At 58.9% G+C, this 67,134-nt stretch overlaps 5 protein-coding genes across 5 annotated transcripts in view; all 5 read right to left on the bottom strand.

The window, feature by feature from the left end:
* The window catches only part of LOC133768071 (keratin, type II cytoskeletal 3-like), a 9,223-nt gene extending 6,546 nt beyond the window's left edge, over positions 1–2,677 (bottom strand). The window contains exons 1-2 of the mRNA XM_062202482.1: positions 2,147–2,677; positions 424–644 (exon numbers count right to left, since the gene is read on the bottom strand). Coding sequence (XP_062058466.1) covers positions 424–644; positions 2,147–2,677 — 752 coding nt within the window. The remainder of the gene's footprint in view (positions 1–423; positions 645–2,146) is intronic.
* Positions 2,678–14,998: 12,321 nt separating this feature from the next.
* On the bottom strand, positions 14,999–20,647 carry KRT3 (keratin 3). Its single transcript, XM_062202173.1, has 9 exons — positions 20,036–20,647; positions 18,898–19,118; positions 18,011–18,071; positions 17,584–17,679; positions 17,148–17,312; positions 16,611–16,736; positions 16,075–16,295; positions 15,758–15,792; positions 14,999–15,345 (listed from the first exon to the last, which is right to left on the bottom strand). The coding sequence occupies exons 1-9, from the start codon at positions 20,645–20,647 to the stop codon at positions 14,999–15,001; spliced, it is 1,884 nt and encodes a 627-aa protein (XP_062058157.1).
* A 6,428-nt stretch (positions 20,648–27,075) lies between these two features.
* Positions 27,076–32,736, bottom strand: KRT4 (keratin 4). The gene is made up of 9 exons (XM_062202172.1): positions 32,242–32,736; positions 30,185–30,399; positions 29,287–29,347; positions 28,935–29,030; positions 28,262–28,426; positions 27,928–28,053; positions 27,550–27,770; positions 27,362–27,396; positions 27,076–27,248 (listed from the first exon to the last, which is right to left on the bottom strand). The coding sequence occupies exons 1-9, from the start codon at positions 32,734–32,736 to the stop codon at positions 27,076–27,078; spliced, it is 1,587 nt and encodes a 528-aa protein (XP_062058156.1).
* Positions 32,737–39,519: 6,783 nt separating this feature from the next.
* On the bottom strand, positions 39,520–46,541 carry KRT79 (keratin 79). Its single transcript, XM_062202171.1, has 9 exons — positions 46,071–46,541; positions 44,668–44,888; positions 43,306–43,366; positions 43,091–43,186; positions 41,453–41,617; positions 41,124–41,249; positions 40,287–40,507; positions 39,846–39,880; positions 39,520–39,707 (listed from the first exon to the last, which is right to left on the bottom strand). Exons 1-9 carry the CDS (start codon positions 46,539–46,541, stop codon positions 39,520–39,522), a joined length of 1,584 nt encoding a protein of 527 aa, XP_062058155.1.
* A 5,523-nt stretch (positions 46,542–52,064) lies between these two features.
* On the bottom strand, positions 52,065–58,291 carry KRT78 (keratin 78). Its single transcript, XM_062202170.1, has 9 exons — positions 57,926–58,291; positions 56,728–56,942; positions 55,937–55,997; positions 55,445–55,540; positions 55,011–55,175; positions 54,620–54,745; positions 52,673–52,893; positions 52,425–52,459; positions 52,065–52,342 (listed from the first exon to the last, which is right to left on the bottom strand). Exons 1-9 carry the CDS (start codon positions 58,289–58,291, stop codon positions 52,065–52,067), a joined length of 1,563 nt encoding a protein of 520 aa, XP_062058154.1.
* Between the last annotated feature and the right edge of the window lie 8,843 nt (positions 58,292–67,134).

Below are 67,134 nucleotides of genomic sequence, written 5' to 3'. Positions count from 1 at the left end.
AGCTGAATTGGAATGGGGCCTTCCGGGAGCAGGTACACCCCTCCCTGTGGTCCTGAGCCCTGGGGGTACCTGGGAATCCCTCCCACCAGAGGCCATGATGGACAGCTGGGAACATTCAGGAGGAGTGGGCTGAAGATGTGGAGAAGTGGATTGGAGGGGACACATCGAGAGAGCCTGGAGCACTGCCCCCGGGGCTGGGGAACACTGAGATCCCTGGGACCTGCTCACACCCCAGAACACAAAATACCCAGACAGAGGAGCGCCAGTCCCACCTCTGAGCCCTTCTGCTTGGTCTTGCTTCACTCACTAAATCCCCCAAGAGCACCTGCAGCCCTCAGGAGCAGCGGAAATCCCAGATGAGAGCCACGTCCCCACCACGAATGCTACAAAAGGGGCGACTCCCCACCCCGGGGAGGCCCTCACTTCTTCTTGAAGTCCTCCAGCAGGCCCTGCACACTCCTCAGCTCTGAGTCCAGGCCGCCCTTCTCCCCGACAAGAGAATCCAGCTGCTTGCGCAGGAAGCTGACATAGGATTCAAAGAGGGGCTTGAGGTTGGCAGGCTCCGCGCCGGAGCCCGGGGTCTGTCGCTGCAGCAGCTCCCACTTGGTCTCCAGAACCTTGTTCTGCTGCTCCAGGAAGCGCACCTGAGCCAGAAGAGGAAGAAAAGGGGTCGGACGCCTGGTGGGGCAGGTGGTGCCACCCCTCCTGAAGGTGGATGCACAGAGAAGGAGCCCCGCTCTCCAGTCTCCATCTCTGGGTGTTGTAACTTGGGGAGGATGGGGATTCAGCAAAGGGAGAGCAGGGCCAGCCTTGTGGTGCAGTGGGTCAAGCTGCCACTGCAACGCTGGCATCTCCTATCAGAGCCCCGGTTCCAGTCCCAGCTGCTCTGCTTCCAATCTAGCTCCCTGAAAATGCACCTGGGAAGGCAGCAGAGGTTGGAGCTCCTGGCTCCTGGCTTCAGCCATTTGGGGAGTGAACCAGCAGATGGAAGCTCTCGCTCTCTCTCTCTCTCTCTCTCTTTCTCTCTTTCTCTCCCACTTCTCTCTCTGCTTTTCAAATAAATAAATCTTTGAAAAATACAAAAGGAAGAGCTGGGCTTTGTTGGGTGCTTATGCTGCACCTGCCATGTTCAAGTGCTACATCTCGTGTAATCCGTGTGACCACCCGGAACGGCAATGTGATGTCCCCATTTTGCAGATAGGAAAACTGAGCCTCAGAGAGCTTGAGTCACCCAAAGTGACATCCCTGCTAAATCACAAAGCTAAGAGTCGAACCCAGGGCTGCCCTGGGTGTGCTGTCATCCTTCAGAATACAGAGAAAGGGACAAAGAATACCCATCAGCTTGTTCACCGGCCCCCAAATGCCTGCAATAGCCAGGGCTGCACTGGGGTTCAAGCCAGGCTCCAGGAACACGATCCGAGTCTCCCACATGGTGACAGGAACCCAGTCTCTCGAGCCATCACCGCTGCCTCCCAGGGTGTGCTTTGGCAGGAAGCTGGGGCTGGGAGTGGAGCCTGGACTCAGCCCAGGCCCTGCAGCACGAGACACAGACGTCTGAACCACGTGGCTGCATGCCCGCTCCCTTACCGTTCTTCAGCTGTGAGCTTGATCCACTTCCAGGGAGGCGGGGAAGAGTCAGCAAGGACTCCCCCTCCTCACATCTCTCCCCCTTGAAGATCTCCGTGGGATGCGCTGCTTGCAGCCGCCCGGGCTTCCCTTCAAATACCGGGCTCAGCCCCTCAGCCCCAGGTGTCCCTCTCCACCCAGCCAGGCCCCTTTGGAGGCTCTGGCGCCACCGACACCCGGCCCTACAGGCAGCTCCAGCACACACAACACCACAGGCACCACCACACGCTGGCTCAGAGCACAGAGCCTCGTGCCCATTCTCCCACAAGCTGCCAGTGTGCTTGAGTCCCTACCCCACTGGCCCTTGTCTCGCCTCTAGAAGGAAATTAGGACCAGGAATCTTCCCGCCATCTCACAGCTGGAAAAACAGAGCCCAAAGAACAAGAGAGGCGTGATCCTGTCCTGCAGGGACCAAGAGCCAGGCACCCTGCCTCCGAGCTTGGCAGGTTCCACCGGCGTCCTCCTGCACCAACCGCTGGCAGCCCAAACCCTGCCCAGCTCCCCTGTGCTCCGCCCTCACCTTGTCGATGAAGGAGGCGAACTTGTTGTTGAGGGTCTTGATCTGCTCCCGCTCCTGGGCCCTCACTTGCCCAATCTGGGGGTCGATCTCCACATTGAGGGGCTGCAGCAGGCTTTGATTGACAGTCACTTCCTGGATGCCTCCAGGGAAGCCACCAGGGCCACCAAAGCCACCAGGGCCACCAATGGCACCAGCTGCCCCAAATGCACCTGCTCCCCCAAATGCACCTGCTCCTCCAAAGCCACTGCCACAGATGCTTCGTCCTCCTCCAAAGCCACCAGCCCGGGAGCCACCAGCTGCCACACTCATGGAGATGCTCTTGTGGCCCCCCAGGTTGTAGAGGCTGTTGCTGCCGAAGCCACCTGCTCTACCCCGGAACCCACAGGCCCCTCCGCCAGCTGCCGCTGAGCGGGCCACGCAGCTCATCCTGCTGCTGCTGCCGCCGCCGCTGCTGCCAGAGACCACGGCAGAGCGGCCAGAGAAGCCGAGGCTCCTGCCGCTGATGGACTTCTTGCAGACTTGACTGGCCATGGCTGGGGAGCTCAGAGATGAGCTATGATCCCTTAGCAGGAGCTGAGCTGGGCAAAGGCAGAGGTGGGGATGCCAGAGGTCACCGGCCTTTATATTCCAGGAGTCTGGCTTGGCACACGATAGGCAGGCAATTAGCTGGGTGTCACCCTGGGTTGGGTTCGCCTCGCAGGCGCTAAGTTACTTCTTGGTTCCCAACACGCCTCAGAGCTAATCCTCTTGGCCAAAATGGTTTTTGCTTTCTTAACTTAATCACCCAAACTTGCCTCTCTTGACAAAAGATGGCGCTCTGCCCCCTCCCTCCGCATGGCTTCCCTAAGAGTCTCAGGGAACCGAGGTGGACCCCCGGAGGCTCCAGACACCAGGGTCACAGACCTTCGAGCTCCATTGGCCCCCGGCAGGTGGGCTGGGGCAGCACCAGACCTATCTCCCCCAGTGTGGGGCAGGGTCCTCTGATCACTTGCACCTGACTCCTCAGAGAGGCCCCAGCTTGGGGGCAGGGATGAGAGGCTCCACGGGCTCACTCAGCCCACACCCAGCCAGCCCAAAGCCTCCACCTCTGTGGGCCTGGCTCCTGGGCTGAGAAATAGTGCCGGCACCTACCACCCTTGGCCTGGATGCAGAAGCAGGAGGGGCAGAATGAGGGTGAGCCCCCAGCTGGCTGGCAGAGTCAGCAGGAGGACCCCACTCCTCTCAGGATAAGACTGTGCTGTGCTCAGACCCCTGCTGGCTCCCGCGACCTGGCCCTGCCCTGCCCTGCCCTGCCCCCTGCCCGTGTCAGCGCCACGCTCCATGCTTCTGTTACAGCCCTGCCCTAGCGTGTTCTTCCCTCTTGCCTTCTCAGGACCCTTCAGAAAGGGCAAGAGCCCCTCCCCCACCCCCACCCTGGATGTCTAGCTCTGCCCAGACACGTTCCGCACTGAGGAGCAGAATCTGAGAACAGAAATATCCAGACCCGACCCCGACCCCAGTCCTATGAAGGAAAACCTTCAGGGGAAGGGTTTGAGGGGCTGTGTGTTAGCAAAGCCCTCCAGGCAGTCCTTGGGATTCAGGGAGTGTGGGAAGTGTAGACCGTGAGCGCTCCATCCGGGCCAGCAGGCCAGGGGGGTGAGGGAAGGACCCTTGGCGGCCGATGAGTTACTGCTCTAACCTCTAAGCACTCACCGTCTCTAGCCCCACACCAGCCCGCCTCACGCTTGGGAGAGCAGACGCCCAGGCTGTGGGCTGCATACGAGATTCACTCGGTACAACAGGCGCAGGAAGGACAACTGTTCCACTCAGCAGGAAGTAGGTGGTTGGTCTATCTCCGGAACTCCACGCTCACTGGCAGTGAGTTTCTCTCTCTCTCTCTCTCTCTCTCTCTCTCTCTCTCTCTCTCTCCCTCTCCCCCTCTCTGATGGCTCTAGACAAGCAGACAACAGCTCTAGAAAGCTATGAAGTCCCTTGAGGTGAGCGATTGCAAGGGCTCTGCTGTACATTTTCAACCTTCTGCTCTGCGGCTGGCCTCGAGCCAGTGCACCTGCTTGGGTCCCAGCCCCACCACCACTCACTCACTGGCTCTCTGACCTTGCGAAAGCGACCGCACTTCGGCGTGTCTGACTTTAGCCGCTTTATCCAATGGGGCTAATCACAGTAGATACTTCATCGGGTTGTCATGAGCATCAGATAATAAATAAATATAGAACACTTTGTACAGTGCTTGACACACTGTAAGCACTCTATGTGCAGCTAAGCGAGGACTGTTTGGGGGCAGGGGAGAATGTCTTGTGTGCTGGTCCCTAACCATTCTCAAATGACTTTGTACCCCGAGGAAACTCCCCAGGTAATGGGTAGGAAAGGAAGCTGGGGGAGAAGGAGAAGAAAGAGCAGGGAGAGGAGGAGGAAGGGGGGGGGTGAGAAAGCCAAGTAGGGGTGGTAGGGAGCGAGACCCACCCTAGGATGGAGTTGGAGGGGATGACCTTGGGCCACGATTTAACATCTCATCTGTCTGTTGGATTGGCAGTGAACTTTGGAGGATGTATTGTCAGTAAATGTCTCTTTTTTTTAAGATTTATTGATTAATTTAAAAGGCAGAGTTACAGAGAGAAAGAGAGAGAGAGACACCTTCCATCTGTTGGTTCATTCCTCAAATGGCTGCAACAGTTGGGGCTGGGCCAGGCTGAAGCCAGGAGCCAGGAGCTTCTTCCGGGTCTCCTACATGGGTACAGGGGCCCAAGCACTTGGGCCATCCTGCACGGCTTTCCCAGGCGCATTAGCAGGGGGCTGGATTGGAAATGGAGCAGCCGGGACTCAAACCATCACCCGTATGGGATACAGGCACTGCAGATGATGGCTTAACCTACTACACCACAGCGCTGACCCCAGTAGCTGTCTTATTAAAACTGCAAAGCACCACACAAGAGCCAGGTAGCTGTGGAATTCTGAAGACCTGTGTTCAAATCCCACCCCATGTGATGACCCTAGAGAAGATACCCAGCTTTTCTCTCTCTCCTTATTCGTAAAAGGAGGCATCCAACCCGCTTGCTGACACAGATGTTTACGTGTTTAAATCAACATTATCGTCACAAAGGGGTGTCAGCCCCAGGGTCTTCTTCTTCTTCGACATTTGCTGCACTCATCAAGCTGACTCCAGGCCCTCCCTGTGGGCCCCGGGCTGTGTTCTTTGGAATGCCTTTAAAGAAAAGATCCAATGTCCTCCCTGGGAAGACAGTTGAGCCAGATGCACCTGCAGCCCAGGTGAGAGCCCAAAGCAAGCCAGGGCAGCCGCTGGTGTCTGATTGCCCCCGCTCTGGGCTGTGCCAGGACAGCAAAGGGGCCGCCCCCTAAACACGGCTCCTCTCTGCCACCCAGAGCTGGATGGTGAAAGGTGATGGTCACAGCCTCACACGCTGGACGGGGCTCCCCTGCTCCGTCACCAGAGCCTGCGCGCACATCAGCTTGCTTGTGGGGTTTGCTTTCTCAGCAGTTGAGTGAAGCGGCTGGAAACACCCAAGGAAGAGCCCTCCTCGGAGCATCTCCCTCAGCCTCTTGGGGTCTTGCCGAAGAGCACCGGCTGCCAGCTGTCTGGGCTCTAATCCCCCGCTGGGGGCTGAGCGCTCCAAGCGCACACTTCCCCGCCCATAGGCAGGGGCACCTGTCGCCAGATGGAATCGCTTCCTCTAACCAAGTTGCCCTCTGCCAGTCAGCTGCAGCCAGAGGGATTAGGGGCTGCTCGAGGATAATTGTGGGTGCAGCAGTGAATCATGACCTCCGGGTCAAAGGGAGCTGCTTCCCTCTCCCGGGGAATCTGCTGCGTCTCTGAGGTGACAGCCCCTCCCTCCTGAGACCTGCAGGCTCACGGCCCCCACTTTGAAATCACCGCTGATTTGTTCTCAAAAACCGACATCTAGCCACAACTAGATCTTCCCGTGACTGAGTCTCAACTGTTAGCAATCACCGTGCATGCCAGTCCTGCCCTCATTGCTACCCTCTGCTCGTCACTCTGGCTCTCTGCTAATGCGCACCCGGGAGGCAGGGCTTGGGTCCCTGCCACCCACATGGGAGGGGTAGAGGGAGTCTGGGGCCCCCGGCCTCGGCTATTGTGGGCATTTGAGGAGAGAAACAGCAAATGGGAGTGCTCGCTCTCTCTCGCTCTCTCTCTCTCAAAATAAAATGAAAATAAGTAAATAAACAGACAGCTCTCAGGACACCTGTATTCCATATTGTAGTGCCTGGGTTCAAGTGTTGGGTCAGTTCCCAATTCCAGCTTCCTGTGAAAGCAGACTTTGGGAGGCAACAGGCGATAGTTCAAATATTTGAGTCCCTGACATCCATGTGGAGGACCTGGATTGAGTTCCTAGCTCCTGGTTTCAGCCTGGCTCAGCCCACGTGTTGGAAGAGTAAACCAGCAGAAGGGAGATTCTCTCTCTCTCTCTCTCTCTCTCTCTCTCCTTAAAATAAATTAAATAAGTAACTCTCTAGAAAAATCTTTATCTGGCATTTGGATCTGTCTCCAGGCTAGTCTAAGGACAGAATCCTATCCCTTAAGAGAGTCTTGGTTAAATGGTTCTAAGTCAAGTACTTATGGAGGACGAAAATTCCACAGCTCTTCCTCAGGACTTTTTTTAAAGATTTATTTATTTATTTATTTATTTGAGAGGTAGAGTTAGAGAGAGAGAGAGTGAGAATCTTCTATCCACTGGTTCACTCCCCAATTGGCTGCAATGGCCAGAGCTGCGCCAATCCAAAGCCAGGAACCAGGAGCTTCCTCTGGGACTCCCACGCAGGTGCAGGGGCTCAAGCACTTGGGCCATCTTTTGCTGCTTTTCCAGGCCATAGCAGAGAGCTGGATTGGAAGTGGAGCAGCAGGGCTCAAACCGGCGCCCATATGGGATGCCCGCACTGCAGGCAGAGGCTTATCCTACTATCATTGTCATCACAGCACCAGCCCCTCTTTCTTGGGATTTTAACAAATGTCAGTATCATATTAAAAGCCCCACAAAGCCCCATAGAAATCATTTTACTTTTATTTAATCAAACCTCCCCAAACACACTTAGCAATAACATCTTTCCATCTGAAGCCCCATTCACACATTAGTGGGGACACATTCATGCCGGCCTGGACAAGAGGGGGCAGGCAGACCACCACAGTGAGGTCCAGGGTGCTGTCCCATGCCCGGAGAGGAGGCATCTGCTCTAAGCAGGAATGCAGGAAGCTGGGAGCAGACCAAGGGCTGGCCTTGAGGAGGCAGAAAGATGGGCACTAGGACACCAGCAAACGGGCAGGAGCCCTGAGGACTGTCCATACTGTCCGCACACGTCTCCCACCAGCCGCGGCTCTTGCTGGGCCTTTCTGGATGCCAGCCATTCCTCACTGGCATACTGGATTTTTCTGGAACTCCAGCAACAGCCTCTCCTCCCTTGCAGTTGGAAGGAACGGAAAGCAGGAAGGCGCTGGAGTTAGACGGGGCTGCATTCAAGTTCAAGTTCATGTTCAAGCCCCACTCTCCAGCTGCGCAGCATTGGGGTGTATTGCTTCACCGTTGGGACCTCAGGTTTTCTGTGCTGCAAATGGGAGCTGGCACGGTCTCCTCGTGGGGCTGCAGCGGGTACCATGGGCGGTAATGGTCATGGTAAGGCCCAGGGTGGGTGCCAAGCACGTGGCAGCTCTTGTGATGCCAATGTCGGTGCAGGAAGCCCTCCTAAAAGGTGTTAGTTTGGAGGCTGAAGAAGGAGGAGGAGCCTGGTTGCAGGGCTGATGTCACCTTGAGATCTGTGACCATTTGTGCAAAAAGTTGCAAGGTGCCGGAACACCTGCATTGGGAGTTGGCACAGAAACCCCCGCACCTGCCTGGCCCAGCCAGTGTTTCCCACCGCAGCGCTCAGCAGCTTCAAAAGCAGGCAGTCGGCAAATGTTCATTCAAACCCTCCCTCCTATCTCCCATCTGTGAGGAGAATCTGGAGACCGCCGGCACACAGGGACTGACTCAGGCTGTGTGCAAACATCGTTCTCACGTGTCAGCAACGCTGTGCAAACCCAGAATTTCCATTCATGTTCTAGAAGTCCAGATCAGCTCAGTCGCCACGCAGGGACCTGAGTCAGAAAATCCAACTTCAGAGCGCCCTTCGTCCACATCCAGCTCCGGCTCCCGACTCCAGCTTCCTGCTCATGCACACCTTGGGAGGCAGTGGCGATGGCTCAAGGAGCTGAGTCCCTGCCACCCAGGTGGGAGAAACAGATGGAGTTCCTATCTCAATCTCAGCCTGGCCTAGACCTGGGTGTTGCAGGCATTTGAAGAGTGGACCAGTGGGTGGGAGATTCTCTCTCTCTGTCTCTCTCTCTCTCTCTCTCTCTCTCCCTTTCTGCATCCCTCTCTGTGTCTCTCTGCCTCTCAAATAAACAAATTATTAGAAAGCCCATAAATTGGGGCCGGCACTGTGGCATAGCGAGTTAAGCCCCCACCTGCAGTGCAGGCATCCTATATGGGTGCCGGTTCTAGTCTCAGCTGCTCCACTTCCGATCCAGCTCTCTGCTGTGGCCTGGGAAAGCAGTGGAAGACGGCCCAAGTCCTTGGGACCCTGCACTCGCATGGCAGACCTGGAGGAAGCGCCTGGCTCCTGGCTTCAGATAGTCACAGTTCTGGTCATTTCAGCCAATTGGGGAGTGAACCAGCAGATGGAAGACCTCTCCCTCTCCCTCTCCCTCTCCCTCTCCCTCTCCCTCTCCCTCTCCCTCTCCCTCTCCCTCTCCCTCTCCCTCTCCCTCTGCCTCTTCTTCTCTCTGTGTGTAACTCTGACTTTCAAATAAATAATCTTTAAAAAAAAAAAAAAAAACGAAAGCCCATAAACTAACCAAGACCCCACCCCACCCAAAGAATGTGATGGGTCCATCTGCCTAGAAACATCAATGTGTGTGAATGAGAGCAGATTCACACCTTCTGAATTCTCCTTGACATCCAAGAGAAACGCCCACTGTTACCAAGGTAGTCCCACCACCAACCTCTCCGGCTTCTCTAGCAGGAGAGCAGACCCTCCAGAGGGGCAGGTGGGCTCCCCAGCGTGGGCCTCCATGGAGGACACCTCTTCCACTGATGTAGGAACTGGTGGGTTGCTTTCTGGCTCTTCAAGGCTCCCGAGTTATTAGCACCACCTGCTAGGGCCACAGAACACCTCTGAGGGGCTGCCCTGAGGCCAGAAAGAGGTCAGCCAGCCCCGCCGGGCAGCATAGCACAGTGGTTAGTGCACTGGCTCTGCCCCTCCCCAGCAGGCACGGCCTCTGCCTCCCCTGGTGCCCACGCCCTCCTCCCGGGAGCCAGGATAATTACCGCCTGCCTGCTGCGGCAGCATGAGGATTAAGTGAGTGACAGGTGCAGAATGCCGGGGCGTGCCTGGCACCAGGAGCAGGGGCTCTGTGTAATCCCACTGCTTTTGCTGGGGATTCAGGACTGCAACTTAGAGCCCGCACTGCCCTCTTCAAAGTCACATTGCTCATTCACTCAGGGAGGCTCCTGGCACCTGCTCTGTGCCAGGTGTCGGGCTGGCCACGGAGGGGTACAGAGGTAAACCAGGCACGTCCGGCCCTTCCACCAGGGCCTTCCTCTCTAGCCTGGAGAGCAGGCCCTGCAATGCATCATTTTGAAAATATAGTTAAGCCGGTGCCGTGGCTCAACAGATTAATCCTTCGCCTAGCGGTGCCAGCACCACAGGTTCTAGTCCCGGTCCGGGCGCTGGATTCTGTCCCAGTTGCCCCTCTTCCAGGCCAGCTCTCTGCTATGGCCCGGGAGTGCAGTGGAGGATGGCCCAAGTGCTTGGGCCCTGCACCCCATGGGAGACCAGGAGAAGCACCTGGCTCCTGCCATCGGATCAGCGCGGTGCGCGGGCCGCAGCGCGCTGGCCGTGGCGGCCATTGGAGGGTGAACCAACGGCAAAAGGAAGACCTTTCTCTCTGTTTCTATCTCTCACTGTCCACTCTGCCTGTCAAAAAAAAAAAGAAAGAAAGAAAATATAGCTAAGGGGCTGGCGCTGTGGCATAGTGGGTAAAGCCACCACCTGCAGTGCCAGCATCCCATATGGGCGCCGGTTTGAGTCCCAGCTGCTCCACTTCCATTCCAGCTCTCTGCTGTGGCCTGGGAAAGCAGTAGCAGATGGCCCAAGTCCTTGGGCCCCTGCACCCATGTGGGAGACCCAGAAGAAGCTCCTGGCTCCTGGCTTCAGATGGGCACAGCTCTACCCACTGCAGCCATCTGGGGAGTGAACCAGCAGATGGAAGACCTCTCTCTCCTGCCTCTCCTTCTCTCTCTGTGTAACTCTGACTTTCAAATAAATAAATCTTTAAATCTTTAAAAAAAATAGTTGTTCTGTGAAATGACAGAGCAAGGGAGAGAGACAGAGAGACAGAGCCTTCCATCTGTTTGTTCACTCCCCAAATGCCCACAACAGCCAAGACTGGGCTGGGCCAAAGGCCAGAGCTCCATCTGAATCTCCTATGTGAGTGGCAGGGACCCTAGCACCTGGGCCCTCTTCTGCTGCTTTCCCAGGTGCATTAGCGGGAAACTGGAGCCAGGAATCGAACCCAGTACCTCACTATGGGGTGCAGTTCTCTTCACTGCTGGACCAAAGGCTGGCCCCGTGACACTGGCCTTTCCTGTGTACATCACTGGTTGGTTGGTAGCATCGAGACACCAGTAACCCCCCTCCAATTGTGACAACCATGAGTGTCACCAGCTTTGTCCATCTGTTTCCTAGAGGGCAAAACCCCCTGCTAAGAACTACAGCTCTGTCACCACAGCCTTCTTTCCTGCTCCCATCGTCTCCAGGGGCTGATGGAGCCGGCACCACGTGGTAAGGTCATCCCAGATGGTGCCAGCCTGCTCCCCCCACACCTCCCTGGGTTTCCCAGAAGAACCAACTCCCCTTCACCGCTCCACCTGGGGTGTTGGGGTGATCAGCAGCTCAGAGATGTGCATTGTGCAGCTTGCAAGCCAGAGGGCTTGAATGGGTAAAGCAGCATTTGCAGAACCTATGGGAGTTGTTCCCAGCCACCCCGAGATCCTTGCTGGCGTCCGTTTTCCTCGTTGTTGTCCGCAGGGGGAATGCCCCTGTGCTAATGTGCATTCTTGGGCAGAGAGACGGCAGTGCAGATCCCAGGGTCTGAGATCCCTAGCGATGGGCTGACGCACTCTCGGCACAAAGGCCAGAGTCGTGTGAGAGATCTACCCGCAGCCCGCCCAAAGCTGGACACGCAAGCTTCCCCCGCAGCAGTCAGGTCCGGAGCATCCGTTGACAGGTCGCTGGGCTGCTTGCAGTTTCTTGCACGAAAACTGCAGCAGTCTCCTTAATTGAGTCTTCCGCACACGTGTCACCACCTCGTTGGTACTTGCTCTGGCCCGCAGCCTGTGCCGCAGAAGGAAATCGAAAAGCACATCTGGTTCTCTGGCATGTCCAGGGCAGTGTGATCCGGTGAGTCAGCAGGCTCACTGTGCTCTTCGGAGCATTCCTTCCGGGGCGGGGCGGGACTGGGGGGGGGCGAGAGGAGGGGCACAGGCAGACAGGGTGGGACGAGGCAGAATTTGGGTCCTCTGTGTCCATGCAAGAGGATGTGCCACTCCACGAGCAAGGAAGAAAACTGTGGGACGAAGCAGAGCAAGCAAAAGAAAAAAAAATTTTTTTAAGATTTGGTTTATTTATTTGAAAGGCAGAGTTACAGGGAAAGAATGAAAGACAGGGGTTGGTGCTGTGGCATAGCGGGTAAAGCCACCGCCTGCAGTGCTGGCATCCCATATGGGCGCCGGTTCAAGTCCCGGCTGCTCCACTTCTGATCCAGTTCTCTGTTATGGCCTGGGAAAGCAGTAGAAAATGGTCCAAGTGCTTGGGCCCCTGCACCCATGTGGGAGACCCAGAAGAAGCTCCTGGCTCCTGGCTTTGGATGGGCACAGCTCCAGCCGTTGCGGCCATCTGGGGAGTGAACCAGTAGATGGAAGATCTCTCTCTCTCTCTCTCTCTCTCTCTCTCTCTCTCTCTCTCTCTCTTTCTCTTTCTCTCTCTGTAAAGCTGCCTTTCAAATAAATAAATAAATATTAAAAGAAAAAAAAAGACATGATCAGGGCTGGGCTGAGGCTGCCAGCCAACCATAGCGTAAGCGCCTTCAGTCTCAGGTCCTGGTACCCAGGCCACCTGCTGTGGTCACTCCTCTGGGACAATGGCACCCACCAGAAATAGCCCCCCACCCCTCCTGAGCCGAGCTCTGCTTTAAGAAGCTGCCTGGGTCCCATCCCGCCACTAGGGGGCTACTGGGGTAGTGGGGTCTCCCGCCCACGCAGGATGTACAAAGGCCGTGGGCGTGGGTTGACGTCCAGGGAGCAGCAGCAAAGGGCAGGGGCCACTGTCTGAAAGGGACCCGAGGCCAGCAGACATGGGACAAGATATCCTTGGCCGGCGCCGTGGCTCACTTGGCTAATCCTCCGCCTGCGGCTCCGCACCCCGGGTTCTAGTCCCGGTTAGGGCACCGGATTCTGTCCTGGTTGCTCCTCTTCCAGTCGAGCTCTCTGCTGTGGCCTGGGAAGGCAGTGGAGGATGGTCCGAGTGCTTGGGCCCTGCACCTGCATGGGAGACCAGGAGGAAGCACCTGGCTCCAGGCTTCAGATCGGCGCAGCGCGCCAGCCGTAGCGGCCATTTGGGGGTCAACCAACGGAAGGAAGACCTTTCTCTCTCTGTCTCTCTCTCTCTCTGTCTCTCACTGTCTAACTCTGCCTGTCAAAAAAATAAATAAATTTTTTAAATTAAAAATATATATATATATATCCTTGACTGCTCTGCTACAAACTTTCTGGAAGGCTCCGGAAGACTTCTCCTGGCTGGCTGACTGCCCCCACCCCCACCCCGCTGACTCTGGACACCAGGCTCCTCCCCACCATCTCTGGACCAACTCCTGCATCCCAAGGCTTTCAAACCATCCTGACGCTGTGGAGCCCATAGCTGGCCTGAACTGGCTCAGGCCCTGGGTCTCCCACCCCCTTTCTGCCAAGGAAGACCGGCTGGAAAAGACACAAGTGAGGCAGCTGCCACCAACACCCACCTCCATCGAAATCTGCCCTGGGTCACCAGAGGGTGAGTGGCAGGCAGATTCCTGCCCGGCTACAAGCTGGCTCCGTTCTCTGTCTCTGACCTGGAGCTGGGGGCCTGGGATGGAAATCCTGCATCCCAGGCCTGGGTACACATCTGCTATTCTGCCGCCTGTGTGTTGTGCAGGTGCCCAGGCAGTGGGCAGGACTGGAAGATGGCGAACTGGAAGCGGAGGCAGCTCGGGACTCCCAAGACTCGGGTCCACCTGTTGAGCTCAGGCCCTCATGAGCTGGAAGGCTCTCGGCCAGGCTCTCCAGTTCTTAGAGGCTCAGTCCCCTCATTTGCAAAGAAAGGACTTGGACTCCTCCCGCCACGACCTCTGGACAGCACCTGATGGTGTCTCACACCCAGCCCGGGCGAGGCTCCTGGTGAAGGGCAGAGGCCAGGATAGCAGAGCTTTGGGGGCTGGTGTGCATGCTCCTGGGGGCCCCAATCCACGTGCCTGGTGCTCAGGTGCAAGGTGCTTGGGTTTTTTCTAAGACTTATTTATTTATTTGAGAGCCAGAGTTACAGAGAGGCTAGGGAGACAAAGACAGAGAGAGAGGGCTTCCGTCCACTGGTTCACTCCCCAAATGGCCGCGACGGCTGGAGCTGGGCCAATCTGAAGCCAGGAGCCAGGAGCTTCTTCTGGGTCTCCCACGTGGATACAGGAGCCCAAGGACTTGGGCCATCTTCTACTGTTTTCCCAGGCCATAACAGAAAGCTGAATCGGAAGTGGAGCAGCTGGGACTCGAACCGGTGCCCGCAAGGAATGCTGGCACTGCAGGCGGAGACTTAGCCTACTAAGCCAGAGCGCCAGTCCCACAAGGTGTTTTTTGAAGACTGTTCATCGGTGCTTCCTAGGGAGGAGGCCTCCGTGGGAAATGCTGATTTATAGGATCAGTTGGCTGTAGGGTCTTCAGAGCACCTGACATGGGCTCCAAGGCAGGAAGTGTGAATGGGCATGGAGCCCTTTGTGGCTGAGTCTCCCCCAAGGGGGTCAGCCTCTGAGACAGGTTGCCCTGGGAGATCCCTGCGCCTGCGGTCGCAGCCGCTCACATGGCCCAGGGGGCCCTTGACGGCTGCAAGCCTACAGGCTGCCGTGGGGACCAGCACCTCCATCCCAAGACAAACAGGAGAAGGCGAGAGGACAGGGGTGCCCGCGTGGCCCAGATCTTACCCAACCCCACCAAGAACCACAAGGCCACACAGCCCCTGGGATGGCCCTCACCCTCCCGGAGTGCTCAAGGCAGAAATGACCCAGACCTTGTCCATTTCAATGCCAGCCAAGGGAGAGTGGGAGAGGGGAGGAGCCCGCCAGCTGTTCTGTGGACCAGAGAGCCACGTGGGAGAGGCCAGGCCGGTGCAGAGACAGAGAGAGAACACTCGCAGGCATGGTGGGAACCACAATGCACTTTATTAGCGACAGGATGGGTGAGCAGGGGGGACTGTGCCTTACACACATCAGGACTGGGGTGCACCTCACCCCAGGGCAGCAGAAGCTGGCCTCCGAGGCCGCACCTGGACGACCGCAGGTGCACAGGCTGCAGCCCGAGAGAGAGAATGCCCTGAAATTCCCACAGGTGGGACTGCCCAGGGCGGGGTCTGGAGGCGCCCCCCAGCCACAAAGCGCAGCTCACTGGGGGAGCAGGGGGGGATGGTTCTGAAGGGGTCGCCCGATGCTGGAGAAGGAGGAGCCAGCTGAGGACAGGGGCGTGCGGGGGTGGCCGCGCGGCTGCGTGGTCTTTATCTGGAGTAGCGCTGGGAAGACTGGGAGAACTTCACGCTGCTGCCCCGGCTGCTGCTGCCGGAGCTGAAGCCTCCGAGGCTGACTCCGCTGCGACCCCCAGAGCCAGAGCCAAACCCGCTGCTGCCAACGCTGAAACCAATGCTGCCGCCGCCCAATCCGCTGCCGCCGCCGAATCCACTGCCGCCGCCCAATCCGCTGCCGCCGCCCAATCCGCTGCCTCCTCCCCGGCCAAAGCCGCTGCCTGCACCGGCTCCCACGCCGAAGCCGCCGCCGTAGCCGCCGCCGTAACCGCCGCCGTAACCACCTGCGGCGGCTGAGGTCGTGCTACTGCTGTTGACCACAGCTGAAGGGGGAGAGGAGAGGACAGTGGTGGGTGATGGGTGAGAATTAATGATCCACGTGGCGCAGGGCGGCCGAGAGGGGTTGGGGGCAGCTTCGTCCCGTGGTCACCGCCGGCCTTCATAATGTCACACTCCCTGCTCCTGTGGTGTCGTCATGAGCCCGCCACCACTCCCCTCTGCACAAGGCCAACCCTGAGTGACCTCCAAGGAGTTTATCTTCTCGCTCAGGGGCTCCCTCTGGATACCACCCCCACCATCAGCCATCCACACTAAATAAAAGGGCCCTGCGCCCAGGATAATCGCAGGTGCCTACCTGCAGCCCCCCCCCTCCCCCCAGAAAGCCCCTCCGCCCTCATGTGGTTCTGGTTGAACCCGCATGTTTGAGGCTCGGCTCTCACTGTCAAGGCCACTTACAGATGCTGACGGCACTCTGGCACTCTCCGGACATCCTGTTTGAGAGAGCAAGAGTAAGACAGCTCCGTCACAAAGCACATCCCCAGCAAGTCCAGGGTTCAAGGCCACCAACAGCAGCCAGGACGGAACTAGGCAGAAAGTTCCCCCCACCCTCCTACGGGCAAGGACCATTGCAGCCGCGAGCTTTGGTTACCTGTTGGGCTGAGAAAGGCAGGTGCAGCTCTGCAAAGCCCATGGAGGGCGGGGCTGTGTGTGCGTGCACCAAGCCTCTGGTCTCCTTCCCCGGGGTCAGGGAGGTGGCACGCCTGCGGGCTCACCTGCTCTCCTCGCCCTCCAGCAGCTTGCGGTAGGTGGCGATCTCCACGTCCAGCGCCAGCTTCACGTTCATGAGCTCCTGGTAATCCCGCAGCAGCCGGGCCAGGTCGTCCTTGGCCTGTTGCAGGGCAGCCTGCAGCTCTTGGAGCTTGGCGTTGGCGTCCTTGAGGGCCAGCTCCCCGCGCTGCTCGGCTTCTGCAATGGCCGTCTGCAGGCTGGCGTTCTGGGGCGTTCGGGGGTGGTAGGAGGGATGAGATGGGGAAGAAGGTCTCAGGCCCTCAGCATCTTACAACGGATTATCCCGTGTGAAACTTGGCGAACATTGCCCCTCTGCTGGCACCCCCATCCATGGAGCTATTTCCCTTCCCCCACCTCCCAATCAGGCAACCTTCCAGACTGGCCTAGTCTTTTAATGCCCTGGAGCTCGGTGCGGCCAGAGCTGACCTTGGGAGTCCATTCCAGGCTAGGAGTCCTGAGCTCCTTGCCACCCCATCACCAGGGAGCCCAGGCACCCACATCCGGGGCTCCCTCACCCCACCTGCTTCTTAACGTTCTCGATCTCGTTTCGCAGTCTCTGGATCATCCTGTTGATCTCCGCGATCTCGTTCTTGGTGCTCCTCAGGTCGTCCCCGTGCCTGCCAGCCGTGGTCTGCAGCTCTCCCAGCTAGAGGACCACAGGGAAGACAGGGCATTCTGCCTTGTTTCTGGACCCCTGAGTCACCAACCCACCCCCACCGCCCCGAACCTTGAGATGCTGAGCAAGCGTTGCTTAAAGTGACCTGGAGTGTGCATCACCGGGGTGAGGACATCTGGGCACAGTGATGGAAGGTTCTACCCACCCTACGGCCCCTGCGCAAGCTGGAGCTGACCCCACAGGGCCTGGTGGGGCACAGCACAGCCCCCAGAGACAGGAGGCTCTGCAACTGAGCAGCCATCACAGAGGCATCACAGAGATGTCTCCGGAGGGTAGAACCTGGAGGGGTCCACCCAGCGACCACCAGGAGCTCAGCACCCAGCAGGCCACAGCTTCCTGGAGACCCCTCGGTGGATCCTCTGAGAGATCCCAGGCGCCCACCTTGGTCTGGTACCAGGCCTCGGCCTCGGCGCGGCTCCTCTGGGCGATGTCCTCGTACTGGGCGCGCACCTCAGCGATGATGCTGTCCAGGTCCAGGTTACGGTTGTTGTCCATGGACAGCACCACGGACGTGTCGCTGACGTGGCTTTGCATCTGGGACAGCTCCTGCCGACACAGGGAGGACCTCTTCACTGCCAGAGTCCCCGTTGCAAGCACACCGAGACCCAGAGTGACCCCTGATGGACAGTCCTATTCATGGACTCCAAGTGTGCGTCAGCCCCACCCTGCCCCGGCTGCTTGGAGAAGCCCAGGTCTGAAATCCATCCAGCAGAACCCCTACCCCGGGATCTCGTCTCTGTCAGATCCCAAAAGGCCCAGCTAAGAGCTGAGGACGTCTGCCCCTCCCCCTCCCCCCCTGGGCAGGTAACATCCTCACCGCATCGTACAGGGTCCTCAGAAAGTTGATCTCGTCCATCAGGGAGTCCACCTTGGCCTGGAGCTCCACCTTGTTCATGTAGGCGGCGTCCACGTCCTGGGAGAGACAAGAGCCTAAGAGCCTAAGGACAGTAACCCGCAGGTGCCGCACGGCAGGAGGACCCATGCTGGTGGCCTCCTGGCCGAGGCTGACCTCCACCTGAGGGGCTGGTCCCTTCTCAGTGTCAGCACTGGTCCCATTCTACCCTAATACGTAAGACCCATGAGCTGCCCAGACCAAGGTGCACCTGGCTGCTGCCTGCATTCGGCAACTCTGTGCCTGTGGAGTAAGAAGATCCCCCCTCCTGACCCCCTCAACCATCTGGAATCCTGCAGCAAGCTCCCCACCCCAGCCAACACGCGCCAGCTCCTCACGCCACAGTCCTTGCCTTTTTCAGGGTCACAAATTCGTTCTCAGCAGCTGTGCGTTTGTTGATTTCGTCTTCATACCTGCAATTGAAAAACAGACTTAGCGGGGAAAGCCTCCACCTGCAGTGCTGGCATCCCAAATGGGCACCAGTTCAAGTCCCGGCTGCTCCACTTAAGATCCAGCTCTCTGCTATGGCCTGGGAAAGCAGTGGAAGATGGTCCAAGTCCTTGGGCCCCTGCACCCATGTGGTAAACCAGAGGAAGCTCCTGGCTCCTGGCTTCAGATCAGTACAGTTCTGGCCATTGTGGCCAATTGGGGAGTGAACCAGCAGATGGAAGACCTCTCTCTCTCTGCCTTTTCTTCTCTCTCTGTGTAACTCTGACTTTCAAATAAATAAATGAAAGAAAGAAAGAAAGAAAGAAAGAAAGAAAGAAAGAAAGAAAGAAAAACAGAGGCAGCCAAGCTGAGTTTCACCTTTGCCCTCCTTGCCGCACCGCTCTGAGAAACCCAACAAGCTCATGTCTTGCATCTGGCGACCCCAGTCCCGCCCCTGTGCTAGGCTCAGCCTCACTGCTCAGGGAGGACCAACCAGGCAGATTTGCCCAAGCCAAGTGCCCTGGCCTTAGCACTGAAAGTCCTACATTCCGGGAAATCCCTTGGTTCCAGGAAACCTTGGCAGGGGGTGGGGGTGGGGGGGACAGCTGGTCCCTGGACCAAGAGTGGCCCCAGAATGGACCAGTCCCTAGAGCAGAAGCAGGATCTCCTCCTCTGAGCCGGCTCCCGAGGGCGTGCCTCCTTGACCCACGCTGTCCCCCAGGAAGTCAAGGAGCAGGGAACAGACAGTGCCAGGACTCAGCACGGGGTGGCCGGGGGGTGTCTTCCCCTCCCTCTCTGCCCCACACTCACTTCTTCTTGAAGTCCTCCACCAGGTCCTGCATGCTTCTCAGCTCCGAGTCCAGGCGGCCCCTCTCCCCGAGGATGCTGTCCAGGTAGCTCCGCAGGAAATTGATGCGATTCTCAAAAAGCGGCTCAAGGTTGTTGGTGCCTGTGACGGAGTTGGGGCCCTGTCGCTGCAGCAGCTCCCACTTGGTCTCCAGGACCTTGTTCTGCTGCTCCAGGAAGCGCACCTGCAGCACACGGAATACAGCACCGTCAGGCAGCAGTGAGAGTGGCGGAGCAGAGGGGGCCTTGGCTCAGGCAGGAGCCCGTGTCTGCCGCTCCTGCCCCCAAGCACCAAGGCCGGGGAAGGATGAGACCGTGGCTCCTGCTGCAGCTGGGGAGCGGGTGATGAGATGGGTGATGGTCACAGCGCAGCAGGTGTGGCATGTTTGGAGAAGCCCTGGGAAGCCAGTCCTGCTTGGAGCAGGAAGGATTGTAACGGCAACTCCGTGGGGCTCCTGGGGACACTGTGACTCTGTCCCAGCTTCAAGAAATGCACAAAACCTCAGCAGAGTCAGCAGGGCTGATGCTCCGGTCCACCAAAGGCTGGGAAGTGCTGGGAGCTGACGCTGGCTGCCCCTTCCTGGAGGCTGGAATGGATGCAGCCCACGGGGGGCCGTCCTGGACTGCCGAAGCTTGCCAACTTCTTGGCAGACCCCTGGGCCTGGGTCTCCACCAAAGCCTCTGTAATCCGTTCCCCAGGGGACATTGGCCCCCTTCCCTGGCACAGGTCAGGTGGAGAAAGAGCCCCCGAACAGCCGCAGAGGACGGCTTCCCGTGTGATGAGCCCCAGCTCCAGGTGAGCCCCCGCGCTGGCAGTGGCTGTGACCCAGCTCTGCCAGCCCAGGCCTGGAGACAGCAGCAGGTGGGAGATTTGGGAGCAGCTCAGACCAGCCAGACCTGGTGGTGTTGGGCTCCAACCAGGGCCCAGTGGTCTCTCTACATCTCCCTGATCTCCCCGACCATGTGGGCAAATCCATCAGCCCAGACCCTAGACTTCTTCCTAACTCTCCCTCTCCAGCCCAGCTGAGCTAGAAACACATTTAAACACTGTATCTAAATGTCCAATTCCAAGTCCCCGGTCTAGGAATAGGAGCTTGGTTACCTTGTCAATGAAGGAGGCGAACTTGTTGTTGAGGGTCTTGATCTGCTCCCGCTCCTGGGCCCTCACTTGCCCAATCTGGGGGTCGATCTCCACATTGAGGGGCTGCAGCAGGCTTTGATTGACAGTCACTTCCTGGATGCCTCCAGGGAAGCCACCAGGGCCACCAAAGCCACCAGGGCCACCAAAGCCACCTGCTCCCCCAAAGCCACCTGCTCCCCCAAATGCACCTGCTCCCCCAAAGCCACCTGCTCCTCCAAATACACCTGCGCCTCCAAAGCCACCCCCAAAGCCACCTCCAAAGCCACCCCCAAAGCCACCTCCAAAGCCACTGCCACAGATGCTTCGCCCTCCCCCAAAGCCACCAGCCCGGGAGCCACCAGCTGCCACACTCAAGGAGATGCTCTTATGGCCCCCCAGGTTGTACAAGCTGCGGCTGCCAAAGCCACCTGCTCCACCCCGGAACCCAGAGGCCCCTCCGCCAGCTGCCATTGAGCGGGCCACGCAGCTCATCCTGCTGCTGCTGCCGCCGCCGCTGCTGCCAGAGACCACGGCAGAGCGGCCGGAGAAGCCCAGGCTGCCGCCTCCGGATGTCTTGCACACTTGTCTGTTCATGGTGAGGAGCTTGGCCAGAGGAGAAGGTGAGAGGCAGGCAGGGGCCACGGGGCGTCAGGAGTTGAAGGAAGCAACTGAATGCCTTAGTGGAACACAGCCCTTTATATCCCTGTGGGAAGGTTGCTGAGCTCAAACGAAGGAGACGTAATTAACCCCAAGAATTCGTGGGTTGGGTTTGCCTGCGAGGCAGTACGTTTGTTCCAGGCTACCAAACACACCTGGAAAATACTCTGAAATGGTAAAAGTGCTAAGGTGGCAGGCTTACCCTGCAGGGGGCGGGGCCTGGCGGCGCCCCATGCTCAGGCACAGCCGCCTCCCAGCTTTGTCTGGAAAGCTCCGGGAGGCACGCTGGCCTGCATCAGGGGCTCGCTCGGGTCTGTCGGTATCAGCTGCCCACAGAGCGGGGCTCAGCTCTGGAAAGGGTGGAGGGAAGGGTGGGGTGGGGGTCTCTACGTGCAGGGCACTGCCCCTTCCACGGAGCTGTGAGCGGGACAGGGCAGCCCAGCCAGGGCTGAGGGAAGGTGTCCCCGTAGAAAGATGCTGTTCCCCCAAGTCAGCACCTGGTTACTGGGCCAGGCTCTGTGCTGGGCTTCGGGACAAAGCAAGGACTTCGCTTCCTCCTCTCCTGCAAACGGGGCCCAGAACAACCCCAAATCAGCCTCCTAGGCCCTTGCTGTCTCCCCAGCTTCAAGAGGTAGCAGCTTTTAGGTTTCTGCCTACTGTCTGAGAAAAAGGCAGACTTGCCCCGGACGCACATGGCTCAGCCCTCGGCAGAATCCGTAAACAAGCAGGTGCCGTGACAGCTCCCCCCAGGAACAAGGCAGCCTCACACATCCAGGGCTTCTCCCGGGCTTTCTGGCGCCCCACATTCTGGCATTCCCCTGACGCCAGCCCAGGTCCCAGGGGACAAGAAGATCCAGCCTCAGCTCGGTGACAAATGCGGTGGCACCGCGCAAGATGCTGACATCCCAGTCACAAGGGAGACCCCCAGAACCCCTCTCCACCCAGGAGACCTTTCTCCGGGTGAGGGCTCTGTTCCTGGCACCCCCCCCCCCAAGCCCTGGAAGGCCAGATCCTGCAAAGTCGGCAGCACCGCTGGGCACATCTGTTTTGGGGAGGGAAGATGCCGTGGGCAGCAGCTCTAGAGACTGCCAGATGAGCCGCCTCTCTCCCCAGCACAGGTCTCCATTCATTCCATCTGCTGCACCCTTAGAATTGGGGGAAGAGGGACAGGACAAGGGCTTCTGGCTACACTGGGGAGAGCCAGGACGGAGGGGCCCCAGTGCAAGCCTGGTCTGAGTGTCCCGTTTTGTCCTTGTGTCCCCGTATACCGCCCCATCCCCCCGCACCCCAGAACATAACCCTTGTTGGTACTGGTATGGGTAGCTAAGTTCTTAGCTCAGTGCTTTACCAGAGGCTCATGAGTGAATTAACGAGGCAATCAATCAATTATTAAGGAATCAATGGATTAATTAAGCCCTTACACTGGACGGATGACAAGCAGCTAAAACCAGTCCAGGACTGGTTCAACTACCAAGTGAATTGAGATCATCTTAACTTAAAGAAGCCAAGCTTCATAAATTTAGTGTTCAGATGTGAGGAAAACGCACACACAAAAGAAGCGCCATCTCCTCACCACTGAAAAGCATGTGACTCACGGAAGCAAGCAACCGTGAGGAGAGGTGGGCACTGTGGCATGTGGGGCTACACTGCCGCTGGCGGCACCAGCACCCTAGATCCAAGTGCCTGCCTCCACTTCCAATCCAGCTTCCTGCTATGCATCTTGGAGGCAGCACGTGATGGCCCACATATTTGGATTCACACCACCCAGATGGGTGGCCTGGATGGAGTTTCTGGCTCCTAGCTTCAGTCTGGCCCAGCCCAAGCTGTTGCAGTCATTTGTGGATTGAATCAGCACATGAAATAATCAACTTCTCTCTCTCTCTCTCTCTCTCTCTCTCTCTCTCTCTCTCTCTCCATCTCCTATCTCTGGTCATGCTGCCTTTCAAATAAACAAAACGTGTTTAGAAAATCAATCAGGACCAATCATCTGGCCTAGCAGTGACTGAGCCGCAGGGTTCAAGTCTTAGCTCTGCTCCTGATTCCAGCTTTTGCTAATGCACACCCTGGGAGAGCAGGTGATGCCTGCATCCAGGGTGACATGTCTGTAAGATGCACTAAACCGCAGTGAAGGGGCCGGCACTGTGGCATAGTGTGTAAAGCCACAGCCTGCAGTGTTGACATCCCTATATGGGCGCCGGTTCAAGTCCTGGCTGCCCCACTTCCAATCCAGCTCCCTGCTAATGTTTCTGGGAGAACAGTGAAAAATAGCCCAAGTCCTTGGGCCTCTGCAGCCACATGGCAGACCTGGAATAAAGTCCTGGCTCCTGGCTTCGGATCAGCCCAGCTCCAGCCATTGCAGCCATTTGGGGAGTGAACCAGCAGATGGAAGACCTCCCTCTCTCTCTCCCTCTCTCTCTCTCTCTCTCTGTCTCTCCTCTCTCTGTCTCACCCTCTGCCTCTCTGTAACTCAGCCTTTCATATAAATAAATAACTCTTTATTAAAAAAAAAAACACACAGTGAATCAGGGCACCTCATGCCCCCACCCAGGAGACCCCAACCATTGCCAGAGCCCATGGCTTCTGAGCCAGGCTTTGTGTTGCTTCATTTTTTTTTCTTTGAAAAGGAGGTTTTTGTCCACTAGTCGACTCCAGGCTCTGCCAGGCCAAAGCTGGAAGCCCAGGACACGAGAGTGGCAGGAGCCCCCAGAGTCGGGCCATCACCTCTGTTTCCCAGGGTGCACATTAGCAGGAAGTGGACTCACGAGTGCAGCTGGGACTCGAACCCAGGCCCTCTAAGATGGGGCGCAGGCATCGGAAGCAGCACCTTAACCACAGCACCAAATGCCCACCGTATTGTTCCTCGGGGAGGAAATGATCCTGGAGAAGAATATTTGAGAAACAAAGGGGCAGCCCGCATGGCCGTGGCAGCCTGCACGGTGGTTGGCCGGACCGAGGCCTGGGACCTCCCCAGCAGACGAGGAAGGAGTGAGAAGGCCCTTGCCACGTTTCTCGAGAGGAACAGGGGAGCAGAAAGACGCCCCTTAGCAGGACTCGGCCGTGAGGCGGGGTGGAGGCAGGCCATGCAGCGAGCTGCCAGGGTGAGGGCCCAGCCCTCTAACTTGGGCCACTCAACAGATACTTTGAGAAAACAGCTTATTGATCTCAGCCCAGCGCCTGGATTAGCTGAAGGCATTAACCGAGGCCTCTACTTCCCTCTTGGAGAAAACAGTGAGTCATCGGCTTGCACTGGCCTCAAATCAGAGATGCACACGGTGCAGGAGCCGGGAGGCTGGGCAGCCCGCCCCCGAGCCAGAGGTACACACTCGCCTGGCCTCTCCTCCCCCCACCTCCCAGGTTCCCCGTGGAAGGCGATTCATCAAATCTCCTGGCGTGCCCGGGCCAGCCAGGCACCACCCTGACCCCAGAAGGGGTTCGTAGATCTGCCTTCAGTGCCTTCCGCTCTGTGCAGCGAGCATCTGATTTCTCTTCCTGGGATCAGTGCAATTGGGGTGCCAGAGGCCCTGCTGGCCCACCCACCACCACCCACGGCCCCCACACTTCTCTGTGTCCAAAGCCCCTTTTATCACACTCACAAAACTGCACTGTGTTGGAATTCATAGCTTTTTTTTTTAAGATTTATTTATTTGAAAGGCAGAGTTGCAAAGAGAGAGAGGTCTTCCATCCACTGGTTCACTCCCCAGATGGTCGCAACAGCCGGGGCTGAGCAGATCCGAAGCCAGGAGCCAAGAGCTTGTTCCAGGTCTCCCATGCAGGTGCAGAGGCCCAAGCACTTGGGCCATCTTCCACTGCTTTCCCAGGCCACAGCAGAGAGCTGGATTGGAAGTGGAACAGCCAGGACTCACACTGGCGCCCACATGGGATGCCGTCACTGCAGGCAGTGGCTTTACCCGCTGTGCCACAGCGCCGCCCCCCTCTCCCACGCCAGCCTGTGGCCCTGTGTGGGGATGGACTGAACCAAAACAAACCTGCTCTTGCCTGGCCTCCCAGAGGAACACGCACGAAGCGCCCCAGCTTCTCCATGGCAACCCTCCGAATATTAAAAACTGCTCCTGGAGATGGGTGTTCGGCACAGAGCAGGAGCCATCAGCTCAGAAGCCTGCATCCCGTAGCACAGGGGCTGGTTCTAGTCCCAGCTCCACGCTCCGTCCCAGCTTCCTGCCCCCTTGGGAGGTGGCAGGCTCCAGCGGTTGAGTCCGTGTCACTTCTGGGATCCTGGCTTCAGTCTGGTGCAGCCCCTACTGTTGCAAACATTTGGAGAGTGAGCCAGTGCATAGAGATTCTCTCTCTCTCTCTTTCAAATAAACAAATACATTAAAAAAAAAAAAAAAAAGACAGAAGTTGGCCCCTTCGTGAATGCAATGGGACATGGTGTCCTTTCAATGCAGGTTAAGATTCTGTCCCTTGCGCAACTGCTAGCTCACATCCGTCCAGCCTGCACACCAGCAGTCCTGGGTTCGAATCCTGCTTGTGCCTCTGCAATGGGCAAGTGAATAAAACTCTCCAAGACTAAGCTACCCACACTGTAAAATGGATCTCGTCCTAGATTGTTCCTCTGGAACTCTGGGGAGACTTGAATGACGGAATGCATGGTGAACACTAGTAGTGAGCGCTAGGACATTAGCTGTCCCTTACGGCACCTGCTGCCTGACCTGGCCGTGCGGCCCACGACATGCACCAGACCTGGCAGTGCCACTCCTAGGTTCCCCTTGCTCAGGGCCTCTCCCCACAGCCTGCAACCCCCTGGAGAGGGCCCTGGGGGAAGTCACACCTTCGCCTCAAACCCTCACCTCCCCACCCCAGAAACTCGAAGAAGCAGCCAGCTCAGCATTTTCCCAGGGGAGGGTGCACTGTGGGGAGAAGTCACAGCTGCCTACCTGAGGACTTCCTGTTCTGTCACCCGGAGGGCAGGGCAGTGAGCCCAGACCAGCGAGACAATGGGGAGATTAGCGCTGGGCTTGCCCAGGACAAGGACAAAGCCACCAGGCCCACAGAGGCCCTGGCAGGAGGTCCCTGCCCTGCAGATTAACCCTTGGCTGCTCTGCCCATGCCTCCCTCAGGGACAGGGCAGCCCTGAGCTGGCCTCGAGGTCTACTTGCGGTCCCCCGTGGGCAGAGACCAGCCCCCAACAGACACGACACGCGCCCCGGGAGGTCCTTGCAGGCTCTGTGCTGAAGGCACTGGAGTCTTCGTGAGCTCCCGCAGACAAGGGGTGGCTGCAGGCTTGTGGGGGCTTCTGTGTCTTTGAGGGCGAGCATTTAGGCAGCCATGCAATGTCTCTCTGGCGAACAAGAGACTGGGCAGCTCTGGGCATCTTAGAATTGGCTCAGGTTAGAAACAAGGCACCCTCCACGGTTGCAGCAGACCCTGCCTCTCTCCAGCCCCCTCCCCTCTGCATGGCACCAGCCACTGTCCCCAGAGCTGGTACCAATCTGGCCAATGTCCCCGCTGCCACCGGCCCCCGAAGGCCTGCCTCACCCCCACCACTCTCCCCATTCAGGCACCCCACAGGCACCCCAAGGAGGTGGGGAAGGGAGCTGAGTGTGAAGTTCAAGAACGCCCTGCTCCACCCACCAGCCAGACCATGCTGACTCCAGGAACAAGTTCCTGGAAGCCTGACTGGCCCCGTGGGACTGAGCACCCTCCATGGCCTCTCCCCTGGAGTCAGCCAAGAGGCCTCCCGACCTCTCTGTGGCTATGAAGGTCTTTCCCTTGGAGCCCACTCCTGGAGTGGGGCTGTGAGTGAGTGGCGGGGGTCTGCGGGGTCCCCACAGCTGCCCTGGAGGCAGTCCTCGGACTCCTGCACTGCACTTCAAGCAGTGAGACCTGAGAACCCAGAAGGTGACCTTGACCTTGATCTGTACAGACAGGTGCTTCAGATCTGCCAGCCTTCTCCCCAGGGAACAAAGACAATGGCTCTGAGTGAATGAATGACAAAAGCGTTTTATTGCGGATTTGCCTGAAGGTGGGTGAAGGGGTAGGGAAGAGGGACACTGAGTGGTTCTTGTCCCAGCCTTGTGATGGAGAACACCTGTGGTTCTGATGCAGGTGGAGGATGGTGTTGAACTGGGAAGGGCCGTGCAGGACCCTGCTAGTTCAGGAGATGAAGGTCACAGTCATTGTCTCCCCGTCCATGGGAGCTGAAAGGTCAGCCAACACCCTTCCCATTCCAGGTGGGTCTCAGTGGAGAAGAGGCCACGGAGCTCCAAGAGGGCAGGGTCCATGGCCAGCAGAGACAACAGAGCCAAGAGGAGAGGGAGCCCCAAGGGGCAGGTGCAAGCCAGGTGAGGGAAGCACGGAGACCCGTAGCCGGTCTGGCCAGGCTCAGGAGGTTACAGGGGCCTCCCCTACCGCTGGGATCTCTTGTTCAGGGTGGTGGTGGAGATAATCTTGCTGCTGGAACCGCCGCCGACACCGACGCCAAACCCAAAGCCACTTCCGGAGCCGGAACCAAACCCACCACCCAGGCTCAATCCTCCTCCGCCGATGGCTCCCACGCTGGCGCCACCGCCGACCACGGCTGCAGGAGAGAGGCAGAGGACACAGTCGGTACTTCCTACCATGCCGGCAACCTGGAATCCCAGCCCAGACCCGCGTGAAGCAGCGGCCGCTGCAGGGGCTGGGGGTACTTACAGATGCTCACGGCATTCTGATATTCTCCAGACATTCTGTGGGGGAGGAAAAAACAAGAGGTGAGCCAGAGAGGCTGGAGCCAGCTTCCTCGCAGCCATCCATCCCTTGGGAGACCTGCCAGGTCCCTCATTCCCCCAGGGCTGCAGAGGCTCTGGCTCCTGCTTCCCTGGCTGCCTTCCCCTCCACACCTGCACTCCTCGCCCTCCAGTAGCTTCCTGTAGGTGGCGATCTCAATGTCCAGCGCCAGCTTCACGCTCATGAGCTCCTGGTACTCGCGCAGCATCCGGGCCAGCTCCTCCTTGGCCTTCTGCAGGGCTCCCTCCAGCTCTGTGCGCTTGCTGTAGGCATCTTTGAGGGCCAGCTCCCCTCGCTGCTCGGCGTCGGCCACAGACGCCTGCAGAGTCTGGCACTGTGGACAAGGGGGATGGGCAGGATGTCAGGATTCCGTCTGCACCAGGGATGGGCACCAGTGGCTGGGACGCTGCAGAGCTGCCCCCTGCTCCGGAGACAGGCACAGGCCGTCCCGGCCGGAAGTTCCCTATGCCCCTGGGAGGGGCGGCACACACCTGCTTTTTCACGTTCTCGATCTCGGCGCGCAGCCTCTGGATCATCCTGTTGAGCTCTGCAATCTCGCTCTTGGTGGTCTTCAGGTTGTCACCGTACTGGTCGACTGAGGTCTGGAGCTGCTGGACCTAATACCCAGGAGACACAGGGAACCGGGGGTCAGGGGCATTTGGGTAGGGCTGCTGGCAGCTCCACTGGCATGAAACAACCAAGGCATCCCAAATCAGAGCAGGGCCAATGGTGCCTGGGAGAATCCACTCACCTCCGCCTGTTCTCGGCCCTGAGCTGACCATCGCCATCCACCAGAGCCCCAGAGCCACCCCCAGCATCACCCACCTTGATCTGGTACAGCGCCTCAGCCTCGGCCTTGCTTCTCTGGGCGATCTCCTCGTACTGGGCGCGCACCTCGGCGATGATGCTGTCCAGGTCCAGGTTACGGTTGTTGTCCATGGACAGCACCACGGATGTGTCGGAGACGTGGGTCTGCATCTGGGACAGCTCCTGCAAGGGAGACCTCGCACATCAGCCTCCCCCCCTCCATATAAGAGAGTCTTCCCTGACTGCTGTTGTCATGGAAACAGCCACGCTGCAGCCTCAGAGGGAAGTAGGGTCGGCATTCCCAGCCCAGAGGGAGGGAGACAGGGTAAATTCCTCCTTAGAAATCTCGGGACAGAGAAGCAGTGCTGCACCCCAAAAGCCATGAGCGCCTCCACTTCTACCAAAGGAGATAATGCCGTATGTTGGACAGAAGGCAACCATTTCATCAGAAGAAATGCTAGGCTGCCAGGAATCCCCACCAGCTCTGCTCAGACAACACCTGGCTCCGAAGCTCTGCGGGGGTGACCCTCTCCCTTCACCCCAACCCCGTCTGTCCCCCAGGGCCTCGCCCAGCTGCCCCTGCCCAGAAGCAAGGGAGCGCGTGTCCTTTGCAAGAACTTGGAGCCCCAAGCAGCTGCCCCACAGACGGAGGTCTCGCCATCCAGGGGTGCAGGGGGCCCGGGGTCCTCACCGCATCGTACAGGACCCTCAAGAAGTTGATCTCATCATTCAAGGCGTCCACCTTGGCCTCCAGCTCCACCTTGTTCATGTAGGCGGCGTCCACGTCCTGGGGAGCAGGGAGGAAAGATAGGCGACAAGAGTTAAAGGCACTCTCTGCAATGTTTAGAAGAAGACCACACAGCACCAGGGCAGGGGGTGCAGGATGAGCCACCCAGATGGGATTTCCTGCCACCTGAGTCCTTAAGCTTAGACAGCAGCAGGTAAGGAGAAAATGAGGCTGAGCTGGACCACACTGTGACCCGAGGCACAGGGCAGGGGCCCTGCGAGTACGCCCTCCCGCCCTCCCGCCCTCCACCGCTCACCTTCTTGAGGACCACAAAGTCATTCTCAGCAGCTGTGCGTTTGTTGATCTCGTCCTCATACCTGGGGGAGAGGACAGGGAGGAAAAGCAGAGGGGTGGCAGGTGCACAGTGAGCGAGTGTACCCCACTGCTTGCTTACACACTCCCCGCGATTTGGAAATATCCTGAAAAGTGGCTATCTGTCCCGTGTTTCTGAGTGACCCTGTGTGTGAGGACACGGCCTAGACCCCGGCTGCTAGAGGCCCCCAGCCACCCACTTGCAAGAGGCAGGCGGGGTATGAGCCAGCCATGGCTCGGCTGGTGTTAGTTTCTGTTGGCCCTTGTGGCAGGTGGAATGCTCTGGGAAGCTGCCACACTCCAGGTCCTTTGTTTGGTGACGAATGCATTTGAGGACATTTTTTCAGGGCCACCCCAGCAGGAGCCTAACAGCCTCTGTGTGCTCCATGTCCGGCCCTTGGCTACCTGCTTTCCCTACCTCATTCAATTTCACTCTCACAACCTATAAACAGGGTAGACTACTACCCCACGCTTAAAGAAGAGTTCAGCGGCAGCTCTGAGAGGCGGGGAATCTGACTCAAGGTCACTCAGCTGGGAAGCAAGGAAGCCCCATGCCAACCAGCTCCATCGGTCTCTACAGCCTTTCTTCTCCAGACCACACTGCCCTGTTTCAGATAACTTTGGCCTCTGATCTTGCTGCAGGTGGCAAACACAGCCCCCTGCATCTGAGACAGAGTTTTCACTCGGAGACAACTTGTCACCATTCGCAATCCTCCCCTCTGCCAATGTCAGGAAATAGAGGCAGGGACACCCCCCTCCCCTGCCTTGGAGCCCCTGGGATCTCTCCAGAGCCCAAGAGCCAGAGACGTGCATGGCAGCCGCCCATCCTTCCTCCCACGTACTTGGTCTTGAAGTCCTCCACGCTGTCTTGCATGGTCTTCAGCTCAGACTGCAGGCGGCCTTTGTCACTGCCCAAGGTGTCCAGCTGCTTCCTCAGGGCGCTGAGGTAGGTCTCGAAGAAGGGCTCGAGGTTCTTGGGGGACGTGCTGGTCGTTTGCTGTTGCAGGAGGTTCCATTTGGTCTCCAAGACCTTGTTCTGTTGCTCCAGGAACCGCACCTGCGTTCACAAAGATACAGCCGCCTGCTGAGTGGTAAAGGCTTTGGCAGACGGGCCAGCCCCTGCCAGAACCAACCCTGGTCAACTCAGAGCAGCCAGGAAGCCCCAGGGACACCCACGTAGGGCCACCAGATTGCTACTCCCTACCACTCTACTAACATCAGCAGCAGATTGGAGGAGCACAGAGCACTTACAGACCCAGGGGGCCTCCCAGTGCAACAGGAAACAATGTAACCAAGCAATCCAAAGATCCTGAGCTGAGTTATTAGAGAATCACTTTGGATTTCCTTGGAGTAACAGAATAGAATAAAGACACTTAACCGCTGTCTGGAGGCTCTGGCATTCAAAGCGACCCTGACCCAAGGCAAAGGAAAGCTGAAGTCACTAAACATTTCCTAAATTTTATTTGAAAGGCAAAGAGACAGAGACAGAGACAGAGAGTTCCCATCCACTGATTTTCTCCCCTACTCCCGCCCCCTACAAATGCCTGCAATAACCAGGACTGGGCCAGGCCAAAGCCAGGGGGTGTTGGAATGCCATCGGGGTCTCCCACATGGGTCACAGAGGATTCAAGTCCTTGAGTCATCACTGCCTCCCAGGGTGCACATTTGCCGGAAGCTGGGTCAGAAGCAGAGCTGGGAACCCAGGTTCTCCAGCACAGGGAACAGGTGTCCCAAACAGTGTCTTAAAAGCTATGCCCAACTCCGGCCCCCTCCCCTACTAAGGATTTTTTAAACAAGCTGACTTATCAGCTGGGCACCACTGGGTGTAGCTGCTCAGGAGCAGGCCCCATCCATACTGAATCTTCTCTCTGCCCTGGATGGTTTCTGAGCTTGCCCAGCCTCCGTGAAAAAGAAACCTAACAAGGTGAATGGAGGCAGCAGCTTCACGTGGCATCCCCGTCTCGTATGCACAGAGCCGAAAGGAACATCGCGAAAGGAGACTGAGCACATTTTGTACCCACATGGTGAGACGAGACGAGGAAGAACCCCTTTGAGGTCCTCCTGTCGTCCCCGTGTGTCCCACACTCACTCTCAAGCCTCCCTGAGCTCCTAGGGACTTACACAACCAGCAAGCGGAGCAGATCTGCCCAGGCACGCTCCTCTGGCCTCAAGAGAGCTAAGACGTTGAGGCTCGGTGACCCGGCCAGCCTGGACCGTAGTGCGGTACCTGTCCACCTGGGCATCAATCTTTGGCTGACTCAGCCCTCTGGGGCCGGTCCTGCTCGCTCCTCCTGTCCATCACTCTTGGCTGTGTCTGAGCTTAGTCCTGTATCTCGGCTCTAGACCCAGCAGGAAGCTGGGTCCACAAAAAATAAAAAAAAAGAGGGCTCCACTCCTCTCCAACAGACCCAGACTTGAGCAGTTTTGCCCAGAGCCCAGGGAACGAGAAGAGGTGACCTCCCCAGGTCCTGTGGAGACGTGGGATCCGATCTGCCATCAGGGTCAGTCCCCCGTTCATGTGCAAAGGCAGCCTGGTTTTCTTGTGCACCAAGAACACAGGTGCCCAGCCCTGAATTTACCCACGGAGTGAACCGTGCGATGGCCAAAACCAAAATCTGAGAGCAGAGTGAGCAGAGAAGCCATTTTACGGCTGGGTTTACAGTTTTTCCTGGGGGACCAGGAAAGCCGAATGATGGGCCCAGCACCACACAGCTCCTCCAGGGAGCTGCAAATGCCCACTGTTTGGAGCGTCGGCCCTTCCTGCCAACCACGGCACAAAGAAAAGGACTCGGAGCAGTGATGCACCTGCTAGGGCTGGAAACAGAGGTCCACATAGCTGTTTTTCCGGAGGCTTGCGGGCAGGCTCGGAACCTGCTGGCTGGCCCAGGACCCCTCTCACCTTGTCGATGAAGGAGGCGAACTTGTTGTTGAGGGTCTTGATCTGCTCCCGCTCCTCTGTCCGGACTTTCTGGATCTCGGGGTCGATCTCCACTTGCAGGGGGGTCAGCAGGCTCTGATTGATGGTGACCTCCTGGATCCCCCCGGCGGGGCACACCGGGAAGCTAGAACCACCTCGGCCAGTGAAGGAGCCCCCAAATCCACCGCCGAAGCCACCAGCAACACCAAAACCGCCAGCACTGCCGAAACCGGCACCGAAGCCGCCAGCACCTCCAAAGCCGGTGCCCTGGCGGGACCCGGCAACACTCATGGAGATGCTCTTATTGCCCCCAAGGTTGTAGAGGCTCCTGCTGCCAAAGCCCCCCGAGGAGCAGCGGCCTGCACCCCCAGACACGGAGAATGAGCTGAAGGCGGCCCTCTTGCCTCCGCCTATGACGGCCGAGCTGCCGCTGAAGCCCCGAGACCCGCCTCGGACACACTGCTGTCTGGCGATCATGGCTGGAGGAGAGAGGAGAGCAAGCTTGGAGCTGTGAGAGAGAGGCGAGAGGGGCTCCTGGGCGGTGAATGCTGCAGCTGGGAGCCTGGGTCTCTTATATGTGCCGGAGCTGCAGGGCTTGGTTGCAGGGGCATAAAGGGAAAAATCCGAAACATCTCTGGCTTGGCCTTTGGCACAAGCCCATTCCCCGCTCGCCACCTGCTGAGCATGTCACTAAACACACCTACAGAAGTCACTGGGAGGGCACAGGTGACTGGATCCTGTCCCACTCCCCTCCAGAAGAAGCTGAGCCAGCGCCTCGGGGCTTCTCGGATCAGAGACCCGAGCTCCCACCCTCGGCACTTCCTTCCCAACAGCTGCACGGCCGCGGCTCCCTGCCCCACACAAGACATCCCATTCCTGAGCCAGGTTCAAGTGCACAGCTCTGCAGACCTGGAGCAAGTCACCCTCCGGGGCTCGGCCGCTTCACCTGTAAACTGGAAACCATGCAAAGGGTCCCTTCCCCACCCCTGGGGGACAAGGAAGCACCGAGGAATGGGTGCTATGGACCCCCTCGGAGCCCGTGCGTACCCCCTCTGCGATTCTGATTCTTATTCCTGCCCGTGGACTTGGCCCCAGGTACACACGCACAGGGAAATCTCCCCTATCCCAACCTGGCTGCCTTCCAGCCTCACTTCAACTTAACCAACAGCTCCTGAGAACCCGCCAGGCGTGGAGCGAGGTGTTGAATAGACGGAGGTGAGGGGGAAGCAAAACACCCAGGGGTGGGCATGTGGCCTGAAGGTTAAGACGCCCGTGCCCCATGTCGCAGAGCCTGGCTGATTCCCGGCTCCAGCGCACAACTCCAGCTTCCTGCTAGTGCAGACCCCTGCTGCGTTGGTGTTGCTGTTGGACCCCGTTGCTGCCAAGGCCTCCATTCAGGTCCACATCGTCACAATTCCGCACCTGCTGCCCCAGCTGTTTGCATGGCTCCCCCTAAACAGGGCCCCTTCCGCTGTTCCAGTATGGCCCCAGCACTCAGGCCAGGACTCCTGATGTGTTTGGTGCCAGGGATCCCTTTTGTGAAACTTAGTTTGAATTCTTCCCCAGCGAATGCAGCAGATCTGTGTTCGAGTGCCACCAGTTGCCACTATCTAGCTGTGCTGCCTGGAGCGGGTCACCTAACCTCTCTGAACGCACCCAACCCCTCTTCCCATCAAGGAAATGGAACTCCAGCTGGTGCCTGGCACACAAGAGGCTTCAGGCAGTCATGCTCTTCCTGCCTGGGCTGTGTCATTGCCACTGCCAAGGAGAAAGTCCATGAATCTGTGTGCCCCCGCTCTGTTCAGTCCCCAGGGAAGCAATGGCCCCAAATCCCAGAAGGAGCCATGTCCAGGGCATGGATAACCCCACAGGCCCCAGACGGAATGGAAACTGGGACACACACCCATGCTGGTCGGTTCCCAGGGGCTCCACGCTCATGGTCTCCGTCCTGTACCCTTGTACCTGGTATGCACTCAGTTTGCCAATACCCGGAGAAAGCTGGGCTAGAACAGGGCACCTGAACAAACCCCACTGAACCCACTACTCAGGACAAAGGGGCTCTGAGGGCACTGGCAGCTCACAGGCTGCCAGCTTCCACCCTGGCCCCTAGGGGTGGACCCTGGAGAGGCAGGTGGGAGCCACTCTCAGGCTCTGGGGGCTGCAGGAGCAGCAACAGAGGAGACCCGTGTCTTGGGGAGCTGAGGTTCTCTGGACTGGTTTCCTACCCTGAGCAGACGTGCGAGGGTGGCCGGGATCTCAGCGTGGCTGGGGTTCCGGAGCCAAGAGCCATGGCTGCCTCAGCTGCACCTGTGCACCTGCCACACCCAACGCTGTTCTCCAGCTGCCTCAGGAAGGGGTTGATGGGACCCCACGGGGTGGGATGGAGGGTTCAGGTCAGCAGGGCTGGAGCCCCCAGGGCAGGCGCATTGCACCTAGAGTTGTGTGCAGTGCCTAAATCACAGAGCGAACTGGGGCGAGCGGTGCGGGGAATGCAAGAAAGTCGGTCTCTACCGTGCAATCCACCTTGCTCTCTGCCTGTGCCTCACCCACACTATGGAGCCCCGATAAAGATGCTTCTCATTTACCAGCCCTCAGGGTTCAAAGGCAGACCAGGGACAGGTGCTTCTTGTGGGAAGGGGCTCTCACTTAGAACTGGCACTGTGCGCTGAGCATCCCGTGTTTTTCTGAGGACAGTGCCATTCCCTGCCATGCCCAGTCCAGAGCTTCAGACACCGGGGTTCGGAGAGGTTAAGTATCTTGTCTGAGATCACACAGCCAGGACGCGGAGGTGGGGAGCTGGTCCTGTCTGTCCAGCACCAAAGCTCATGACCCTAACCTCTACACCATAAGGTTTCCCGTGGACAACCCTTCCATAGCAAAGGGGCTGGCGCTGTGGTGTAGCAGGCAAAGCCATCGCCTGCAGTGCCCGCATCCCATGTGGGCAGCAGTTCAAGTCCTGGCTGCTCCATTCCTGATCCAGCTCTCTGCTATGGCCTGGGAAAGCAGTAGAAGATGGCCCAAGTCTTTGGGCCCCTGCACCTGCGTGGTAGACCCAGAAAAAGCTCCTGGCTTTGGATCAGTGCAGCTCTGGCCATTACAGCCATCTGGGGAGTAAATCAGTCTCTCTCTGTCTCTCTGCCTCTGTAACTCCGCCCTTCAAATAAATAAATAAATATTTAAAAAGAACCTGTAGGGGAGAAAGAAACCCACAGCCCCTTCTCTGCCCAGTAGCTGAGGGCCTCCAAATGGCCTCAGCATTGGCCAGCAGGCTCTGGTGGGTCAGCAGCCTCTGGTCTTTCCTCTGGCCACGTCATAATTGCTTGTCCTCAAAAGCACTGGAAAGGGATGACCCCGTCCTAAGGGGCCACTTCCGTGTCCTCCAATTAACTAAATCCTAATTAATTTCACTGGAAATCCTACAATAAACCCAAGCCAAACAGGAAGAAAGTTCCAGTCGACAGCCATATCCTGTGGCCTTGCTATTAAATCGGAATTGCCAGGGGTTCACAAACTGCTGCAAGTAAAGCACACCGGACTGAAGGCATACACAGGGAAGAACTTCCCGGGCGAGTGACTTGCTCCTCCGGCGAGTGAGACCCAGGCAGAGAGGAGAACGGGCGCAGAGGCAGCAAGTGGACAAGGTGCTCCTACCCAGCAGTGACAGCGCAAGGCTGGCCCCTTCCCCCGGCCCCCTCCCAGCCCCCACTGACTCCTGCACCTGCCCTCCGTGACCTCCAACTGGCAGCCTGCCCACAGAGAGATGAGCAGCAGAAGGGGCGTGGTGCAGCCGGCCGGGAGGGTGTGTTTGCTCGGGGCTTTCTGGGTGAGGGAGGCAAGCCTCAGTTCAGCCCTGGGATTAGCATCCTGAGGACTTCTGTCACCGTCAGCCCCAAATCCGGCATGCGGTGTGGGAAAGCGCTCCTGCCCTCCCTAGCCCCATGGCCTTCGGTCACCCAACCCTGACCGCCCCAGTGGGCCTGAGTCACTCTCAGGGAGCCCGGGGCCAAGCAGGTTCAGGAAAGGGCCAGGGAGGGCTCCCGAGAACCTGGGCTTGGGGGTGCAGGGAGATCCATGCCCGGGGCTCCCGTCTTCCGGAGCCCCTCCTGCTCCCCTGGGCCGCCAGGCACAGGCAAACGGGGGCCATGCATCCCCGCAGCGAACAAAAGCAGGTGCACAACTCCGCACGGCAAACGGAGCAGAGGAGAGATTCCCCGAGTGGTGAAGAGGAGGGGACCACGCTCCTTCGCACCTGCTGGCCTCCCCCTTGGACCCGTGGATCCTTAGACACAGCCCCCCGGGGGGCCCTTGGGCTGCAAGTTCTCCCCCCTGCCCCCCCCCCAGCCCATTGCCAGCCTTCAACATGACAGGTTGCTGCTGCCCAGGGCTGTGAGCTCCGTGCTTTGCTCCATGGTAATTAGAACTCAGCCTGCTGGTCAGTTGCAAACCCCCAAAGCGAATGTCCATGAAGCCAGTTTCTGCCTGACCCTTGCAGTGGGTGTCAGCACCCCAGCGTGTCTTCTCACCTGGCAAACGGCAAGTTTGGCCTGGCGTGCAGCCAATGTCTCTTCTAGCTCCTGTTCCCTCTGTGTTGTTTTTTTTTTTAATTTATTTATTTCAGAGAGAGTGCACATGCAAGCACTCCCATCTGCTGGTTTACTAAGTGCCCGCCACCCGGGACTGCAGCTGGGAGCCGGGGACGCCATCCAGGGCTTCCGGGTGGGTGTCATGAACCCAGGCACTCGAGCCATCCCTGCTGGCTCCCAGGATTCACATCAGTTGGAAGCTGGAGTCAGGAGTGGAATCAGGCATCAAACCCAGGCTCTCTGATAAGGGACATTTTAAAAATTCATTCATTCATTCATTCATAAGGCAGAGAGAATGTGATCTATCCGCTAGTTCACTCCCCCAAATGCCTGCAACAGCCAGAGCTACACCAGTCCAAAGCCAGGAGCCAGGAGCTTCTTCTGGGTCTCCCACGCAGGTGCAAGGGCCCAAGCACTTGGGCCATCTACTGCTTTCCCAGGCCATAGCAGAGAGCTGGATCGGAAGAGGAGCAACTGGGACTCGAACCGGCGCCCCTATGAGACGCTGGTGTGACAGGAGGCAGCTTTACCTGCTACGCACCTGTGCCGCCCCCACTGCTATTTCTTTTCTACACAAACAACACAGACCTGTGGGTATGAGATGACTTGGGTTCCACATCCAGCTCTCATGTCTCTAGCTGTGTGACCTTCAGCGGGTCCCTTAACCACTCTGTGCGTCATTGTCCCATCTACAAAATGAGGGTGGTGAAAGCCCCGATCACCTGCTGCTGAAAAGATCGAATGCGCGAGAGCAGTGCCGGCCCAGTGGGCCCTCAAAGAGCTGGCATTCCTGAGCGCGTGCAGGGCTGGGGGGTGGGGGTGGGGAGGGGCACGCTCGCTCTCGGGAGGAGCAGTCTCACTCTGGCACGGTGACAAACCTCCCCCAGGGCTGCGGCGGCCACCCAGGCTGGGCGGAGCTGGTTTTGCCAAGGGCTAGGCCTTTGTTTCTCTAAGCTGTGGTTCAGGGTTTGGCTCTGCCAGCTCCCCGAGCCCTGGGAGGAGCTTCCCTGGGCTTTTCTGGGTTGCTCCAGGACTCAGTGACAAGGCGGAGAGGCAGCAGGCTGCGTTCCAGCCGGGCCAGGAGTCCTCAGGAGAGGTACGGGCAGCCCGCACGGCGGCGGATGGGCTGTGGACGCACGGGCATGGGTAGAGGAGTGGGCTCCAGGTTCAGGGCAGAGAACCATGGGGCGGATAGCAAAGGAGGTGATTCTGGGCGTCACAGGGAGCTGTGGAGTGGTGGGGGCAGGAGAGGGTGCAGGGAGCTTCCACAGAGAAAGGCTGGGGGCTTGGGAACCCTACCAGCCCGGCCTCCTCAGCTGTGCAAATCTGCACACGGGAGTTAACCAGTGTCTTTGAGCCTCAACGGCCTTGCCTGTGAAATGGGCTAGCACTGCCCTCGACTACACTCTGCAGCTGCTGCGAAGGTCACCGGCAAAACAATATGTTGTGGGGCTGGCGCTGTGGTGTAGCGGGTAAAGCCACCACCTGCAGTGCCGGCATCCCATATGGGCGCCAGTTCAAGTCCCGGCTGCTCCACTTCTGATCCAGCTCTCTGCTATGGCCTGGGATAGCAGTGGAAGATGGCCCAAGTCTTTGGGCCCTGCACCCATGTGGGAGACCCAGAAGAAGCTCCTGGCTCCTGGCTTTGGATTGGCACAGCTCCAGCCATTGTGACCATCTGGGGAGTGAACCAGCGGATGGAAAATCTCTCTGTGCCTCTAACTCTGTAATTCTGCCTCTCAAATAAGATAATTAAAAAATGATAGTAATGTGTTGTAAACCACAAAATCCAGCCACGTGTGGGTTTGTGTCGATGGCCAATGTGAACGTGATGAGCTGGGAACCCATGAGGCAGCGGGAAGAGAAGCAAAGCGAGCCACTCCTTGTGAGAGCCCCCACGAGCCCGATGCTTTACACACACATTCTTCTCACAACCCTGCGTTTGCAAAGGAGGAACCTGGTGCTCAGAGAGGTTAAGCAACTTTCCCAAGGTCACACAGCCAGCAAGGGGCCAAAATGGGATTGAAACCCAGGCCAGCCTGGTTCTGAGCCCAAGATGTCTCCACTGAGCCGATGAGGCCCCAGGGCTGGGCTGGGCAACAGGCAGCTGCACACAGCCCCACAGCAGCCGGCCCTGCCTTGAGCAATGCACCCTGGCCTCCCCCTGTGCACTCCTGCATGGCACAGTGCCTGGGACGCCATGAGTGTGTGGCTGTCACTGTCTCCCTCATCCTGCGTTCATCAGATGACACAAGTTCACATGCCCGGGCCGGACAGAAGGGAGCCACAGCCAGCCCAGTGTCCACGCTCTTTATTAGACGGCTGGCAGGCACAGAGGGCGGGGGGGGGGGGGGGGGGGATGTGCAGATGGAGCAGTGGGGAGGGTTTTTGGGGACCACGCCCTCCTCCCCCACCCACCCTGACCTCAGAGCAGATGAACAGGAGCTGGGGGCTGCGCCATGGCCTGGGAAACTCAGCCCCTAGAGAAACAACCCCCACAGACCCAGCTGGTGCTGGAGACGGCCCATCCTATCGTGGACCCCAGCAGCAAGCCTGGGCCGATTCGTCGCCCCCACCGTTGGGGGGCGCTGCTCCTGCTCCTAAGAGGTCGGGGGAAGTGGGGTGGAGGTGGCGGTGCAGCCGAGACCAGGGGAGCCAGGTCCCAGCCTGCGCTGGGCTAGTACCTCCTGCTGCCCGTCTTCACCGTGGTGGTCTTGCGCAGGATGGAGGAGCCCCCAGAGACGGCCCCTCCCTTGACGGTGCCGTAGCCCAGGCTCGTGCTGGCCCCGCCCTTGCTGGCGCCCCCGCCCCCACCCAGGGAGAAGCCGCCGCCGCCGCACGTGGTGGTGGAGCTGCCGGTCACCGCTGCAAGGCAAGAGGCTGGATCAGGCCGGTGGGGGGCCCTCTGAACTGGCTCCGGGGGACGGGGGCGTGGTTCAGGCCGGGACGGGTTGTAAGGAAAACTGGGGAGTTGTGGGGCGGGACACGGGATCCAGTACTCACAGATGCTGACCGCGCTGGGGCATTCTCCGGACATCCTGGGGGAAGCGGGCGCGGGGTCAGGGGGCTCCGGGGAGCCCAGGCGAAACCCGCTCCCGTCCTCCGCCCGGACCGTAGACTGAGCGCACGTGGCTGGGCCCAACTCCCAGCCCCTCCCCCAGGTCCTCAAGGCAGTGAGAGCAGGTGGAGCCAGCCCGCGAGCAGCACCCCGGGTCCCCCTGGATAACGTAACGGTCACCCCGTTTCTGCCCAGGGCTTTTCTTTCTCAAAGCTCCCTGGTGGTGGGGACCTGGGCTGCCAGCCGCCATAAGGGTCACCCACGGCTGTGCCCACCAGGGTGAAAGCAACAGGGGAATGCTCCCTGGGGCTGAGCGAGGAGCCCAGCCCCCTCCCCAGCCCCCTGCAGGCGCCAGGATTGCTCGGGGCTGTCCCAGGGGACCGCACCTGCTCTCCTCGCTCTCCAGCAGCTTGCGGTAGGTGGCGATCTCCACGTCCAGCGCCAGCTTCACGCTCAGAAGGGCCTGGTAGTCGCGCAGGAGCCGGGCCAGGTCCTCCTTGGCCTGGTGCAGGGCCACGTCCAGATCCCCAAGCTTCTTCTGCGCATCCTTGAGGGCCACCTCCCCGCGCTGCTCGGCCTCCGCGATGGCCGCCTGCAGCTGCTGGCACTGTGGGGGAGGGGGGAGGTGTTGGGAGCAGCCCCCACAGTCCCCCCTCCCATCGCTCTGCCCTCCAGCTTCTCCATCCCCACGCCCCACCCCAACCAACTGGGTGGGGGAATTTTCATCTGAGAGAAGAGAGGCTGCTGCTGCTACACAAGCAGGCTCCTTGGGTGGGAAAGTCCTTACTGAAGTCTAACCCCAGTCCCTCCTGCTCAGCCTAGTGCTTTGAAAGAGCTACGACAAACCACCCAAGCTCGCCGTTAGCCAGATGCTTCGTGTGGAGCTGGAGAAAAAGCCACACTTTTTAACCACAGCCTGGAGGAGGTCAGCGTGTATAGCCTGGGGCTCTTGGACCTTCAGCCTTCTGCTCCGAACCTCTTGGATCCAGGAGGAGCTCGCCCCACCTGCGCCACCACCTACATACTGTGTGACCTCAGTCTAGTCCCTTGCCCTCTCTGGGCCTCAGTTTCCCTATGAGAGGAGCGTGCAGTCCAGCATTTGAGCGCATCTGGCCCATCATAAGAAGAGCAGGTGTCGCGCCTTGGGTGACCAGGAGGAGGCCCTCCAGCCCCGCCCACATCCAGGCCCCCCAGGGTGGAGTTGGGGGATTATAGAGGGGCACCTGCTTCTTGGCTGCGTCCGCCTCACTCTGTAGCCTCTGGACAGTGCGCGTGAGCTCCGTAATCTCGTTCTTGGTGTCCCGCAGGCTGTCACCGTGTTTCCCAGCCGTCACCTGCAGCTCCTCGTACTGCAGCCCGGAGAAGGTGCCATGAGCTGTGACCCGGCCCCAGTGTGCCCCCATGTCTCCCTCCCAGCAAGGAGGCCCCAGAGTGTGTCTAGTCCCCTGGGGCCTCAAGTTCCCAGGGGCCCAGACCTCCCTCCGAGGGTGGGTTGGGGGAGATCTGTGTGCAACTCCAGCCTGTCCACCTGCACCAGCATTGCTCCACCCACCTTGGTCTGGTACCAGGCCTCAGCCTCGGCGCGGCTCCTCTGGGCGATCAGCTCGTACTGGGCCTTGACCTCGGCGATGATGCTGTCCAGGTCCAGGGAGCGGTTGTTGTCCATGGACAGCACCACGTTGGTCTCAGACACGTGAGTCTGCACTTGGCTCAGCTCCTGCAAACATACCAATGGCTGCCACCAGTGCCCCACCCCAGACAAGGTCCCCTGGGCAGGGTCGGGGCGGGGGGAGGGCCGGGCTGCACCCTGGAAGGAAGCCACAATCGCAAGGGGAGGCCTCAGGCTTCCCAGCTGTCAAATGGGCTCTTGTTTGTAGACTGGCCCACAGGCTGCTTTTGGAAAAGGTCAGCACCAGGCCAGGGCAGCGCATCCCTGGGAGCAGCCAGTCAGCCACCCGCTGTCCCATCCTTGGCAGTCCTGACCCCGGCCAGGTGAGGGCGGGCGCTTGGAGAAGACAAGCGGCAGGTTCAAGGGCTCCAGGTCCAGGGGTGGAGCTGAACTGGAGAACTTCCCCCAGGAAATAGGGAGCCTGGCATCCAATTGGGCTCCCGGAACCTGACATGGCACAGACTAGAGCAGAGACAGACAGAAACCCCACAGCCAAAACTGACGGCCACACCGGCACAGGTGGACTTGTGAGCACAGAGGTCCTCTTTGGGGGCGGGGGATTCCCAGTCTCTGCCACGTTCGTGGCTTTGAGACAGGAAGTGAGTCCCCGACAGATGTGCGCTGAGGTTGTCACTAACCCTGGTGCCACCTCGGCCCCCTCCCACGTGCTGGGGCCCTGGGGGACACCTTCCTCGAGCCCTGAGGACAATCAACCCACTTGTTAAAACTGCTTTGTAAACGGCATCCTAGACAGCCCCGGGATGGGGTGAGGTGGAGGGCAGGCCAGTGCCAGGGGCCAGGCAAAGTGGGGCAGGAAGAGCCATGTCCACTCAGACACCTGGGGCCTTCCTACGGGGTCCCAGCCAGACAGGCAGCAGTGGGGTCAGAGAGGAGGACCGGCTGGATCCCACACACACACCCCAGGCCACAGGAGGCCACGGAGCCCGCGTCCCTGCCCTGTGAGATTCCCATGGGGATTCACACTCCGATTTCCTGGAGACTTGCATTGGCCAAACCAGACCGTGAAATGGACCCCTGACTGTGGTGTTGGAAAGACAGAACCACTGCTCTGTCTTGCCTCCAGGAGGCCCTGCTAGCCCAGGAGGCACTGGATGGGAAATCTGCCCATCAAATAAATAACAAATAATCTTTAAATGTTAATACATGGAAGGTAGTATAAATAGTGCAGCCAAGGGCCCATATCTTACCAATCAGGTGACTGTGTGATCGTAGTACTATATGTAAATGTATGCAGATTAGCCCTGCCCATCAGCCAATGATGAGGCAATTCAGTGCTATATGTAAATGAAAGCAGATTGTCCCACTCATTGGCCATAGTGAGGCAAGCCCAGTGCTGTATGTAAATGTATGCAGATTACCCCTGCCTATTGGCCCATAATGAAGCGATGTAGTGTTATATGTAAATGTATGCAGATTTGTCCTGCCCATCAGCCAATGATGAGGCAATGTGATGCTATATGTAAATATATGCAGATTGTCCCCACCCATCTGCCATCTCACCATGTCGTAGACGTGCCGCAGGAAGTCCATCTCCTGGGTCAGGGTGCTGGCTCTGCCCTGCAGATCTGTTCGCCCCACGTAAGCGGCATCCACATCCTGTACGAGAGGGAGCCGGCAAGGCGGTAGCTCAGCCCCCAAGGGTCTCACCTCCCTCTGCGCCTGCCCGCACCCTGGCAGCCCCAGGACCACCTCCACCCCGCCTGTCCCCTCCTTACCTTCTTGAGCACCACGAACTCGTTCTCCGCAGCCGTGCGTCTGTTGATTTCCTCCTCATACCTGTCACACAGGGAAGGTCAGGCCACACTCCACCCAGTGCTGCCTTTAACACTTGGACCCACTCAGCTTAAGGAAGCCCTAAGCATCTCCCAGTGGGGAGCCGTGCTTTAGGGCAGCTGGCCGCTGGAGAGACCTGGGGGACTACCTTAATTTAAACATCCTTAGGGCCAGTGCTGCGGCATAGCAGGTTGGGCTGCCATCTGTGGTGCCAGCATCCCATACAGGGGCCGGTTCTAGTCCCGGCTGCTCCACTCCGATCCAGCTCTCTGCTATGGCCTGGGAAGGCAGTGGAAGATGGCCCAAGTGCTTGGGGCCCTGTATCCATGTGGGAGACCCTGAAGAGGGTTCTTGTGGCCATTTGGGGAGTGAACTGGCAGATGGAAGCTCTCTCTCTCTCTCCTTCTGTAATGTAACTCTGCCTTTCAAATAAATAAACACATCTTTAGAAAATCAACAATATCCTCTCTCGGCAGAGAAGAGCTGGGGTGAGCTGACACAGAGCTAAGGAATGTTCAGGAGGGGGCACAGAGTTTGTGCAACACCACAGCAATCAAGAACAGCCACCTCTTTGGAGCAGAGCCCTTAGGGACAGGTGCCGATGTGTCAATAATAGCCAACCTTTGCCTGCACTTTCAACAACAGGACGCGCTGCAAACAACCACCTCCTCCCTGTGCGCTCTGGCTGAGACGTTCAGGTTTTGCAATTGCAAGCGACCGAATCGTGGGAAAGTTACAAAAAAAAAAAATTGCGCCTGCAAGTAATAAATGTGCACATCCACCAATCCTGGCTTGGAGCTCAAATCAAACAGCCTGCGTGCCGTCAGGAATCGAGCTGGGTATTTGGTGATACTGAGGAATTTCGGTTTGAATGTTTTGGGCATGATTGTGGCATTGTATGAAGTCAGGTCCAGAGAGGTACTACTTGACTTAGTCCAGGGAGGTGTGGATGAAGTGGCCTAGAGGCTGGGACTTTCTGGACGTGAGGAAGGGAGGAGGGGAAGGAGGGAGGGAGGATGGAGAGGAGGGGAGCTTGGCGGGGAGTAGACAGGGATTCTTCTCACAGGGCCTCATTACACCCACTGCCCTCCCCACTTGAAAACAACCTGTTTCAACTGCAAACAGCAATGCACCTGCCAACGCTCCAGGTTGCAGCAGGCCCACCCCAAGCCTCTGCCTCCCTCCAGACGACCAGCTCTGTGTCTGCCTTCTGCTTCCCCCCAGAGGGGTGGCCCTCCCTGGGGAGACATCCCATGCCGCCCCTGCCTCTCCCCCACGTGCCCAGCCCGACCAGCCGCTCTCACTTGTTCTTGAAGTCCTCAACGTGGTCCTGCACGTTCCTCAGCTCCGAGTCCAGCCTCCCGCGCTCCCCTTGGAGGGTGTCCAGCTGCCTGCGCAGGCTGCCCACGTAGGCCTCAAAGACGGGTTCCAGGCTGTTCCTGCTGACGCCCGAGCCATGGCCCTGCTCCTGCAGCAGCGTCCACTTGGTCTCCAGCACCTTATTCTGCTGCTCCAGGAAGCGCACCTGAGCCAGAGTGAGACGGGCGGGCTGGCGTCACGGGCCCACCACGGGAAGGGCCGGGGACGCGAGCCCATGGTCATCACCTGTCCCCAGCCAGGGTGTCCCAGGGGTGGTGCAGCTGTGCCAGCACCTCACTGAGCTGGGCATGTCACGCACTCTGATGGAAAGGACCCAAAAGAGCTGATAAACCTCAAAGCTTCCTTGCTAACGCCTTGCCCGTTTGGCCTCTGGGCCCGTCCCACAGAAGAGCCACAGGTCACCAGGGGAGAGAGTGAGGAGGCGGGGGAACGGTTTGTTTCACCATGCCACCCAGTCTCCCCGGTCCCACCTCCACTTCACCCAGAGCCCCAGGCACACAGCCAGGGAGCGCCACGCAGCAGGTGAGCCCACTGTGAAGGGACGAGATGCACCTGCCATGGACAACGCCTCTGGGACCAAGATCCACAGGAACCCAGGAATCTGAGTGCCAGTCCCACCTCTGCCTCCAAGAACCTGGACAAATCGCCTGGCCTCCATCTCTAAATGGGCACATTAACATTTATCCTGACTCCTTGTGGAAGCACCGTGGGTGTCTCTTGAGAAAGGGGATGCGAGTGCTCATTGGACAAACCAAGGTGTGGCTGCCCACTGCATCTTGCCCCTGGTGACCCTGCTGCCCCAACTGGGGGCTGAGGTGGACTACGAGGCAGGCCAGAGGGCAGTACCGGACCACCCCAGATGGCCTGGAGGCCGGGGATAGACTCAGGACACTGCCGATCTGCAACAGGTCAAACTCCACATCCCCAGGTCATGGCAACCTGCTGAGCTGGTGACCACCCTCCCTGCTGTCCACCCCATGCCGAGCTTCTTGGCTTGAACTGGAAAAAGACAAAAGGCTGCAACAAGAGGATGGACCACTTTTGAGTTGTGAGCCAAGGCTGCTGTGTAATTGTGTTACTGATGGCCACAGCAGGGACTCCAACAGGCCAAGGTGGGCTTGGCCATCGGGTCTCACAGTGGGGACTGGAGACAACCTGGAGACGGCGGCCGGCCCCCTGCCAGCAGTGTCCCAGCTCAGGCCAGCAGAGCTCCAAATCCCCCACCCTGTGCACCCCAGGAATGACCACTGCCCAGCCCACCCTCCCCTGGGGGCCCAGCTTCCTCCCCAGGACTGGCTCCTCCTCGCTCCCTCCCCACCAGCCCCACCTTGTCGATGAAGGAGGCAAACTTGTTGTTGAGGGTCTTGATCTGCTCCTTCTCCTGGGTGCGCACTCTCTGGATCTCAGGGTCAATCTCCACGTGCAGAGGGGTCAGCAGGCTCTGGTTCACAGTGACCTCCTGGATCCCACCAGGGGGACAGGCAGGCCCGAACATCTGCCTGCCAGCCCCCAGGCCGGCGTAGACCCCACTGCCAAAGCCAAGGCCTCCCAGAGCCCGGCCCGAGGAGGCCCCCGGGGCCGCACTGACCCAGAGGCTTCTGCCGCCGCCCAGGTCATGGAGGCTCCGGCTGCCAAAGCCGCCCTTGCTGGGGCCGCAGCGGGCACCCCCGCCGCTGCTCCGGGACAGGGTCACCGAGCTGAAGCTGGTGTGGGTGCGGGCCCCGGCCCCTCCGCTGGCGGAGGTGGAGCTGAAGCCCCCCTTGGTGGCGTACGCGTGCCGAGACACTGAGGACCGCATGGCTGGGAGGGGTGCAGAGCAGGCTGAGCTGGGAGGCAGTGCACTGATCCGCTGCCTGCCACGAATGGGCTTTTTATCCTCCTCCAACGGGGCTGGCTCCTGGGTTCTACTCAGCTCCTGCCCCAGTTGCCCCAGCATGAGAGGGAGGGGCCCCGTGGGCAGTGGGGGGCTGGGGGCGTCCCTCCACCCCCAGCATGAGGGAGGGGCCTCTCCCCCATCACCTGTGCTCACAGCCGAGACTGGCGGGGGCAGGATGCCACCTTCTGCCCCCTCGGGCTCCGCTCACTTGGAACAGGATGACGCCGGCTCCCACGGCCGCATTCACCACGGGAGGCCAGCTCGGTCTCGTCCCACCCACCCCGATGGTCGCAGTCAATGGGTGTCTGTTCTGTTGGGGTTATCCCAGGCCCCTGTTGTAAGCCAAGGCCCCAGGCCCGGGGCTGTGCAGGTGTAAGGGCGGCAGCGTTGGGCAACGGGCTGCTGGAGAGAGTGCCCAGGCCTGCTGCCGGGCCAGCCTTGCAGCTCACGGCCTCACCCCCTCCTGGCAGCCAGGCTGGGGGGCACAGGTGAAGGCCAGGGGTGGTCCTTGGTCATACCCTGCCAGAGGGGCTGCCAGGACAGACACAGTGGCCCTGGGCACTTGAGGAAAGCAGGGCCCACCCTGGGGGCTGAAGGAGGCAGCAGGAGGTTTCCATCGTCACCTGAGACCCTGGACTCTGAGCCACGGTACAGCCTCCCCTGCTAGGCGCAGCCACCTTGGAGGAAGCTGACGGTGGGTGGAGAGGACCCCCATCCTGGCTGGAGTCATGAACAGGTCCAAGATGTGCGGGCTGAGGAACAGCCCCGAGAACCCCTCCTGGCACACCCCCTCTGTCCCGGCTCGGCTGCCCACAGAATGCCGAACACTCGGTCCCAAAGGGGCTGGGGGCACCTTGAGTGCCTTCGCAGACACCCCCTCTCCCTATCCACCTCGGACTGCTGGGAGCCCACAGGAGCCAGAGCAGACGTGGGGACTTTGACACTAGGTGACAGCAGGACGGACAAGGCGCTTTGAGAGACCCCCCCCACACACACACACACACACTCCTTCCCTCTTCGCAAACCAGCCAGAAAGGGGCCAGGGGACACCCAAGGGATGGAGCTGAGGCGTCCCAAGGACCCCGAGCAGAGGACCTGGCCCCGTGACCACTGTGCCCTCCCCACAGCCCCTGCAGGCCCAGAGGCAGCCTTTTCCCTGGGCTGCAGGAGGCTGACCGTGGCTCTGCACTGCTTGGGAAAGGTGGACCCAGCTTCCCCGGGAGCTCTCCTGGTCCCTTGTGGCCCAAGAGAAGGGCTTCCTCCTTGGTCAAGGTCAGGAGGCTGGGGACTGGATCCCCATCGGGCTGTCCTCAGGCAGCCCTCAACCTCTCTGGGCCCACCTTGGGGGGGCCTTGGACTGAGCCGCCAAGTGTCCCCAAACTTTGCCTTCTCGCCCCAGGCTGGGATCACTTTCTCAGTACCCCTTATCTCTCCAGGGCACCTGGGAGGGGACACAGTCGTGAGCAGGGGAGTGAGATCAGCCATGAGTCACTGAGGGCAGGGGAGGTGGGAGCGGGCGGGACCAGCTGCAAACACAGCCAGGAGGCTGACACCACGCACGCACGCTGCTCATTCACGTATTTGTCAAGGGCACTCTCCTGCCAGCCTTGGCGTGAGAAGCTGGTGGCAGGTGCATAGGGCAGCCTGGGGGTGGGCATATGGGGAAGCGGTGGAGACCCCGCCTGGGATGCCCACATATCGTATTGGAGTGTCTGAGTCCCAGTCCCAGCTGCACTTCTAATCCCAGCTTCCGGTTACTGCACACCCTGGGAGGCAGCAGTGACAGCTCAGGTAGTAGGGTCCCTGCCACCCACATGCAAGCCTTAGGCTGCGATTTGGCTCCCAGCATCAGCCTGGCCTTGTCCTGGCTCGGGCTCTTGCGGGCATTTGCAGAGTGAATCGGTGGGTGGGAGGTGTTTGTCTCTCCCCCTACCCCACTGCCACCGCCTTCCAAATTAAATGAAAATTTAATATTTTTAAAGGATAGCCAACAGTTTTTCTTTTTTAAAAGTCATTTATTTGAAAAGCAGAGCTACAGAGGGGCAGAGAGAGAGAGAGAGGTCTCCCATCTGCTGGTTCACTCCCCAGTTGGCCGCAATGGCCAGAGCTGCACCCATCCAAAGCCAGAAGCCAGGAGCTTCGTCCGGGCCTCTCTCACGGGTGCGGGGGCCCAAGGACTTGGGCCATCTTCTACTGCTTTCCCAGGCCATAGCAGAGAGCTGGATCGAAAGTGGAGCAGCCGGGTCTCGAACCGGCACCCATGTGGAATGTGGGCACTGCAGGCAGCAGCTTTACCTGCTACACCACAGCACCAGCCCCAGCTAATGCTTTTTCTAAAAGCCAGGAGCTTTTTCCAGGTCTCCCACGTGGGTGGCAGGGGCCCAAGCACTTGGTTCATCTTCTATTGCTTTCCCAGGTATGTTAGGGGAAGCTGGATCCGAAGTGATCTATTGCTCACATGGGATGCCGGTACCACAGGCAGTGGCTTAACCTGTCATGCCCCTTTTAAGAAAATTTAAAAAACATTCATGAGGGGTTGGTGCTGTGGTGCAGTGGGTAAAGCCACTGCCTTCAGTGCCAGCATCCCATATGGGCACCGATTCGAGTCCCAGCTGCTCCACTTCTAATCCAGCTCTCTGCTGTGGCCTGGGAAAGCAGAAGATGGCCCAAGTCCTTGGGCCCCTGCACCCGTATGGGAGACCAGGAGGAAGCTCCTGGCTCCTGGCTTCGGATCAGTGCAGCTCCAGCTGTTGTGGCAATTGGGGAGTGAATCAGGGGATGGAAGACCTTTCTCTCTCTCTCTCTCTCCCCCTCTGCCTCTCTGAAACTCTGCCTTTCAAATAAATAAATAAATCTTTAAAAAAAAAAAAATGAGTCAGGCATCAGCCCTGGGGGAACACCCTAGCTCTGGACATGGTAAGGGCTTTGCTTAGCTTCCAGTCTCTGGCCTTTGTTCAATCCCTTGGCCCATGCCAACCGCCCCCATCCCCACCCCCTGCACCCCGCAAACCCTCGTAAAAACCCTTTAATTAAAGTCAACCCAGCCCTGTTCCATTCTCACTGCCAAGGTGACAGAGAAAAGAGGGAACCATCGGGTATGACTACAGGCAGGCTGTTGCACAAACTGCTCCGGATACATGCTCAAGGTCAAAGCCATTGAGAAGTCCAGCATCCGAGGAGCTGACACAGCCTACAGTTAAGACGCCCACTTCTCCGATCAGAGTGTCTGGGTTTGCGTCCCAGCTCCGGCTTCTGAATCCAGCTTCCTGATAATGTTGCCCTGGGAGGCAGCAGACGTGGCTCAAGTACCTGGGTCATGGCCCTCAGTGGCACATGGCAGATCCAGATTGAGCCCCCATCAGAGTCCCGGCGCGCATGCGCGCGCGCGCGCGTGTGTGTGTGTGTGTGTGTGTGTGTGTGTGCCTCTCAGACTTGTTTAAAAGTCCATCATTCAGAACATGGCAGGGACCTTTCTGAAGCTCTTGTCCCCATTGGCTCTGAGTTTCCCAAGCTCTCCAATGAGCTGTGCATTCACAGCGGGGTGGTTGGGAACCCAGCCCCAGCCCCATTCCAACCTGCGAGGCTGCCCCTCCCCCCAGCCCCCACGGAAGCCCACAGAAGGAGTCCTAAAGCCCCTGAAAAAGACTATCCTCTAGGAAAAACAAGAACAAAACTGGAAATCCCACATTTCTGAAGCCAGTTTAATTAAACTGCTGGTTTCTTTCTGCAGTCCTAGAGGCACAGTCCCACCCGGCCCCGGGAGGCAGGTGTCGTCATGGCTCCTTGTCCACAGACTGGGGACTGAAGCCCGGGAGAGGCTGTCACCTGGTCCAAGCCACACACCTCGGGCGGCTGGACAGCTCCCTGCCCAGTCTCACCCTCCCATGTCTCCCTGCACAGGCTGCTTCCTGGGTGATTTTGAAATGCAGACAGGTGGAGGTGAGCAAAGGGTTCCCCTCCCCGCCTGCCCTTACCAGCCACCCCCTTCCCCAGAAGCAAGGAGAGGAGCAGACTGATCTCCTGCAGCCCAGGCAACAGGGATGGAGGCTGGGCCGGGTCCCCCTGAGCCTGGCAAGGGCACAGGGGAAGAGACCCCACAGCATCTGGGGAGGGCAGCCCTCCTGGGCTCTCCTGGCACCAGCTCTCACTCCCATGTTCCTGGCTTCCGAGGAAGTCTCCCTCACCACGTTCAGACAGGCCCAGGACTGGGAACTGTGAAACAGGAGGGTGAGGGCATAGTTTCAGCCCCGGGTCCCCATCAGCGTCCCCAGCCCAACCTGAGGGGCAGATCCTGGTCTGGGTGTGGGAGAAGTACCTGTCCAGAGGTCTCGGGTTCATGGAGCTGGGACCCAAGCAAGAACCAAGGAAAGGCCGGTGCTGTGGCATAGTGGGTAAAGCCACCACCTGCAGTGCCGGCATCCCATACGGCATCGGTTCAAGTCTTGACTGTTCCACTTCTGATCCAGCTCTCTACTATGGCCTGGGAAAGCAGTAGAAGATGGCCCAAGTCCTTGGACCCCTGCACCCAGGTGGGAGACCCAGAAGAAGCTCCTGGATCCTGGCTTCGAATCGACCCAGTACTGGTCATTGCGGCCACTTGGGGAGTGAATCAGGTGATGGAAGACCTCTCTCTCTCTCTGCCTCTCTGTAACTCTGCCTTTCAGATAAATAAATAAATAAATAAATAAATAAATAAATAAATAAATCTTAAATAAAAAAAATAAAAGAACCAAGGAGACAACAGAGCCCAGGAGTGCAGCAGGTGCAGCCACATGCTGCCAGGGATGGGAGAGGCCCAGAAGGGATGGTTTCCAGGAGGAGAATCATGGTGTAGACTTGGGAAGGAGGAGAAGTGGGGATGAGGCAGGCTGTCCTGGGTTAGGACTAGAACTTGAGATGCAGCTAGTTAGGGGGCAATGAACTCCTGGAGGTGCTAGGAGACAGAGGGCACCCCAAGGAGCATCCAGGGGGCACAGAAAGAGCCCCTCGATGAGCTGACTGGGGTGTGAGGTGAGAAGCACAGCCCAGGGGTCATGCCTGGGCAGCCACAGGGATTCCACAAATTGCCCAGTGGACTGGGTGAGGTGCGCAAGTGAGGGATGTCCCCTGTCCCCTGTAGGACAGTCCTGGCAAAGGGCGAAGCTCCCTGGCCATGCCAGCCCGACTGTTTCCAGCTCAGCTCAAAGGCTGCAGAGAGAGGAGAGACTGAGGCTGGAGGATGGGGCCCAGTGCACATGGCCTCGGCCTGGGCAGTAGGCAAATGAGATGCAAATGAGTATGCAGAGCAAGATCCAACGGGGGAGCAGTCAGAACAGCGGGTGGGTGGGGCTTTATTGACTTTCCCAGAATTCCCTGTGGGCTGACTTGGGCCGTGGGTGGAGGACACAGAGTTGGCTGCAGAGCCGAGGAGGGGTGGGTTCAGGATGGAGGTGGCTGCTGGGTCCCTTAGTAGATGACAGATGTCTTCAGACTTGACTCAACCGTCTTCTTCAGGATGGTGCGACTACCGGAGCCAGAGCCGGAGCTGGACACAGAGCCGGAGCCGGACACAGAGCAGGAACCCCAAACAGGGCCCTGCCCAGAGCCCAGGGTGACGCTGGCGCCTCCGGTCACGATGCTGGAGCAGCCAGACCCGGAGCTGCCTCTCCCATCTCCGAATCCACAAGCACCTGCCACACCTCCCCCTGTTCCTCCAGGCACCGTGGCGCTGCCTCCCACCGTGGCTGCCAAGAAAGATCTTGGGGTCACTGCAGGGCTCTCGGCCCCCTTGTACGGACCCCACTGCCCAAGTGCCCTGATACTCACCGACGACGACCTGGCTGGGGCACTCCCCCGACATCCTGGGGGAGAAAGGACAAAAGGACAGGTTGCCCGGGAAAGCCTCTTGGCTGCCCACCCACCCTCTCGGCAGGCGGAACCCACAGACCCCCTCCCTGCAGTCTGGCTGCCCTCGGTGGCTCACGGGGTGAGGCAGGCTCTTAGAACCCCCTCAGCACAGTGAGCTCTGAGCTGACGTGAAGTCCACCCACCCTGTCCCTGCAGGCGGCCCGCACCTGCTCTCCTCGCCCTCCAGCAGCCTGCGGTAGGCGGCGATCTCCACGTCCAGCGCCAGCTTCACGCTCATGAGCTCCTGGTAATCCCGCAGCAGCCGGGCCAGGTCCTGCTTGGTGGACCTCAGAGCCCCCTCCAGCCCGTCCAGCTTGGCCTGGGCATCCCTGATGGCCAGCTCGCCGCGCTGCTCAGCGTCAGCCATGGCCGTCTGCAGGTTGCTGTTCTGGAAGGCAGTGGAAATGAAGGAGATGGGAACTGTATGCCCAGGGCAAGCCCCCCGAGGCACCCACCTGGGTGTAGCTTGAAGGTTGGGGTGACTTCCAGACACCCCAAGGCTCTCAAGTGTGAGCCAATAAAGGTGTATGTGTTCACGCCACCGCAGCCATGGCCGTCTGCAATGTCGAACCAGGAAACAAGCCCACTGCGGTGACGGCCTCCTCGGTGGGTTTTTTTTTTTTTTCTTTCCAATTTATTTGAAAGCCAGAGAGACAGATGACAGACTGACTGAGAGCTTTTCCTCCTCAAATGCCCACAAACAGCTGGGACTGGGCCAGACAGCAGCCAGGAGCCAGGACCTCAAACTACTCCATCTAGATCTCCCTCCCACATGGGGCGGTGGGAGTCCAAGTTCTTGAGTCATTGCCAATAGCAGGAAGCAGGATCCGAAGCAGAGGAGCCGGGAGCATTCTGACCACCATGCTGAATACCCAGCTCCGAGCCTAACACTCAGCCCGTCCCTGGATCGACAACTCTTGTCTTGAGGGCCTCCCATGGTCTCTCTTAAGACAATTTCATTTCAAATGCTTTGTCCCCAGGGGGCAGACATCTGGCCTAACACATCCACATCAGAGTGCCTGGGTTTGGGTCCTTGTTCTGCCTACTACATCCAGTTTCCTGCAAACACAGGGGATGCCTCAAGTGCTTGGGCCCCTGCCACCCATGTAGGAGACTTGGATGGAGAGTTCTGGGTTCCTGGCTTCTGCCTGGCCCAGCCCTGGCTGTGGTAGGCATTTAGGAAGTGAAGCGGTAGGTGGCAACTCTCTTGTCTGTCTCTCTCCCTCTCTGCCTCTCTGCCTCTCAAATAATTGTTTAAAAGCAAGTTTCTGGACTTCTCTGTCACAGATTCTGATGCCCCAGATCTAATGAGTTTGCTTCTTAACAGGCACCCTTAGCCAGTCCTCAGCAAGGGTCCAAAGTGATGGAGTGGCAGCCAAGTGAGTGGCAGAGCCCGGCCACGCTCCTCTCACACCCTGCACCTCATCCCTGAGAACAGCCACTAAGGATGCTTTGGGAGGAAGCCCAGGAGCCCTGCAGTGGGTGGATGGACGGGCTGTGACTTAGGATCACAGCTTCAGCGCTGGAAGAATTCGCCTGCCTCTGTGCTCTGGGCACCGTGCATGCCTCCTAAAATTGACTCCTTGGATTTGGGGAATGCTAACTCAAAGACTAAGAGCTCGTTACCTTCAGGTATGGGCACAAGGGCTCCAGGAGGAGCAGGAAACCGCCTCCCTCACCTGGCCACGGCCCCTGCCCTTCAGATCCTTGCACCCCTGGGAGGCACCTACCTAAGGAGGGACCGCCTCCACCCCCCGCCCACATCACCGGCTCTCCCCTTCCCCAGCAGGGGCCCAGGTCGCTCAATGTTGGCCTTCAAGTGTGTGCTGGGCTCAGAAAGAAGAGTCGAGAGAGGAGACGAGGAAAATGGTGAATTAGCCCTGTCCCCAAGGAGCAAGATGCACACTGGACCCAGACTGCAAGGTGCCTGATCCCCGCCCTCCCCGGGGTGTTGCCACACAGCTGCGCTGCCCAGAAAAGCCAGCACGCAGGTGAGAATGGACACGCAGGCGACTGGGGCTCCAGCCCTCGCACCGCTTGACCAGCCAAAGCTCCAGGCGGAGGCCAGAGCAGGGGAGGGAGTGGGAGGGCTTGGGAGAACTGCGGCCCCGCACCTGCTTTTTGAGGATCTCAATCTGACTCTGCAGCTGCTGGACGGCACGCTGCAGCTGGGAGAGCTGGGCCTTGGCTGCCTTCATGCTGTCCCCGCGGAGCTGCGCGGATGCCTGGAGCTCCTGGTACTAAGAGAGGGTGCAGGGGACCCCGTGAGTGGAAGAGACCTCCACCTTTGACCCTGATGCCACCTCCTACCCTCGCGCTGGATGTGGTTGAACCCCTGGGGGCCCGGGGCCCACAGGAAGCACGTGCCCACATCCAGGCTTTCCCCTGCGTTGCCTCCCTCCTGGAGAGCGACCCTGCCAGCCCACCCAGACCTCCCAGGACACCATCGGAACTGCCCCAGGGGGGTACCAGGTGGGGGGGGGGGTTGGCTCCTAGCCCCAGCACCTTGGTCTGGTACAGGGCCTGGGCTTCGGCCTTGCTGCTCCGGGCGATGTCCTCGTAGCGGGCGCGCACCTCGGCAATGATGTCACTGAAGTCCAGGCTCCGGCTGTTGTCCATGGACAGCACCACGGACGCATCGCTGCCCTGGCCCTGGAACTGGCCCAGCTCCTGCAGGAGCACGGACTCAGCGGCCAGCCCCCTGGCTCCCTTGTCCATTGGAACCCCGGCGCCTGGGTTTTGCCAGCACCCATCGGCCAACCACGTTCCTCCACGCAGGCACTCCCCCTTGAGCGTGGCCTGCGCTGGGCAGGGCTCAGCCTCTCCCTCCAAGGGCCACAGACAGAGGTGCCCACCGCCCGCCAAATGACAGATCCCCTCTCCAGGTCCCCGGCTCCCCCGTGCGGCCCTCCGCTCTGCCCGTCCCTGGCCGGCCTCACTTCCTCATAGAGACGTCTCAAGAAAGACAGGTGCCCGCGCAGAGTCTCCAGCTTCCCTTCCAACTCCATCTTGCTCAGGAAAACCCCGTCCACGTCCTGGAGACAGGGACACAGAAACCAGCCATCCCCCACCTCCTCTGTGTGGACCCCCTCCAGCACCCACCCACCCACTCCGTCCTCCTCCAGCCCCGCCCTGCCCTGTGCTCACCTCTGCCTGACACTGACCCACACCGCCTTCAGGAACCCTTCCCAGATTGTTCTCAACCAGTTCTGCTTCTTCCACTCCCTCCCCACCCTCTCCTGCAGGGTCACCCAGAGCTCGTTCAGCAGTGGCTCCAAGTCCCTCTGTCCAGGTAGCTGTCCTGTCTTCCCAGGGTCCCGGCGCCGCAGTGACAACTGGACCCAGATCTGGCCCCCTCCGCCCTCCCAGCCTAGGGTCAGGCTCCGGGCTGCCGGGATGGGGTCAGGGTCTGAGTGCAGCCCCCACCTCACCTTCTTGAGGACCACAAAGTCATTCTCAGCGGTGGCAAGCTCGCGGGCCTCCTCCTCGTACCTGCCGAGGGGGAGGGAGCCCAGAAGGGGCGCTCTGGGTGCCTGGACAGGGCCTGGCCCCACCTCCAAGCTCACCAGAAGGAGATCCTAACCCTGGATGCACACAGCCATGCCTCCTCCTAGACTTGTCACCGTTCTCTCAGGTACCGGGGGCCACCTCCCTGCCCCGCTGTCATAGATTTTGGGACTTGGCCAAGGTCCCGACCCAGGGTCTCCTGTCCCCACCACTCACCCCACTGCCACTGCCTCCAGAGGCTAAGGGGGGGTGGACGGCAGATTGGACACTGAAGCTGGGGTTGGGGAGGCGTCAGCCCAACCCAAATGCCAGGTTGACCAAGGCAGGAAGCTCACAGCCTCAGCTCCGTGAATCACCCCACAGGCCTGGGGATGGTCCCTCGAAGCCGCCTGCCTTCCACCCTGTGACCACAGATCACCTGAGTCACGGCAGTTGGAAGCCTGCAGAACAGGTATTTCTCGAGAAAAACCCCACTGAGGTGTTATTTAAATGAGGCCTTCCCAGCCCTTGGCCGGAACATGGGCCCTCACAGCCGGAGCCCCGGACCGGTCATCCTGACTCCCCCAGTGCGCTCTGCCTGTCACAGGGGCTGGGCAGCCTGGGATGCAGAGAGAGCTAGGGGGAGGCCAGGGGGGTCTCGGGCACTCGGCTGACAGCCCGGGTCTGCGCCCTCCCAGACTCCCCCGGGGGTGGGGAAGACCTGGAGTTCACGTACTTGGCCTTGTATTCCTCCTCCTGGTCCTGGCAGGTCTTCAGCTCAGCATCCAGAGCCCCCCGCGCTCTCTGCACCTGCTCCAGCTGCCCTCTGAGCTGGGCCAGGTAGGCCTCGAAGGTGGGCCGCAGGTCCCTGGGGCCATCGCTCACCCCGAGCTGCTGCAGCAGCGCCCACTTGGTCTCCAGCACCTGGTTCTGCTGCTCCAGGAAGCGCACCTGCCACCCAAGCAGGGGTCCCTTAGACTCCGTGGGACTCCTTGGCCACAGTCTTTGGAAGGTGAAGCCTCAAGGACCACACTGCCCAGGGAGGCAGGGAACAAGCTGGGGTGACAGGGTCCCTGAGGCTCCTTGTGTCTTCTCTGAGACCCTGGGTGCATGGAATCAGACCCTGGGTGCATGGTCATCCCACCTCTGGCTGCCTCTGCCCCTGAGCCACTACTGTAGAACAACAAGGCCTCAGTATAACCAGAGACTCTTCCAGGCCGGCGCTGCGGCTCAATAGGCTAATCCTCAGCCTGTGGCGCCGGCAGCCAGCTCTCTGCTGTGGCCCGGGAAGGCAGTGGAGGATGGCCCAAGTGCTTGGGCCCTGCACCCCATGGGAGACCAGGAGAAGCACCTGGCTCCTGCCTTTGGATCAGCGCAGTGCGCAGTGCGCCAGCCACAGCGCACCAGCCACAGCGGCCACTGGAGGGTGAACCAACAGAAAAAGGAAGACCTTTCTCTCTGTCTCTCTCTCTCACTGTCCACTCTGCCTGTCAAAAAAAAAAAGAGAGAGAGAGAGACTCTTCCATGTAGACAGCAGGAGGGACTGCCTCACTGCGCAAGGATTACAAAAATAGTAGTTGGGGCCGGCAAGCAGCTTGCAACCCAGCATCCCATATGAAAGCCAACTGGAGTCCCGGCTGCTCTGCTTCCAATACAGCTCCCTGCTAACGCGCCTGGGAAGACAGCGCATGATGGCCCAAATGCTGGGGTCCCTGCAGCCACGTGGGAGACCTGGGTAAATTTCCAGGCTCCTGGCTTCAGCCTAGCCCAACCCCAGACACTGGCTATTTAGGGAGTGAACCAGCAGATGGAAGATCTCTTTCTCTCTCTCTCTCTCTCTCTCTCTCCCTCTCATCTTAAAGAAAAGAAAAAGAACTGGGAACAAGAGGCGAGACCCATGAGGGAGGCAGGCGCAGGGCCAGCCCCACCCTCACCTTGTCAATGAAGGAAGCAAACTGATTGTTGAGGGTCCTGATCTCTTGGGTCTCCTGCGTCCGCACCGCTTGGAACTGGGGGTCCACGCTGATCTTCAAGGGGGCCAGCAGATTCTGGTTGACAGTCACCTCGCGGATGCCCCCGGCAGGGCACAGGGAAAGCCCAGCTCCATCACGCCCCTGGCCAAATTGCAGCCCCAGCCTCGCTCCGGACCCCCAGGCCCTGCCACGACAGCCTCCCCGGAACCCCCCGAAGGAGCCGAAGCTCCTGCTGCTGAAGCCGCCCCTGCCACGGGTCCCCACGGGGGCACAAGAGGCCGAGCGAGCGCTGAAGCCCCTCTGGGCCCGGCACGGGGAGAGAGACATGGCCAGGCAGCTGCAGACAGACCAATGGCGAAGGTGTGTGAGTTCCTGCCCACGGCCCCGGCACGGGACTTTTATCCCCTCCCAGCCCTGGGCTGGGCCCCTGTGAACGCATGCCCTGGGCCTGACTGTGTCTGCCACTCGGCTCCAGGTGACTGCTTCTGCCACACCTGCAGCATAGGTGTCCCAGCACGTGCAGAGCCCAGGAGGATGGGGACCCAGACCCGGCGCCCGGAGACAAGGAAGCAGCAGGTGCCGGGGAGGGGACAGTCCTGAGCAGGTCCTGAAGCCAGTCAAGGAGGGCTTCCTGGAGACGGAGACAGGGAAGGAGGAGAGAAGGATGGAGGGGCTCAGAGGAAGCGTCAGCGCACCCCGGAGAGGGGACTCAGGGGACGAGGAGCTTCCCCAGGGAGCTGGGGAGGTGTCGTTACCATCATCGGCTGAGAGACACTCCAGGATTTGGAAATGAAACAGAAAAATAGGGCGACCAAGTCCCTCCTCTTGCCCAACACGGCAATCACCCACGAGGCACCACCTGCTGGGAGCAGGCACCCCCACCTTCATCCAGGCCTGTGAGCTGCATCGCCCAGCCCCTAGCCCAGCTCCTCCACCCTGGGGTCAAGCCCTGCGGGCCTCGGGTTGCGAGCCAGAGGCTCTGGCCTTCGAAGCCACATGTCCCTCGGGGCACTGGCAGCAGAACTCAGGGACCCAGGCTTCCTTGCAGGCCACATTCTGTGTGATCCTACAGGGGGAGGGGATCCCTGGTGGGGGGGTACAGCCTCCCTCCCAAAGTAGGAGTCCCGGCAGGAAACTCCCAGCACTGGCGGCCCACACAGCTCTGTCTTATAGGGAATTTCAAAAAATTCCCTTTTGGCATGGTGGGGGTGTGGGGGGAGCTTTTCTTCCCCCCCCCCAAGCCCCCCGGACCTTTCCTAGACCTGGTCCAGTTGGAAGCTGGGGCGCTGGGGCCTTGGACAGCGCCAGGCAACGCCACGACTCACAGACAGGAAGCCTGATGCACTCAAGAGAGAGGCTATGAGGAAGTCCAGTCTTAGCAACAGATCCTCCACCCGGGGCCAGGCCTCAGTGAGCTGGGGCGTCCCCCACCCTCCAGGGGATTAAAGCCCCTTCCTCCTCCTCCTCTGGGCCCCACGCGCTAGCACCCTTGAATGAAACCAAGTAACAGCCTCGCCTTCTATGGGGAGTCCAGGGACCCAGGAGCCCGGTGTGGGGAAGAGGAGGGTCAGGTGCACAGAGCAGAGGGGACGCTTCGTGGAGCAGCCGGAGTGGGGAGGAGGGGAAGGGAGACAGCTCAGACCCCCTGACCCCACCCAAGGGACCCTTTGCAGCGGTCCCCTTGGACCCCTTGGACATGCGGCCATTGCCCAAATTTGGAATCAGCCGGCTCCGCCTCCAGGAACTTCCCCATAGCTGTGATGTTACAGCCAGGAGGAAGCTCCGAGGTCAGCCGCTCCGGTGCCTGTGTGTGATGCTGGAGGACCAGGGCCTCGGGAGGCATATGGCAGGCACAGCAATTGTGCACCCTTGGGTAACCTAAGAGGTTGCTGCAGGAGGCCTGAAAGTCTGCTTTTAGCCACCCCTTCCTGGATGTGAGGGACCCACCCCAGGCCACCCACCGAGCTGCTTGGGCTGAGCCCCTCCCATCCAGCTCAGGCCCCTGCACGAGGGAGCCTCCCCTACCCCCAGGCCCACCCTCCACATTTCCTCTGATACCGGCCCTTGACCGTGACCCTGCTACGTCTATCCCACCTCCCTGTCCAGCTCTGCAACTGGCCTAGCCTAGGCCTCAGTAAGTATCTGCTTTAAGAAATGAATTTTTCAGGCTGGCACAGTGGCAAAGAAGGTTAAGTTGCCATCTGCAGTGCCAGCATCCCATGTGGGCGCCGATTTGGGTTCCGGCTGCTCCTCTTTCAATCCCACTCCCTGCTAATGCACCTGGGAAAGCAGTAGAAGATGGCCCAAGTGCTTGGGCCCCTGCACCCACATGGGAGACCAGAAGAAGCTCCTGGCTTTGGATTGGCCCAGTCTGGCCATTGTGGCCATTGGGGAAATGAACTAGTGGATGGAAGACCTCTCTCTCTCTCTCTATCTTTCAGATAAATAAATAAATCTTTAAAAAATAAGAATTCTAAAAATAGAGAGAGATGAATTTTTATCCATAACAACTACACCCAGCGACCTTCTTGAACTCCCAGGCTTACAAACGCTGCTGCAACAGATCCTTCCCCTGTCAAGAAGGAATTTAAAAGATGATGCAAGGGCAAGCATCCTGGTGCAGTGGTTACATCCCAGCTTGGGACGCCGGCATCCCATATCAGAGCTCCAGTTCTAGTTCTGGCTGCTCCACTTCTGATCCAGCTCTCTGCTGTGGCCTGGGAAAGCAGTAGAAGATGGCCCAAGTCCTTGGGCCCCTGCACCCACGTGAGAGATCCTGAAGAAGCTCCTGGCTCCTCCTTATGCCCACTTGGAGACTGAACCAGAGAATGGAAAAAATTATATTTTAAAAAAATTATCTATCTCAAAGAAAGATATACAGGACCGGCACCGCGGCTCAATAGGCTAATTCTCCGCCTGCGGCACCAGCACACCGGGTTCTAGTCCCGGTCGGGGCGCCGGATTCTGTTCCAGTTGCCCCTCTTCCAGTCCAGCTCTCTGCTGTGGCCAGGGAGTGCAGATGGAGGATGGCCCAAGTGCTTGGGCCCTGCACCCACATGGGAGACCAGGAGAAGCACCTGGCTCCTGGCTTCAGATCAGCATGGTGCGCCGGCCACAGCGCACCGGCCACAGAGGCCATTGGGGGGTGAACCAATGGAAAAGGAAGACCTTTCTCTCTCTCTCTCTCTCTCTCACTGTCCACTCTGCCTGTCAAAAAAAATTTTTAAAAAGAAAGATATATATATAGAGAGAGAGAGGAGAGACAGAGAGAGATCCACCATCTGCCAGTTCACCCCCCCCCCCCAAATGGCGACAAAATGGTCAGGGCTGGATCAGGCAGAAGCCAGGAGCTTCTTCCAGGCTTCCTACGCAGGTGCAGGGGCCCTGACACTTGGGCCATCTTCCACTGCTTTCCCAGGTGCATTAGCAGGGAGCTGGATCAGAAGTGGATCAGCCGGGACTCAAACCGGTGCTCACATGGGACGCCGGCACTGCAGGCAGAGGCTTAACCTTCTACACCACAGCGCTGGCCCAAATAAATCTTTTTTTTAAAAAGGCGCTGGTTAATATGCTTGTGTCTCACACTGGCGGGCCTGGGTTCAATTCCCATCTCTGGCTCTACTAATGGGTGGCACTGGTGGCAACAGTGATGGCTCTGATATTTGGGTCCCTGCCGTCCCCACGAGAAACCTGGATTCAATTCCCTGCTCTGCTTCCGGCCCCAGCCCAGCCTTGATCATCATGGGCATTTGGAGAGTGAGCCAAGGGATAAGATAGCTCAGCTCGCTCGCTCTCTCTCTCTCTCTCTTTCTCTCTCTGTCTCGCCCCTCAAATTTAAAATAAATAAGCAAATAACTTCATGAGGGAACAAATGTAGCAGTGCCAGACTTCTGGGTTGTGTCTTTCCTGGGTCTGCCCTGCTCCGGGGTCCTCGCCCTCCACCACGCCCCTTGCTCCACAGCCCCTCCCAGCCATGGGCCCGCCCCAGGGGCAGCCAGGGGCCCATCGAAGGCCCTGTAGTTCTCTCTCCAGCAGGCCCCTCTCCGGCTGCACCACTCCGAGTCTACACCGGGCTCGGCCCCAGCATTTTTCCCTGAATGCCATTTGCTCACATCCCTTCATTTACTCGACAAAACACTACGTGCGCAATGTGAACTTAGCTAAAGCCGAGGCCCAGAAACCTTGGAGTGTGGTGAGGAGACAGACATCAGGGAGGTAATTAGGTCTTTAATGGCAATTATGACAAGGAGAGAAAAGTACAGGGTATGAAACAGGCTTAACCTAGTTTATCCCCGGTTTATTCTGGAACACGCCAGGAACACTCCTGCCCCAGGGCCTTTGCACTCGCTGCCTCTTCTTCCAGGAACGCCCCGCCCCTGACAATGACAGGGCCTGCCCCTGTCCTCCCGGCCTTTATTCCACAGCCCCTCGCCCGGCCTCCCTGAGCCCGGCGGCACCGAGCGCACCCCTGCTCCCCTGCTTGCCCGCTGTCCACTCAGCACCTGCCCGCTCCTAACAGGGCGGGCCATCTCCTGCATCAAACTCTCGGGGGGCAGGGACTCTTCTCTTTGGGTCTGCACCTGGAGTGGGGCCTCCAGGAGGCGCCCAGAGCTGCGTGAACGGGGCGCCCTCAGCTTGCCACGGTGCCTCCCTGCAGCCTTGCAGCCTCTGGAGAACCCTGTGACCCTAGTGCCTTCTGAGAGCCCCAGCCAGCCCCTCCCATCCACCTGCCTGGGGGCATGGCTCCCTTACTGCGTCTGTGTCTGTGTGTGTGTCTGTGTCTGTGTGTGTCTGTGTCTATGTGTGCTTGTGTGTGTCTATGTGTGTGCCCATGTGTGTCCATGCATGTGTTTGTGTGTGTGTCTGTGTGTCTATGTGTATCTGTGTCTGGGTATCCAGGTGCGTTGCCATTTGTGTATCTGTGTGTGTCTATGCATGTCTGTATGTCTATGTGTGTATCCGTGTGTGTCTGTGTATGTGTGTATGTGTATCTATGTGTGTGTCCATGAATATCTGTGTGTATGTGTGTATCCATGTGTGTGTCCATGTATGTGTGTTCGTGTGTGTGTATGTGTGTGTCCATGTGTGTCTGTGTGTCTATGTGTATATCCATGTGTGTGTCCATGTGTGTATGTCTATGTGTGTATTGTGTGTGTCCGTGTGTGTCTGTGTGTCTATGTGTGTGTCCATGTGTGTCTGTGTGCCCATGTGTGTATCCATGTGTGTGTCCGTGTATGTGTGTCTGTATGTGTATCCATGTGTGTGTCCTTGTGTGTATGTCTATGTGTATATTGTGTGTCTGTGTGTCCATGTGTGTATCCATGTGTGTGTCCATGTGTGTCTGTGTGTCTATGCGTGTATTCATGTGTGTGTCCATGTGTGTGTCCATGTGTGTCTGTGTGTCTATGTGCGTGTCCATGTGCGTGTTCATGTGTGTATGTCTATGTGTGTATTGTGTGTGTCTGTGTGCCCATGTGTGTATCCATGTGTGTGTCCATGTATGTGTGTCTGTATGTGTATCCGTGTGTGTGTCCTTGTGTGTGTGTACTGAGCACCTACCCTGGCCGAACACTGAGCTGGGTGATACAGGAAACACCAGATGGAAAAGCCCCCCACCCTAAAAGGGTGTCCCCGGCCCATGGAGGAGCCGCGGGTGAACACAGCGCCCTCCATGGGGCCGGGCTGAGGGCAAGGACAGGGCCCGTGGCTCTGCTCGGGAGTCCAGGCAGGTGCAGTGTTACCCAGCCGCCATTCCCCATCCCGCCTGCGACAACAGCACCAGGGAAGGCGGCAAACGTGTGCTTGAGCCCCAGGGAGCACGTGTGGGCGCTGCAGTCACCATGGAGCCAGCGCCGGCGGAACCAGAGACCGAGCAGAAAGCGGGGCCTTAAGACCCTCACCCACGCTAAGCACGCTACCCCTGAGCCTCCGCGCCAACCCCACACACCCCAAGCGTTTCAACGTCCGTGCTGAAGGGCCCCTTAGCCAGCAGCGTCCAGAGAGGTGGTGCACCCTACCCATGGCCACGCGGCAGATCCAAAACAGAACCGCCCCCACCCCCCAGCGGTCACCCATCCGCTCGACACGTGCTGGACACCTGCCACGCGCCGCGTGCCACGCTGGCCCAGGCTAAGCAAAGGTGAACCCAAGCGCCTGCCTTGGAGGAGCCTGCAGACTGGCGAGGGACAGCCAGGGGGCCAGGGGCCGGAGCCAAGCGGCACGCGTGCGCGGTCCCAGCCATCGGAGGTGGGGAAGAGGTTGGTTGGCCAGCCCCCTCCCCCGCCACGGATAGCGAGGACATCCCTGACCCGGGCACACGGAATCAGCTGAGAAACGCGTGCCAACGCCTAATCCCAAACATTCCAATTCTCCCAAACATCAGTCACTTGCATTCAACCTTTACTGCCGTGTCATGTCGACATTCCGTGGGCACAATTATAGACGTCAAATTCTTCTTTCCTTTTTTCCTTTTGTTAGTGGTAAACAAGCAGCCAAGGTTAATGAAGAGAGGTGCACCTGCTAGCCCCAATGGCTGCCTCAGGAGAGAACCAAGCCCCCGGCCCATTCAGGACTGGAGTTTTTATGGCTATGAGTGTGGGTCTCTTCTGGAGATTTGTCTTTAAAGGGAAGTCGCTTTTTTTTCTGATCCTGACCCTAAGCAACAACATCCTTGAAATTACAGCTTCTGTGTGCTGCCTCCCATGTTTCTAGCTCTCGGACACATAAAACACAACTACCAAAGCACGAGCCAGGGGCCAGCGCTGTGGCACAGTGGGCTAAGCCTCCATCTGCCACCGGCATCCCATACAGGCTCCAGTTTATGTCCCAGCTGCTCCTATCCGGCTCCCTGCTATGGCCTGGGAAAGCAGAAGATGGCCCAAGTCCTTGGGCTCCTGCACCCACGTGGGAGACCTAGAAGAAGCTCCTGGCTTCTGATTGGCGCAGCTCCAGCCATTGCAGCCATTTGAGGAGTGAACCAAAAGATGGAAGACCTCTCCCTCTCTCTCTCTCTCTCTCTCTCTCTCTCTATCTCTATCTCTATCTCTCTCTCTTGCTTTCTGTAACTCTGCTTCTCAATTTAAAAAAAAAAAAAAGCCCAAGCCAGCTGTCCATGCCATCCAAGACCATTGCATGTCCCGTGCCCTCCACGGTTTACCCAGCACCTCCAGCACGCAGCTCTACGCTGACACCGTGCCCTGTGCTCAGGTCCCCAAGTTGCTCCAGAGCCACCAAGGGCAAGGACGGAGGCGCCCGCTGTCCCACTTCCAGCAGGCTCTGTCATTAAGGCTGGCTCTCCTGTCGGGCTGGGACGGGAGCGAGCAGATTAGAGTGTGGCCCTCCCCTGCCCCAGGCCAGGCAGAACCGACTCTGCCACCCTCTGCCCCAGGTACCCTCCTGCCTGCTGGGCTGGGGGCAGGCGGCCCTTGCTCTCCTCCCTGAACTGGCGGGGAAGGAGGGTGGCGCCACCCAGGAAGCAGGCTCATTGCAAAATGGAAACTGTGCCCAAAATCCACCGACTGGGCAGTCCTGTGACAGAGGCCTGGAGAACTAGCGATCTGAAAAGTTCTGCCCTGGAGCCGGCGCTGTGGGTAAAGCCACCACCTTCGACACTGGCATCCCATAGGGGCGCCAGTTCGAGTCCCGGCTGCTCCACTTCCAATCCAGCTCCCTGCTGATGGCCTGGGAAAGCAGTAGAAGATGGCCCAACCGAAGCTCCTGGCTCCTGGCTTTGGCCCGGCTCAGCCCTGGCCATTGGGACCATCTGGCGACTAAACCAGCAGATAGAAGATACCTCTCTCTCTCTCTCTCTCTGCAACGCTTTCAAGTAAATAAATAAATATTTTTTAAAATAGTTTGCCTAGGGTGTTCAGAGTTCAAATGTACGTTTCCAAGGTCTGAGTCCCTGGCCTCAGGGCGAGAGCGAGGCATTCACATGGATACTGGTGATGCTTTACAAAGTGCTCCCTTTTTTAAAAAAGATTTATTTATTTATCTATTTATTTATTTATTTAAAAAACAGAGTTACACAGAAGCAGAGACAGAGAGAGAGAGGTCTTCCATCTGCTGGTTCACTCCCCAAATAGCCGCAATGGCCGGAGCTGGGCCAATCCAAAGCCAGGAGCAAGAAGCTTCTTCCAGGTCTCCCACGTGGGTGCAGGAGCCCAAGGACTTAGGCCATCTTCTACTGCTTTCCCAGGCCACAGCAGAGAGCTGGATCAGAAGAGGAGCAACTGGGACTTGAACCGGTGCCCACATGGGATGCCGGCACTGCAGGTGGAGACTTTACCTGCTACGCCACAGCACCGGCCCCTACAAAATGCTCTTAAAAAGTCCACTGAGGACCCTCGGGTGGATGTCTGGCTGGGCCTGGAGAGCCTAAACTCGCTGCTGTGCTCACCCAGTCTGAGAAGGGGGTGTTGGCTCCACACACAGGGACAAAAGCAAACACACAAGACCTCAGAGACACAGAGAGCGCGATGGTTAAGCCACCACTTCGGACACCCACATCCCGTGCCGGCGTGCCCAGGTTCAAGTCCTTTCTCTGAACCCAGGTCCAGCCTCCTGCTGCTGCGCACCCTGGGAGGCAGCAGGCTAGGGCTCAAGGAGCTGAGTCCCGCCCGCCCACGTGGGAGACCTGGATGGCGTTCCCAGCCCGGCTCCATCCCGGCTGGTGGGCGCATTTGGGAAAGGCGACAGCAGATTGCTCTAATAAAGAGACCCAAGCAAGAGCTCTCCCAGGGGGGCGCCCGCTGGCTCCAGCGTACAGCAGGCTGGAGGCCTTCCGGGGGAGGGGGGCGGACACACCTGGAAACACACTGCTGCTGCCTAGGAGACGGAAGGGGCCTCGTGGGCCCCACGAGGGAGGAGGGGAGGGCTCCTACCGGAAGCCCTGAGTTGAGAGTCTGGACTTGTTGCCCGAGTTTCAGCCATGGCCACTATCAACACAACGGATCAGGCTCAGCCAGTTGGACACCTTGTTGCTAGCAACGGCTCCCGGTCTGGCAAATATTATGGGGCATGTTGCTAAGGACGGTCTCCCAGCAACCCAGGAGGTGAAAGACAGCTCCTGGGGGAAAGTCCCCAAGATCCCCGTACCCCCAGGAATGTGCGGACAAGGCCCCAGGGGGACTTCCTGGCCTGGGAGCTGGGGTGGGGGTGGTATGGACCAG

Source organism: Lepus europaeus, chromosome 10 (genome assembly GCF_033115175.1).
Source record: "Lepus europaeus isolate LE1 chromosome 10, mLepTim1.pri, whole genome shotgun sequence".
Taxonomy (NCBI): Eukaryota; Metazoa; Chordata; class Mammalia; order Lagomorpha; family Leporidae; genus Lepus; species Lepus europaeus.
This window is presented reverse-complemented; position numbering and strand designations above follow the sequence as displayed.

Bases quoted from the DNA above. Each gene is read 5' to 3' on its own strand.
- KRT4 (XM_062202172.1), bottom strand. From the start codon at position 32,736: ATGATCGCCAGACAGCAGTGTGTCCGAGGCGGGTCTCGGGGCTTCAGC. The intron at 28,427-28,934 runs GTGAGGACCCCG...TCTCCCTTGCAG, and splicing joins TGAGGGTCCTGTACGATGCG to GAGCTGTCCCAGATGCAGAC. The intron at 27,249-27,361 runs GTAAGTACCCCC...TCTCTCCTGCAG, and splicing joins TCAGAATGCCGTGAGCATCT to CCGTGGTCGGCGGTGGCGCC.
- KRT78 (XM_062202170.1), bottom strand. From the start codon at position 58,291: ATGTCTCTCTCCCCGTGCCGGGCCCAGAGGGGCTTCAGCGCTCGCTCG. The intron at 54,746-55,010 runs GTGCTGGGGCTA...ACCCTCTCTTAG, and splicing joins AGGCCCTGTACCAGACCAAG to TACCAGGAGCTCCAGGCATC. The intron at 52,894-54,619 runs GTGCGGGGCCGC...ACTGCCTTCCAG, and splicing joins TTGAGATCCTCAAAAAGCAG to AACAGCAACCTGCAGACGGC.
- KRT3 (XM_062202173.1), bottom strand. From the start codon at position 20,647: ATGAACAGACAAGTGTGCAAGACATCCGGAGGCGGCAGCCTGGGCTTC. The intron at 19,119-20,035 runs GTAACCAAGCTC...CGTGTGCTGCAG, and splicing joins TCGCCTCCTTCATTGACAAG to GTGCGCTTCCTGGAGCAGCA. The intron at 17,680-18,010 runs GCAAGGACTGTG...TGTCTCTCCCAG, and splicing joins AATTTGTGACCCTGAAAAAG to GACGTGGACGCCGCCTACAT.
- KRT79 (XM_062202171.1), bottom strand. From the start codon at position 46,541: ATGCGGTCCTCAGTGTCTCGGCACGCGTACGCCACCAAGGGGGGCTTC. The intron at 44,889-46,070 runs GTGGGGCTGGTG...ACTCTGGCTCAG, and splicing joins TTGCCTCCTTCATCGACAAG to GTGCGCTTCCTGGAGCAGCA. The intron at 39,708-39,845 runs GTGAGTACTGGA...CTTGCCTTGCAG, and splicing joins CCCCAGCGCGGTCAGCATCT to CGGTGACCGGCAGCTCCACC.